The sequence below is a fragment of the Phoca vitulina genome, unplaced genomic scaffold (assembly GCF_004348235.1).
Source record: "Phoca vitulina isolate PV1807 unplaced genomic scaffold, GSC_HSeal_1.0 scaffold3, whole genome shotgun sequence".
Classification (NCBI taxonomy): Eukaryota; Metazoa; Chordata; class Mammalia; order Carnivora; family Phocidae; genus Phoca; species Phoca vitulina.
In genome coordinates, this window is record NW_022589706.1 from 15306424 (window position 1) to 15378512 (window position 72089).

Consider the following 72089-nt stretch of genomic DNA (forward strand, 5'->3'; position numbering starts at 1 on the left):
GTATTAGGGGACCGTTTAAACATCCACAGCCATTTACTGATTATAAACACACACTAAAGAAAAGGCAGCAAGGGGCACGTGGCCCCCGCACCTGCTGCCTTTGTGTGCGTCAGTCAATTTCATGCCTAGGAAGTGCCGGCCCGGGGACGGCTGTATATGCAGCTTGGTTGGTTGTGAGTTGTTCTGTTTTTCTTTTTTTCCCGGGGAACAGCATAAACCAAGTTGGCCCCAAAATACTCTTATTGCAAATAGATGGGAATAAATGGAAAATAGACAGCGATCATAAATGTAAACCAAAAAAATAAAATAAAATAAACGGCTGAATTTCCTAATGTTAAAAGGTCCATTTGCTTGTAATTAGTAAATTAAAACTAGACAGTATTTTTACTGGCTTTCAAGAAAAGTCCCAGGGGTCGCTGTGCAAAAGGCTCCTGTCTCCCGCCCTCCCACCGACCCTCCCACCTCACCCACACCCACCCCCACCCCGGAAGGTTTGAGTCACCAGGCAATGGCCAATGGGGCACACATTGGACACAGTGAGGGCAGGCATTGGAAATTGAAGGAACAAAGAGCACTTGATGCATTTTACAGGGAAACGAAAGTTTACCCCAAAGCTGTGCAAATGTTCTCTGGATCTTTATATCTTGCAAACGATTTCTCCACCTCCTTCAGACCCGCCCCTGCTCAGTCATGGGTCCATCAGTGACTTCAGCCACAGTTCTGACCTTAATTAGCTGCGTGATTTTGGGTCACATTCTGGAAACCTGTGTTCTTACTGGGGACAGCTGAAGGGGCTGGTGTGGGGTTGTTCCATTCGACCAGTGCGTTCCCGGGGAACTTGGGATCTCACCTTTCCAGGTAAACTTCTCCAAGGAGAGGGATTTTTTGTTTGTTTGGTTGGCTTTGTTTTGCTTTGTTCTGTTTTTGGGGGTTCCCCCCGCCGACAGCTTCCTAGCTGAAAGTACTTTCTGCATTTGTGGTATAAAGGACCCATTTATTGCCTAGGACCCAAATTTTTGGAGGGGGAGTGTGGAAGAGCAGCACTCTCCAGCTTCTTGCCTGGTCAAAAACTCCAAGTACTTCCTAAGAGTTCCTTTGTCTTTCTGATGTGATGCATGAGGCACATGAAACCCAGGCCAACTCTCGCCACCAGAGCATCACCCTCACTCCTCTGATCAATCCCCGGGGGCTTGTCTGCCTCCCCTTTCCTCTGAACGCTGGTTTTGGATGGCACTCTAGTTCCCACTGCTCATTGAACCTGGCCGGCTGGAGCCAACATAATGGCTCACTTAGCCTTCGATACATTTATTTAGAACAAGGCTTCCCTCTATATATCTAGAACGACTACCCCCACTGCCCTGTAGTCCTAATACAGTTGGGGTTCTAATTCACAGCCTTATGCTAAGGAAGCTGGCGTTGAACTTGTACACACGTATGGACAGAAGTCCATTTCTTAGGTGAACCAGCAAAACTGGGAGCAGGTCCAATCATAACTTCTCCAGCGTCCTGGGGCGTCTTTAGGAGCCCATGCGGAGCACGAATCTCCTCCATGACTCCAGTATCATGTGTCCATGAAAAAGTTGTTAGAAAAACACCATCTCAAGTGTTTTGCATCTCTTCTATCTGCGTTGGTCACATTTTCACTGGTTCCTCGAGCTGCTTCTCACCTCTTCGCCCTTTTCCACTAAAATCTACCCCCAAGAAATCTTATTTGGATCCTGACTCAAGTGTAAAAAGAAAGGTAATTAGAAAAATGGGACACTGACTGCATATTTGATGATATCAAGATATTGTTATTAATTTTTTAAAAGTGTGATAATGGTATTGTAACTTTAAAAAAAAAAGAGTCCTTTACTTTGGAAATAAATACTGAAATGAGCTATCTGTGAAATGATGCCTGAGATTTAATTAAAATAAGGTGGTGTTGGGGACACAAAATTAGAAGTAAGTTGATAAGTGTCAAAGCTGAGTGATGGATACGAGGCTTCATTATATGGTTTTCTCTGCTTTTATATATGCCTGAAATTTTCTATAATAAAAGGTTTCTTTGTTTTTGTTTTAAATAACCCGCTCCCTGGGGTGCCTGGATGGCTCAGTCTGTTAAGTGTCTGCCTTCAGCTCAGGTCATGGGGATGGAGTCCCGCATCAGGCTGCCTGCTCAGCAGGGAGTCTGCTTCTCCCTCTGCCTCTGCCTCGCCCCGCCACCCCGCCCCGCCCCGCTCATTCTCTCTCTCTCTCTGTCAAGTAAATAAAATCTTTAAAAATAAAATAAATAAATAAATAAATAACCCACTCCTAGGAAACATGTGATAAACTCATCTGCACTAAGATGTTGCTAACTGATAAGGACAGATGGCAGCTATTTCTTGATGCATCTGCATTTTATTAAGATTTTATTTATTTTGAGAGAGAGAGTGCATGCGCAGAGTGAGGAGCAGAGGGAGAGAGAATCTCAAGAAGACTCTGGGTGCAGAGCCCGATGTGGGGCTCGATCTCACGGCACTGAGATCATGACCTGAGTGGAAATCAAGAGTCGGATGCCCAACCAACTGAGCCGCCCAAGCGCCCTGATATGTCTGCATTTTAACAGGAGAAAACAGACTTAAGACAGAACAATGACTACAACGATGGCAAGTCGGGCAGAAAGCAAAGAGCAGGGCGGGGAGGGAGCAGGCCACGAGGGAAAAGGCCATGTGAACCAAGAACTCGGAGTACAGTTGGTCTCAATGTTCTGGTTTTCATCTGACCAAGTAGGATTTAATAAAGATCAAGGAAGCAGAGGCTGAGACAAGTCCCTGCCTTTTGTACTTGAGTCCAAGAGGCTGATGGGGAGTAAGGCCCGTCAAAGACGAGCGGGGAGGCAGGCTTTGGCAGGGAGAGCCAGCAGACTGCGATGCAGACCCCACCAAGTTCAGCCTGCCCTGTGGGGGGCTCTGAAGCAAAGACAGCCCCTTCGAGGAATCCTACATCAGATGGAGTCAGGCCGTTGTACCCCTGCCTTGCTCGGAAATGGGCCAAAGGTGTGACTTTGGCTCAAAAACTGAGGTTTGAGCTAACCTTGACCTTAACCTCCCTCGTGGCAGGGAGGCAGTCAGCTAAGCGCCCTCCCTGCAGCTGGGTAGCTAATCCTTTCTTGAAGGGTGGTCCGAGCAGGGCCTCCGTGCCGGCCACAACGAGTAGGAGTTTGGGGCCTCTGTTCTAGAAGTAGTAGAAAGCCACAGAAGAGTTTCGATCAGATGTGATGGGATTTCATATATAGTTCTATATTTAGTAGTGCCTACCGAATCATTCTGACCACAAATATCTGAGGGTCTGTCACGTGCCAGGTGCTCTTTGGGTGCTTGGGATGCATGAGTGGACGAAACAAAGATCCCGCTCTAGTGGAGCTTATGTTCTAAGCGGACGGACAAACAACAGGACACAATAAATATGTAACTACATAGTAGGCGGACCTCTGCTCTTGTGCATGCTCCGTGGGATCAGTATCACCTAGGGATTTGCTAGAAATGCTGGCTTCACCCCAGACCTACTGATTCCAAATCTGCATTTTAACGAGAACCCCAGGAGATTCTTAGGCACAGTAAAACTGAGGCTCCACTCTCAATTTTAAGACCATTTTTAGGGGCGCCTGGGTGGCTGAGTCGTTAAGCGTCTGCCTTCGGCTCAGGTCGTGATCCCGGGGTCCTGGGATCGAGCCCCGCATCGGGCTCCCTGCTCAGCGGGAAGCCTGCTTCTCCCTCTGCCTCTGCCCCTCCCCCGCCGCTCATGTGCTTTCTCTCTCTCTCAAATAAATAAAATCTTTTTTAAAAATAAATAAACAAAAATTAAAAAAATAAAAAGGATAGTCTAGGTAGACATCACTGAAAAGGAAAATTTTGATTAAAAACACGACGCAGGGGAAGCCTTTAGCCAAGCATCTGGGCGAGGTATTCCCAGGCAGGGGGCAGAGATATCTGGAACCAAGGCTCGAAGCAATGTGTGCCTGCAGCGTTTGAGGAACAGCAAGATGGCTAACTGGGCTGGAGCAGACAAGGCAAAGGTAAAGCATTGGAAGTAGAGTTAGAAAGATAAAGGAGGTAGGGGTAGGATGGCCACATGCTGCCGAACCTCTGGGGACAGCAAGGACTTGGGCTTCTGTTCAGCAGCATGCAGAGCCACTGCAAGAGCCTGAGCAGACAACTGATAGGATCCATGTCTTTAAAGGATCACCCTGGATATTGTATTCCCAATAGACTGCAAAGGGGCATGGATAGAAGACAGGGAGGCTCTTTGGGGGACACGGGAAGGGGAGGGTACTGCAATAATCCAGACCAGAAACACTGACAGTTCAGATTTGGCTGGGAGCAGAGGAGGAGGTGAGGAGGGGTTAGATCCTGGATAATTTTTTAAGGTAGATCCAATATAATTTTTTGATGAGTGAGACACAGACTGTGAGAAAGAGAGGAGCAGAGGAGAACTCCAAGGTTTTTGGACTAGTAATTGAAAGAGCAGAAGTCTATTCAACTGAGAAGAGGAAGGCTGTGGGGGGAACAGGTTTTCTGGGGAAGAGATCAAAGAATCACCCTTGGCATGAGGGAGATGAACGTCTAGCACATCCAAGAGATGATCAGGCAGTTTCGTGAGTGTGGAGTTGAGGAAAGAGGTCTACTAGAGAAGTAAATTTGGGAGCTGTTAGTCATTCTACTGAATGTGGAAAGTCATCTAAAAATGGGACTAAATATAATGAACTGCTATGCTTGTGGGTCTGCTGGCTATCCCAAAAACTTTAGTCCATAATACAGCTGATATGGAAGTCACTGTGGCACGAACTATTTCTGTACATCTCTCCTGAGTTGTGATCCAAGTTCAGGGGCATAAAATAGTGAATGCATTTTAAATATGTTTCTTAAAAATAGTTCTTAAGTGTAAATGCAAAACAGAAAGAAACTCATAGAAACCAAAATAGCAAATAGAAACCAGAATAGAAACTCTGAAAATAAAAAAAAAGATGGTCATCTAAAATCAACCACATACTTTTTAATTTCCACTGGAGAAGGGACAAAATCCATTGATGACTCCCCCTCAAAGAGTTCTACTAAATTAACTAGAAAATGAATATATTTTTATTTAAATCTAGTACAAATTAACTTTATGTAGAGCATCATAGCAGTTATTAACAGAAAGTGCTATACCGAGCTAAATCTTTACATATATTATCACCTTATTTAATCCTCAATCCTGTAAGATTGTACCCATTTCACATATGATGGGACCGATATTCAGAGGTTAAATATGTGAGCTCACATGCTTAATAAGTACCCGTGCAGAGATCCAGCTCCAAATCAAATGAGAACTACTTGCAAAATTCAAACAGCACAATTTAAAAATGAAATCTGAAGAAGTAACATTATTTTATTTTCAAATAAAAGATAAAGTGTTTCTTTTAGAAAAGATGAAATGTTTCTATGCATCCAACTTTCTATAGTCAACAGATCCTTTGCAAAATGTTGCTGGAATGTCATCTCCTTCATCTTTAAACAACAACAACAAACTAGCCCCCAACCCCGTGATTCATGATTCCCATTGTAAATAGGACTTTTCTTGCTGATTGGTACTGATGACTGAATCAAAAAATGAGCAAGTAATTTGGTGTTCGTTATCTGTACTTTCAGATTTTATCTGCAGCAATGATTAGGTAAAATAAGGAAACGCACTGTCAATGATTTATTAAAAATTTATTTCATGTAATAAATTATATAATTCATTTTTATTTTTAAACAGTCTACACCAAAAATATTTTTTGAAACATCTTTTTCTTTTGGTAAAACGTACAGAGTAGCCGGCTGACATCAGCTTCAATTCTAGTAGGTAGAGTCCCCTCACAATTACACAGTGAAACATAGCTTTTCTGCACATTTCTCTAAAAGATCAAGTTGACACCGCTTGATAAAACAAAACAGTATAAACACTTCCAGATTTTGCCTAAGGCCTTAGATTGACCTGAATAGTAGATGGGATATTATAATGATATATTCATTAGCCCTGAACTCATCACCTGACACATGTACACACCATACGGCCGAAGGAGCAGGAAAGCAAGAAGAAAGGCACAGAGGGACGCAGTGGGGAGGTCTAAGACCTGTACACTAAGCGCGGCTGCAGAATCAACACAACGTGACAGGAGAGGAAAAGCTGCTTCCGGGAATTGTTTTTAACTGCTAACAGCATATATACAGTTTTTATCAAATTATTCAGAGGGTACCTAACTTCTGAGATGACCAGGACAAGACAGATTATTTTTTCGTTCCAATATAAAGTCAACCTCATGAACGTAAAACCTAACAAAATCATTTAAGGGCTTGGGAGAAATTAGGACATCTTAGGAAACGGGAGGAGAAACCCCAAGCTTTGTGTGCACCAAACGTGTACGTATGCAAAAACCTTTCTCTGAGTGTTACACGAACGAGACTCACCAGTTTGCTGTAGTTATTGTCAAGTGTTGGCTATTCTCCTCTTTGAAAGGACACAAGAATTTTACTCTCACGATGACCTATTAATTTCAAGATTAAAGTAATATCACTGGTTTAAAAAAACTGTCTTTATTTCATTCAAATTTTACTAAAGCCTCTCATAGGCATATAGTCTACAAATGAAAACACAGCCTATAGCTCAGGCCCGATGACAGTCATGATGGGGTGCTCACAGAAATAGAACCACAGGAAAGTTATGTGCTGGGGAGAAATATGAGAAAAAACTTCATTTATATTTAAATTTACCATTCTGTGTATCAAGTGCCTATTAGCTGAACAGAAACTGTATTCAATAATTCACATTCTGTAACTTCATTCAACTAATACAAAAAGCTAAATAGAAAGATTTATGGTTGAACACTGAGCTCCTGAGGCTGGTATCACATATCATTCCCTGATAAGAGTGAGAATTCATCAACAGAGGACATAAGAGCCAAACTGAGAGCTGGATTTTAAAATACCTTTCCCTGCTGTGCGTATAAGTAACACATTGTGTAGTGACCTAAAGAATATTTTGTGTTACTCAATTTTCTTTTCTGGGAAGGCTACCACAGTCCAATGACTTTAAAAACCAAACTCCAAAACTCTACCTGAGAGCCTTAATAAGGGCAGTTGGATCATAAAGACAGGTCATCTTAGTTGTGATTGGAAACCGGATCGCCCCGTTGCCCCTCTGCCATAGTTCAAGGGTAACAAAGGCCAATTATGAGGTTTACCGATCGGTATTAGCAATTTAAAATGAATAATTGTACATACATACTTTTTTACACTTATATGTGGAAGTGGGCGAGAGTGAGCAAAAACGACCCTGGGGTGGGAGCGAAGGCAAGCCTGAATGTGCAGAATCTACAGCACCCCTTCAAAAACTCAGGAATTCCAGGACCTCAAGGTCAAATTTAAACCATCAGGAATAGCACTGTTATTCCAAAACCCCTGAAAAGAAAGAATAATAAAACTGCAGCTGATTTTATGCGCCAGGAATGAAATGTTACAACACATCTATCATTCACATGTGGGTTCATGTAATTTATCTTCAATTAGAATTATTATCTATTCAGCAGCTGAAGCCCAAGAACTGCTGATACACTACAGATGAGAAAACATTTGCTGGTCTCTCGGCTCCGGCCTTCTCAAGCTAAATGATGATCACACGGTATAGATCACTTGTTCCAGAAACCCGGCCTGGCCCCCGCGTCCAGGAAGCTGCGCCACCAGCACTGAGCATCTGCAACATCGCTCCGTTCCCTCCGGCAGACTCGGGTCTACAACTCGGTCCCAAATTCACATAGAAAACCCCACACCACCTTTTAATCCAGGATTTACTCCTCTGGAATGTGTTGTTATAGCTATTAGAAAAAGATATCTAAAATATTGGAACCCCAAAGATACAACAGTTTAAAAGTAACTTTTACAATATTGATAATTAAGTACTTTATCTCAACGGTCTCGACGTCCAAGGTGGTCAAGCTAGTGTCAGAGTATTTTAACTTACACACTGATGGGAGTGCTATCTGTCTGAGTTCATGTGTAAGATGGTTTACACGACCAAATCGACAGGGAAAAACACAACCCAGAAACCAAGGCTGCATTCTCAACTGCAGTGTTTTCAAAATCATGTTCAGTGGGATGTCACAGTAAGTATTTAATTGAAAAAAGGGTTCCACCTTTGGATAAGGACACATTTAAGTAGGTTTCCAAGGAATTCTCAGAGCCTTTAATATGCCAACAGGCAGGTTTACGAAGGCCCAAAATGATCTGCCCATGGAACACTTTATCCCCTGAGCATCTCACAGGAATACCGCTCCACCGAGCACGTCTTGAGAAATATGGCTTTGGCATTTTGGTGTACTCAAAAGCTTCACTAATTCCTCAGGCTTTGAGACATTAGTCTATTTCTTAAAAATAAGCAACAAACAAAAATTGTTATAGCCGGTAAGTCTGGAATACCAGACTAAGAAAGTGAGCATGTGGGAGGGGGGAGGACGGGAATACACCTGTTTAGCCTACTACAACATTTTCACCTCCCTAGCAAAAATATGTTCAAAAATACCCAGGTTAACCACTCTTGATAACGGCTGTGCACAACACCTAAACAAACCGATATGCAGAGCCTGCTTAAAGCAAAAACAGTAGAATAAAGTTTTCACTGGCCCAAATGGAAAAATGCGCAAGGGCCACAGAATCTCATGTTTAGAACGGGTAACCCTGGTTATCACTTAAGAATCTAACGTGGTACAATTTGATAACATTTATAGAGCTTTCTTCTTTGAAGCACTACTGTTGCTGTGGGAAACTTCACTTGAGGAGTTGGTTCAGAGTAGTACTTCCTCGACCTCAGTACTACTGAGATTTGGGGCTTTGTTCTGGGAAGTTGTCTCGTCCACTGCAGGTCGTGGAGCAGTAGCACCCCTGGCCTCCACCCCTAGATGTCAACAGCATTCCACAAGCTGTGACCACCAAAAACGTCCCCAGATGTTGCTTCGATATAAGCAAATCATCCCCAGTTGAGAAGCACTGCTACTGAGTGAAAACTAAAGCTTACGCCTGGACTCTGCTTCCCTGGGGAATGTCCATTTCACAGGCAGACCGTGACTTACACACATCAACCTCTTGTAAATAGTAGCACTAGATCATTCTAAATTCTCTGTGACCAGAAACATAAGTAATTTGTGAATGGTAGAGAATGGTTAGGAGGAAGCAGTTTACACATTTCAAAAAGAATTAGAAGTAATTTTACTGTCACATTAGTAAGAATTATCTGAATCATAATGCTTAATTGACAAATATTCTAACAATTAGAAAAATCCTAATTGTATTTTATCTGTTAAGGATCATAATGATTGAGGCAGTCTAAGAATAAAAAAACGTAACAGTCACCAATGGCTAGCTCAGACCACATTCTGTATCTTGACCAAATATTCTCCATGACATCCTCAATTCAGAAACCGCAAGCCTTATCTTTAAACTGCTTATTTGTACTGCAGCCTCATCACTTCTCTCAAATGATCAAAAAGAAACCATTCACATGTCATGAAGAATTCTGGTACGTGTCAAGAAGCACATTATCTAGTTTTAAAGCCATTTCTTCAATATCCACATCTTCAGTTTTGTCGTAATTGTCAACTCCAGATGCATTACTCTCTTTCTTTTGTTCTTTCCTCACTGTCTTTAAACACTTGTCAAGTCTCTTCATGAACAAGTCCACATCCTGTGTCTTCATTCCGATGGCCGCTGCAGCATTGAGGTAAGCGCAAGGGTAATGATTTGCATGTGACATAAAGCCTCGGAAAGTGTGGCCACTCACGGTTTGCACAGACCCAAGAGGCACAACCCTGAAAGAGAAAAGATTTACTATGTCTGGTGATGTTAATAGAATATCACCCATAGACAACAGATTATCTGTGTTCCTAAGCTTTAGATCTACTGATAAAGAAGTTTAAAAACAGTCCATAAATCATGGCCTACGAAAACGGACTGTGGCAGCCTTAAAATAAAATTACACAATACACGGCTATTCTCCGTAGAAGAGTGCTGCCTGGAGGTGACCATTTACTATCTTCCATTAAAGAGCTGTAACTTCTAGGAATCACAAATACCTTTGCACCTTCTTCAGAGAAAAAAGAAGAAAATTATTTGTTTTTGTACTAAATATGGAATCTGACTTCACATATATGGAATCTGACTTCACACATATATCCTTCAACGGGATACTGAAATTTCTTAAGTCAAACCACGTTGACTAACTGCCGTGTATCGCCTCCAATAATCCACAAGCTGAAATTACACCTATCTGATCTGTGCTGTGCAATGGAGGGTTTTAAAAGCAAGGATCCAGCAAAAATTCCGTGACCGCTTACAGTGGAGTGGTGGTCAGTAAGCAGTGATACCCAGCAATGGCATGTGCATGTTTCTAAGCTTGATTTCTCTGGCATACTTGATATAAGCAGATTTCTAACAGTACTTTAAAAAAAAAAAAGTCAAATCAACCTAAACAAAAAGACAAATAGTGGCAACGCTAAAAGCAAGGCCAAGAAAACCATTTTAGAAGCGTCAAAACTACGCTGTATATGGATATAGTTCATCAAGGTAAAAGCTGAATTAATCTAAGATTTTTTTTCTTTTAAAAAATTGTCCTTTGATGTGAAATCTCTAATCTCTGGTAGTCAGAAATTCTTTAATAGAGGCACGTAAAGAAGAGTACTTAGAGCAAGATATTTCTTTTCAAGTCATTTTTCTCTGACCTCATCAAATATAAAATGAAAAATGAAATTCATTTTTAAGCCATGTACATATAAGAGCAGAAAGTACATTTTTCAAAGGCAGTACTTAGACAAGAATTGCATAACTTTTTGGTTCAGGAAATGGGCTTTTCCTTAAAAATGTTTTCATCTGAATTTAGTAATGAAGACAACTTATTTCTAGCACCACAACGTGACACCACTGAAGATGATCGAACAAAGGAAAATAACGATAAAAATCTGTACAGAGAGGTGATGAAACTTTGTTTCTGTATGTCCATGAAAACAGACAAGGTCCCTATCCTTCTGAGACTGCTTCAAGCGCGGGCCCTCCACAGGTGGGCCATCACAGCCTTACACACTCTCCACCTCATCGTTCCTCACCCATGATGAACTCTCAAGCTCAGCATATACCTGGGGGACAACTGTTCAGGAAAAAACACTTTATTACAGTTAACTTTTTGGAAAAGCCAAATAAATCCAGGCCTCTTTCCCACATACCTACCTGGCTCCAGAAACCTGTCTGGTAAAAAGCATTGAGCCAAGCTGAGTGATGGCTCTGTCTTGGTGTTCACCTAGTGTCTTAAGTGTCACAGCTGAAAAAGAAAAAAGGATCCCAATGTACCTTGGTTCACCAGCACAAAATCACTCAAAAAATAAATACTTAATGATGGAGACCCTACTTTTGTGTGTGTGTTAAAATACACGTAACATAAATTTACCATCTTAACCATTTCTAGGTGTACAGCTCAGTGATATTAAACACATTCACACTGTTGTGCAACCATTACCACCATCCATCCCCGTAATTCTTTTCATCTTGCGAGACTGAAACACTGTACCTACTCAACAATAACTCTCCATTCTCCTCTCCCCTACCCCGACCCCCTGGCAACAACCATTCTAGTTTCTGTCTCTAGGATTCTGACTACTCTAAGTACCTCAGACAAAAGGAATCACATACTTTTTGTAACTGGCATGGAGACATTACTTTTTATTCATTGTCAAGTGGCATGATTTCATTTTCATGTACTTAATAAATTATAGTAAGGATCTGTTTGCATATCAGACAAAAAGATGTTAATACAAAGTAACCTACTCAGAACCAGAACAGAATTTCCCTCTCACCTTTCTAAAGAGTGAACTTTCCAATTAAAGATGGAACACTGACACGATCAATATGGCAGTTTATTAAAATTCAACCATGTTTTAAGACCTTATAAAATGAAAATGTGGGATATTTTCAGTATATATGTAAGACTAAGTAAGATCAACTTCTGCACATGAAAATGAGAATTATCTTTCTGAGGTTATGTGGGTAAACTATATTCTCACCACCACCACTAGCTACCACCTCCTGAGGATTGACTTACCATACTAGGTACTTTACAATCTCAACTGTTCTTTTTTTTTTTTTTTAAGATTTTGCACTGAGTGCAGAGCCAGACCTGGGGCTTGATCTCACAACCCTGATATCATGACCTGAGCCGAAATCAAGAGTCGAACGCTTAACCAACTGAGCCACCCAGGTGTCCCTCAACCATTCTGTAACTACGTGAGGGATCATTATCTCCATTTTATAGATGGGGGAAAGGAGATGAGAGGTTAGTACATGGCAGAATTGGGATTCAAACCATACCATATCATCTTCTACAACATCTACATAGATTATAAACCAGCAAAGGACTCACTAGGGTGGGCTTTATTATATATCAGTGGTAAATGGTTTTCCATGGAAGCCGATTCCTAAAAAAGGCTTCAGTTACAAGTGATTGATTCCTTACTTTCCTTAGATATACATAAAATATGAAACATGTTATACTGTACATATTCACAGAAGGGATAATCATGAAACTTAAAAGTTAAATGCATAGGGGCACCTGGGTGGCTCAGATGGCTAAGCGTCTGCCTTCGGCTCGGGTCATAATCCCAGGGTCCTGGGATCAAGCCCTGCATCCGGCTCCCTGCTTGGCGGGGAGCCTGCTTCTCCCTCTCCCTCTACTGTTTCCTCTGCTTGTGCTCTCTCGCTCTCTCTGTCAAATAAATAAATAAAATCTTAAAAAAAAAAAGTTAAGTGCATAAAAGTCAACATTCATATTAACCTGTTTAGTAGCCCTTGTACTATGTGACAAAAATATATAGTCCTTATACAAAGGAAATTATCATAAATACAGAGTTCTCTAACATAAAGGCACTCAGGAAAACAATCATAGCATTAAAAACAATATAGATCTAATTTCTAATATTATGGTGTTTTGCTAACTGGTAGAAATTTTTTAAAAATTTTTATAGAGTTCTTTACTAGTGACTAAATTATTATTATTTTGGTTAGAAGCAGGAGTTAAAATATAATTTTCTGCATATGCATCATAATACTTAATATTGATTTGGATTCTTTTCAGTGTATACTTTTAATCTCAGAAATACATTAAAGCATTCTTAAAGGCTAAACTTTTTCAATTTCCAGATTAATACTGTAATGAATTTAGAAACATCGTTGTAACCAGAAAGAATCCATACTCTTTCTAGAAATACCAGCTCCCTGGGGAGGGTTAAGAAGCACTGATTTTTTTTTCCTTAAGAAAAATATATTACCTAAAGATATGGGATTGTGAGGTGTATGCAACAGCCTTTCATTGTAGTTTTCTGACAGCTTCTTTAGTTGGCTGGACAAGTATGAAAACATCTCCTGCAACAACAAAATGTTACATTTAAAGGAAATCAAATAAATGCTTACTGCAACCTGCCAGATTAAATAAGACAAAATCCGTCTGGTGTGATGTCTGTGCTGTAAATTAACACATCTACGTGCTCTAGGAGCAATTCTTTCCTTTGACGACACAATATAGTGAGATTCGAAGCTGCCACAACTATCAGAAACCACAGGATTTAGGTAAAGAAGGCAAAGGAATAGCACATTTCCTGCCTGGGGGCTATTATGTATCTATCACAAATCCATCCTCTTTTCAGAACCTCCAGGGCGACCACTCTAGTCCAAGCAGCCATCAACCTGTTCCCTGGACCACGGCCAAGATTCTAAACGATTTCTCTACTAGCCTTCCTGCCCCTCTACAATCTGTTCTACATGCAGAGGCCCTGAGTAGTCTCTGAAAAGCATAATGCAGACCATGTCCCTCCCGACGACTGACTCCCCTTTGTAAGGATTACCTAGAAGGCCCCAAATGAATAGCGCGGCCAACAGAGCCAACTGGGCAACTGTCACCCCCACATTTAGGACAGCACTGGCCACATCAGCCTCCTTTCCAACTGCTGAACACGCCAAGCTCCTTCTAGCGCCAGAACCTTCATGCCTGCTTCCCCTGAACTCAGATAGCTCTTCTCCAGCAACATTCCATGGGACCTCCCTTCATGACTTCCCTACTAATGTACTCCCAATCTCCCTCCAACCACTACATATTCTGGGTTCTCCACTATACTTATCACAATCTGAAATTACCTCATTTACTTGCTTAAACGAGTACTCACTGTGACTACCTATTCAAAGGAAAACTTGAAAGCAGGGACTTGGTGTTCTTCACTACTGTTTTCCAAACACCAAGAAAAAATGTGCCAGACTTTTCATATGTAAGTAACTTAGGAAAAAGTAGTTTAAAATGTATTTCCTTTAAATTGCACAAACTCAAAATTAACAATTCCCTCAACTCAAAAGAATATAGCAACTAAAAATGAAAAGTTGTATTCTTGGTCCTACTCTGGAAAATAATGTATATCTAATAGTAGAAAATACAATAAAAATATTACATACATGTGCACATGTATGTAAGCAGTTTAACAAAGTTTATAAAATATTGTAAATAAATATTAAATTGGCAACTGTTTGACCTAAAATTATACTTTCTTCTAGTAAGCTCTTTATAAAGTGTTAAAATAAAAATCTGCCCAAATAAGTCTTTCCTGAAGAAGCCCATTTGCACTGACCTCCTCCAAGTCATAGTCCAAACACATAAAACTCTAAAGATACACCAAAGAGCCAATGGCCAACAGAGTTGGACCCAAGTAAAGACAGTAGGGAATGATATTTCTACTTCAAAGGCCACAAAAACTGCTTCCGTTTTCTCTAAGGTAAAGGTTAGATAGTCTGATCCTACTAAATCCTTCTTTTGTTAAGATTAAGAAGAAGAAAAGCCTACCAAGTTTGTTAATTATTAATGAGTCTACTTAAGACCACAAACATTTTTACCCTTGTCAACATGGTATATTTTATACTCTGGCCTGAAAAAATATATAGTTATACCAGTTATATAATATATAGTTAGCTATTTCCAAAAAAAGAGGAAATGTTTCCTTAGTAACACCCCTAGAGGGTGCTTTTAAACTTACTGATGCACACATGGCTATTAAAAAACTGAGATTTTCCTAATATTCCATTTCTAATAACAAATCAGTTTTAACCGGTTCTAGCAATCACTTCCTAATGCCACTAGAATTCAGTTTTAACTGCAGCTAATATCTTTAGACTACAAACATAATGCTAAGGTAACTAAATCTTACATATCACTAGTATGGGAGTAATTAGACAAAAAAGAAAATATTTGTGAGTCAAGTTCACATCCTTCTGCAAATACTCTGTGTGAAGGGTTATGAGAGGTAATCCAATAAGCAAAGAAGCTTAAATATCTTAATGCACAATATACTGAATCCTACGATATTTGACAGCTTAAGGCCCTAAATGCTCCCCCATTAATATCACTACATTTAAAAAATATCATTTAGGAGACTGTACCACTATTTCCTACACTACTACTTAGCTAAGCAGTTTTTTCCTGATATATTAAAGATACTACAAAACCTGCACTATTTTTTTGCCACAGTTAAATCTATAACTGACATTTATTATAAAATACTTCTGTAAAGGGAGAAATTTATAAGCACCCAAAGCAAATGTATATAGAAAGATCTTACTTAAAAGAAATGAAATAGTATCGACTTTCTATGTCTTTTGTGCTGTATTTAACTTAATTTTAAAAGATTCTTCACCAGAGATAAACGGAACTGCATACCTGAATGCTAATGTCAGCTATATTTCTAGAGTAAAAATACAAAACTTCACGCCATAGTTCAAGATGTTAATGGAAGGGACGCTGAATTACACGAAGCATTACCTCTCACAAACTGATCTGCAGTCGTAACGCCCAACATTTAGCCTCTCCTTCCCCATAACCCCCAAATGTGCGTGATTCACTAAATTTTGAGGGAAAATGTCTTATGTATCATGTTTTCTGAAACACACTGTTGCATGTTACAAGAGCAGATGAAAAGAGAACTTCGCAAATTATCATAATACGTCTTGGCAGGTCAGTAATAAATCAAAAGGGAAACAGACCAAGTGGTCTAACACGTCCACCATGGCATGAAAGGGCAGACGGACAGGAGACTGTGGGTACAGCTCCACACACGCGAGGCCCGTATGCGCAGACACGTGGCTCTGCGACCAGCTGACAGGACCCAGGCATCCTCAGCAGGCCGGGCATCTCAGGCTAAAGCACGGCCTCCAAAAACCCTTCTGTCGAGGCCCCACAGCCAGGCCTGAAATGCCACGCTTTTGTTGAGATTCAACAACTCCACTTTTAGGGCGGCAAATCTCCTCATGTTTCCAAACTTAGCTTTGTCATAGGACAGTGTTTGAGGCTGTATGTCTGATGTTCTTCTAGAACTTAGCTTGTCTCCCAGAGCCTCAGCTAACAGATGCTAGCCGCTGGAGCAGCCATCCGCTGTCATTCCTCTTCTGCACTTGTCCAATTCAGCAGCTATTTGCAACAATGAATGATTACCTGCTTGCCCTGTTCAGCAAAGCACTCTTCTAAAAGGAAAGCTAAGCAGAATGATGGCCTTCTCCAGAAGCAAAGAGAAGTGAGGAGAAACTTCTAAGACTGATCTTTCTTTTTGCAGAGAGAAACTCATAGAAATGGTGTCTTAAATTTTAACCCCTTTTCTTAAAGGCCTCTTCAGTTAAATTCATGGCCATTTCTCCCCTCAGTGAAGATGTGTGAATCGGGAAGGGGCGAAGGGCAGAGGCTCAATTCACACACACAGTTCCACTCTCTCTGATCCTTTCACCCTTCAAAAAAGAAGGCTTGAGAAGGAATGGCTTCAAGCTGAGTTCTTGTCTGCCTCTACTGTGAAAAGATAAAGCCTTTTCTGAAGAGATATACTAGATGAAATAACCTCTAAAAATATCATTGTGATGAATAAGGGCACAGAATTAAAAAAAAAAAAATCCTAAGTTTTCTTTTAACACTCCTTTTTTAGTACGCAATAACACCGATAATATAAAAAGGAGCTCTCAGTGATGGTATATAAATAGCTCTGGCTGAAGCAAAATAGCTTTACCTCAGCTTCTCCAGAGCTGAACCGATAAACTATCACGATTAAATTTTCACAGTTCAAGAGCAAGTCCATTTAAACAAAAGAGGCCCTTACTTCTGCAACAAATCCAATAAAAAAACAATATTTATGCCGCATATATGCAATTACGGTTTATCGAGGACATCCACATTTTTCAATGAAAAGATCTGCTTGTTGAATGAAGTTGTTAAAGAGTAAACTTTTATTCACTTACAATGACAGAGTTCTCAAAGGAGCACTTTACTACTTTGAAGATTACTTCAGGTAGTCTCTAAGTAAAGTCTATACAACGAATTTTAAATAAAACCAATTAATATATTAGAGCCTTTGGGGTTTTACATACCTCCAGTAGCTAAGAATAAAGGGTCATGAGATCAGCATTTTTATGGCTCCAGTGCCCAGCCCAGAGCGGGAAAGCACTCCCTCAATGATGGATGAGTGACTGGAAGCATCGAGAAGAGAGTGGTGAGACATGAAGCGCAGAGGCTTTAGAATCACACAGACCTAATCAGACAGTGGCAGCTCTGGCACTTTTTGTGCTCTCTGGATAAGTACTTAACACCTCTGAGCCTCAATTTCATCTGTAAAATGGGGATAATACCTACCTCATAAACTTGCTTTAAGTAGTACATGAAATAATGAGTGTAATAAACCCCACAGAGCTCCTGGCACACAACAAACATTCATAAAAATGCTCACTTTCCACCCACCTACTGTTCCGTCCTAAAAGAGTTTTCAGGTTAAAATAACTAACATTAGTGGGGTGTCCGGGTGGCGCAGTCGGTGGAGCGTCCAACTCTTGGTTTTGGCTCAGGTCATGATCTCAGGGCCATGAGATCGAGCCCCACATAGGGCTCTGCGCTCAGTGCACAGTCTGCTTGGATTCTCTCTCCCTGTCCTCTGCCCCCCACCTCACACTTGCACGCTCTCTCTCTAATAAATAAATAAACCTTTTTAAAAAAATAACTAAAAAATAATAACTAACATTAGCTGGCAGGACTCTTACAGACACATGTTAATACCCTGTAGCTATAATCCTATTCTTGTCCTATCCCTGTGAATACTACTCTACTCCATCTAGATAAAAGGAAAAGAACAAAGTTCTGGATGTTACAAAGAGAGGTTACCTCTTGACATCTGAGATGGAGCCATCCAATTCATAAATATCACTAGAACATAAAATCTGGCCCATAAAATATTTATACAATGATGAACAAAGTCCCAATGAGAAGCAAAGCTAGGCTACCTGCTGGATCTATTTACCAGTTAAGGTACATATTCCTACAGGTCATTCCCAAAGCAGGTGGATTTTCTTTTTCATGCTAAGCAAAATGTACACATGCATGAAGTCTGGAATCCTCTAAAAGTAGCTGAAAAATTTAAAGTCAAAACCTAAATATAAAAAATCAGAAGAACTATGGCATCACGGAAATTCTTAGATTCCAACAGAGCACCCCTAAAATCAAGTCCTAAATCCTAAGGTAAGGAAATTATTTTGGAAGAGGAGTACCTGCTAGAGAGGAAGACCTACTCCCAGAAGTATAGTACCTGTTACACACAACAGGTCATCACCATTTTAACTCACTTCTTTTCACAAATTTCCAACTATAACCATATAGAGAAATATTTCTATGAGAACATCTAATTCATCATGTAAGTCAGTATCAAAAAGTTAATTTGCTTTCTAATTTTCCAGAAAGATACTCATTCTGTGTAAAATAAGAGATGACTATACAAAACTAAACCTAGGTGTTCCCAAATACCTTCCATTAGTTCCTTCAACAAACATCTGATGAGATCTACTATATCAAGCAAAGGACATGAAGAACAGAGGTATGAATGCAAACTCCAAGGCGGACCCTAGCCTCCCAGACTACCCATAAGCAAGGACCAAGCTTCATTTCAGACACCTGATGGTGATTTTGAAGGGCATGCACTCAGATAACCAGCTTAATTTGCTAGTTAAATAAATTTAACTACAAAATCACTCTCAAGACCTACAGTAGTTTATTAGAGCAAATATACACTATTATTAGTTATCATATATAGTTTCAATTCAAGAAGAACAGAAATAGGAAATACTGAATAGTACACTTGCTTGATATGATAATAACAGCATATAAAAAGTTTTAAAGTTTCTATCTACATTATAAAGAATAATCTTTAAATGTCTAACTTAAAACTTTATGTCATAGTCTTATCAGAGCTATTATATATTCCAAAAATCTGCAGAGGGATCATTGAAAGGTAAAGAGCAGCAACAATATAAGAAAAGACTATAACTAGGATAATTGAAAAGATCAGATAACAAGTTATATTATTATTATTTTTTTAACAAGTTATATTATTAAGCTTTGATATTTGGGATATTTATGCAGTCTGTCTCAAACTCCATAAAATATTATCTACCTATGTGTTAAAATGCTAGGACATTGTTGTTTCTTCTCCAAGTTTCTGTTATACATACAAGTGACCTGTGTGCCCACAAAACAATGGGTTTCAAACTAGGACGTGCATCAGATTCATCATGGAAGTTTGTCACAAATGCAGTTGTTTGAACCCCACTCCAGACTTCCTGACTCTGAATTTAGCTAAAGGAAAGCCAATTTGATGAAGTGATCTGGAACAGACTCTCCAATAACTGGCATAGTACTTTGCTTTCTAGACTTAGTCTAAAATACCCTTTAAGAGTTCGACAGTTATTTTGGCCACCCCTTCTAGCTTATGATGACTCCATAGGAGTCTAATAAATGGACGAGTTGTACTTCTATAGAACAGATGTCGCTTCCTCAGGGCGGCCTTCCCCAACCCTGCCAGAACTGGCTGGCTTAGGTGCTACACGCTCCCATACGTCCTGCTTGTCCTTTCATAATGCCAAACAGATTTATAATTGTTTATTTAATACCTAGATTTCCCCCGACTATAATTTCCATGATGGTAGAGACTATGTGAGTCTCATTTGTGAATTTACTTTAGGGCCTATGCATAAACATTTCTTTGTCTGAATAAATGAACAAGCAGAGCAAGGTCCAATACTGCCAAAGTAATGTGAGACCAGACTATAAAGGATCATGATGGCAGGCTAAGGAATATGGACTTTGTCTTGCAGGCAACCAGAACCCAAAGCAGAATAACTTGAAGAACTTTAAAATATTAATCTGGCACTCCGCTATAACATAGCAAATTAGAGTAGACTAAGACTGGGGCTCGGGAGAAGAATTGGTCAATTACTGTAAGCATCCAGCTGTGATATGGTAAGGGCCGGAGTTAGGGTGGTAGCAGCAGAAGTGGAAAGGAGGAAATGAATGTTGGGAAACATTACAAAGGGCTCAAGGGTGTAAGAGAAATCAAAAGTATCAGTGTTAGAAATCTAGTTTATTTTTTTTTTAAAGATTTTATTTATTTGACAGAGAGCAACACAGTGAGAGAGGGAACACAAGCAGGGGGAGCGGGAGAGGGAGAAGCAGACTCCCCGCTGAGCAGGGAGCCCGACGCAGGGCTGGATCCCAGGACCCTGGGATCATGACCTGAGCCGAAGGCAGACGCTTAACCGACTGAGCCACCCAAGTGCCCCAGATACTCTAGTTTAACGGAAAAGGGAATTTGTTGGTTCATCTCACAGCCAAGTCTACAAGCAGACATGGCTGGATCCAGAGACTCAAATGACTCTTAGTTCCATTTTCCCTCTCATATTCTCGAGTCCCAGGAAGGCTTTCTTGGCATGACCAGAAATATGGCAGCTGAGTAGTTTACTATCTGCAAAGCAGCAAACCCTCTCGCTCTCTAAAGGATCTATCAGACCTGCTGGAAGGACTCCACCTCCACATGCCCACCTGTGAACCACGCTAGCCAGATCACATGCCCACTCCTCTGAGCAAAGCAGGACGGGAGGCTGTGATTGATAGTCTCAGTAGGATCACCTGGAGTCAGGGAGGGGCTGTTCCCAACAACAGTGATTCTGCACAAGCAAATGGCTTATATCCTTTCTAAAATATAACTGAGCTTTTTTGGCCAGGATCACTAAATTTATTCATTGTTTTTGCCGCCTTTGGGTATTAGTAGACCTAGGTCTTCAGATTTATAGCTATATAAGATAACTACATAGCTACCAGGCTAGACTATTTATCCATGTAAGAGAAAAGCAGAAGAGTTTAGAGGTTAAGACAGAGGATCAGAGGCCCAATTGCCTAGCTTTAAACCCAGGTCCCACAATTTACCTCATATATGTTACTTCTCTATCCTTCCATTCCCTGTAAAAATGAGGATAATGGAAACACCTGACAAAAAAATCTGTGAGTTCAAGTATCTTTTCCACAGTAAAACAACCAGCTATAGGAGAGCTAAGGTCCACTGGCATCTAATACAACTAAACTCTCATATAAACAATATAAACCCATGATAGTTTTGCTCATCTATAATCAGGCTTCATCTGTCATATGGAAAAAAGGTTCCTTGGAGGATTTATTGAGGTCTTCTCTTAGCTACAACAATCTATGACCACGATGACTACCTTTGGGAGTTTATCAAACTGGAGTTTTATTCTAATCATTTGAAAATCTTTGTTAGGTTTATTGGGGCATAATTTACATATAGCAAAATTTCAGAGGCCCAGTTTTTAGGGGCCCACTTCCATGAATTCGGACAAACATACAGTTATGAAACTACTCCCACTATCAAGATATAGACCATTTTCCCATCCCATGAGTCCCCTCCCTCAACCCATGACTCTGGAAACCACTGATCTTTTCTCTGTCCTGATATTTTTTGCCTTTTCCGGGGTGGCATATAAATGAAACCATACAATATGTAGCCCTTTGAGTCTGGCTTATTTCATTTAGTATAATGCATTTGAGAGCCACTATTTTGTTGCTTATATCAGTAATTTGTTCCTTTTTATTGCTGAGTATATATGTACCACAGTTTGTTTATACACCAGATGATGGACATTTGAGTTGTTTCCAGGGTTTGGCAATTATGAATAAAATCACTATAAACATTCATGTATAGGTTTTTGTACAGACATAAATTTTCATTTCCCTTGAGTAAATAGCTAGGAGTGGAATCACTAGTTTATATGGTGAGCATATGTTTAACTTTATGAAAACTGCAAAAGTGTTTTCCAAAGTTACTGTACCATTTGTGTTCTTACCAGCAATGTCTGAGAATTCTCTACTTGCTTGAGATCTTTGCCAGCATTCAGTACTGTCAGTTTTCTTTATATTAGCCCTTCTACTAGGTGTGTAGTGGTATCTCCCTGGTTTTCAGGTGCATTTCCTAAAGACTGATGTTCAGCCTCTTTTCCTACATCACGTAAATCTTAAGAGATGTCCTCATAACACAAAGTAAGCAATTACTTTCCTATGGACTGAACTGGTGGAGGGAATAGGGTGACTAGAGGAAACTAGGGAACAAAACTTTTCAACTTCTGTTACATATTCATAAAGCTGTTGAGAGGATCTATCAGATAATACATGTAAAATATCTTAAAATACATAAAGTACTATTATAAATCTAGGGGACTTTAATTGCTACTAAATGTTAGAAACTTACACAGATACAAACACTGTACCAGGAGCCTCTAGCTCTCCCAGGTGGGAGATGAATAAAACATTTTAGTCGGACCCGCCCTGCCAACACTGTCTCTGTCTACAATTTTGGAGTTGTCCTGAATTAATTAAGCCAGTTTTTAGTGTTGGAGACAAAGTCCAGTTTTCATTTCTTTTCACAGCCAACATAATCAATGAGTTCAGCATTCCAGTAATGACAAGGGATGAATTTATTATTTTAGAATGAGAAGCTGACCAACTTCTGACCGTTCTTCCTCCTGTGACTGACATCTCACACCTATACAAGTCTTCAGACTTCCAAAAACAGAAAGAAAAAACTTGTCCATTTGTCTCTCAAGACCCTCTATCTTTAAGTGATACATGAACTGAATCTTACTAAACTAGTAAGAATCTCTATGTAGAAGTTTCTCAAAAAAAAAAAAAAAAAGCAAACTCACCTGCCCAAGATCCCTCACAATATCTGAACACACAGGAGACAATGATTAATTGAAAACCAACTGGAGTGATTCCAGATCAAAGTAAATCCCCTAGGACCACACTAGCTATCTATACTCTCAAAGTGGCAAACCAAAAGGCAAAAACACCAATAATTTGGAATAATTTTAGTCAAGGGTATTATTTTACACCTGAAGGGAAAGCTTACCTTTCTTTCTTTTAATAGCTTCTTATAGCCATTTGATCCAAGTGATAATAAAGTAATAAGGACATCTAAAGAAGGTGAAGCTGAAGCTCTTCCTGAAATAAGATAAAGTTAACATTCAGTAAGGGGGAAAAAACCTTTAGAAATTAAGATTTATTATAGTAGCCTAGTACAAATGGATTTTTGTTTGTTAGTTATTTTTTCTGTAGAGCAACTGATTTATTTACCTGGATACATCTTGCTGATTTCCTGAATGAAGGAATCATTAAAGCCAGCAATTATAGCGCCACCTACCGGAACCATAAAATTTTTGTCCAAGCTCTGAACAAAAGCATCTATTCTGCCAACCCGAGCCCCCTAGAATGAAATAACATGTAATGTTACATATTGGCTTCTAGGAAAAGAAACAACAACTGCTATTAAGAAATAAATACTATTAAACAATGCATGAAAAATCGGAAATAGATCAAATATCTTATTTTCTTTGTAACAGTGCCAATAAAGGATTTTTAAGTATGAAAATGAGTTTTTAAATGCTGCTCCTCTTATGTGAAAGAGCACTTTATTTGCAAACTGCTTTCATAACAAAAAAAAAAAAATCATTAAATCCTCACAACAACCTTGGGAGGAAGGCAGAGTTTCAGTATTAGTTCAGGTGGGAACTCAGCTTTTCACCTTAAAGTTGGCTAGGAAAGTAGATTCCTCCCCACGCCTCTCATCTGTGATCTTCTATTTGACAATAAATGCCAACAGTGGGTCCTGCAACTCTTAAGTAATTTTAAACACCCTCTGTGAGTTCAAGAGTGGCCACTGTAATCTTAGGGACAGTAGCCACTCATGTTGCCAATCAGTTATACATTTACGTCCTTCTCTTTGATGCTGGGATAATCTACTACCTGCATGACTACTTTAAGCAACAAGCTCTGTTCCCACCACCACTCAGATCACAAAAGAGAAAAAAAAAGTTTATTTTTAACATCAACTAATGGAATTTTTTTGTATACTCTTGGCAATGTTTCTATATAACTCACGTTTCCTAATGTTATAATCTTAGATGATCTCAGCCCACTGCAAATGAACTCCAAGTGAAAATCTAATATTCCAGTGAAAAATTGAATACTTACTTACCAGAAATGTAAAAACTAAGTTCTAGTCCCCATCCAACATAGTCTGTGACCTTCTATCCAATGTGCTTCAATTTTCTCCTCTTAAAGATAGAGATACTATCTAAATTTCAACTAAGATCGTTTTTTTCTTTATCTGTAGCAACAGATTTTCAATCTGTATTCACAATCTACATTCCTATTAATATTATAACCACATTTGACCTTCATCTTCACACTTTCCCTCCACATCTATATCTCAGGGAGAATAGAAGGAGCAGATAGCTGGCCTAATCTGAGAGACCAGATCCAGGCAATAGGGAGAAGCACAAAAGCAGGAAAGGGAAGCCGACTACTTTGGAAGCTACTGCATGATTGTTTAAATCTTAACCTTTCCCTGTTACTCTTCTAATTTCCTCATAAACTATGATCAAAGAAACTCTCACCATATCACAGGAAAACAGAAAAAAGCATATAATAACTAGTAGAATAAATAACCAAACAGCACGCAAAGTAGTAGAACGTAAAAATAAAGAGGAATTCTTAGAATTGTCTTTTATTAACATTTAAGTACTGTCCAAGGCTTCCTAAGAGAAATGTGAGCCTCAATCAGGAGCAGGAGTATTAAGAGAACAATCACTGCCAGGCTTTGCTAGAACCCTTCATCACTAAAACACAGAAAGCATAAAGGGCAGCACACTCCGTGGCAAGAAAACAAACAGCCTCACAAAAAACAAACGGTTTTATCAAAGAAACAGAGTGAATAAGCCCCAATATGTACCTACATATGTTTTAAAAGAAAAATAAAACTGCAAATAAATGTGGAAGTGAAGTATGGAGTTTTTTTTTTCATTTTTTTTAAATGAAAACACATTTTTTGCCAGTTTTATTGATATAATTGACACATTATGTATAAGTTTGAGGTGTATGATATGATGATTTGATATATGCATATATAATGAATGGATTACCACCGTAAGTTTAGTCAATATCCATCAAGTATGGCTTAATAAGTTAACTGCTTAGCGAAAAAGAAAAACAAAAAAACCCAGCAAGCTGGACCCACTCTCACTAAAGTCAGAGGAAAAAAACCCCAGAAGGCTGAAAGGGCTTAAATAAAATAGGGAACATAGGGGCATGTGCTATGAAGGGAAGGGCTGCCATTTATCAGTTCATTCGTCTCCTTGTTTACTCACAAAAGAAGTATCTGGGCACCTATCAGCTGCCAAACATTGCTTAAGGTTCTAGGGATAGTGGTAGCATTAATAAAACAGATAACTGTTCATATAATAATAACTTCTGTCGGAATTTACTGAGAACTTACTTAGCACCAGGCACTGTTCTAAGCACTCTACATTCTTAACCCATTTAGCCCTCATAATAACCATACGAGGTAGATGCTACTATAATAGCTATTTTACAGATGAGAAAATTAAGGCACGATAAAATTAAAGTGGCCTGCCCAAGGTCAGAAATGTACTTAATAGCACAGCTGGGACTCAAATCCAGGCAGTTAAAGCACCTTATTGAAAGTCACCCAGGCAATCAAAGACACAGCAGGAACTAAAACCTAGGTAATCTGGAGGAAGAGCCCATGTTTATAAAATAAAATATTATTCCTGTGGCATTTCCATTCTTCCAGCTACCCAAGCCAAAGCCCTGGAGTCCCGGAATTCTCATTTCCTCATACCTCACGTCTGATTCATCAGCGCACCCTGTTAAGATCCACTCTCAAAATACATCTGAATCCAACCATGTCTTAACCCTTAACAGCCATCACCCTGGCCCGGGCCACCGACACATTTCACGTGGGCTCTGCAACAGCCTTCCACTCTTGCCTTCCTATAGTCTGTTACCCACATAGCAGCCAGAATGAGGGCTGAAAAACGTAAATGACATGTCACTCTCCTGCTCAAAACCCTCCCGTGGTTGACGACCATACCAAGGATAAATTCCACAATCCTTAGCACACCTCAAATCTCTTTACTACCATTGCTGTCCTCATTTGTCCTGATCCAGCCATACTGGCCTCCTTCCTTCCTTACATCCTCCGAGCACACTCCTGCCTCAGTCTTGGCACTTGCTGTTACCTTCTGTCTGGACTCTAGAGAGCTGCAGGGCTCACTCCTTCCTATCACTCAGGGTTCTGCTCAAATGTTACAAAAGAGGACTTCATGGATCACTCCATCTAATCTGACACCCCCTCCCCAATCCAGAGCATTTATCAAGACCTGTCATACTTATTGTTTACTGTCTGCTTCTGCTCCATGAAGATAAGGATTCTGCTGTATTCACTACTGTATCCCCACTGCCTAACCTGATGCCTGGCACATGAGGGGGAACCCTGTAAATATCTGTTGAATGAACTGACAAGTAGGTCTGTGAATAAGTAGTATAACACCTACTTTTCCCAAATTCTTAGTAAGCAAAGCTGATGCTTCCCACACTTTGGGAGCTTTGCAATCCATTCTGACTCTAAAATAATCAATCCAAGTATTTCTGTGACTCTACAACATCCCTCTCCATTAATCTGTCCTACCATCCATATTCCATCAGTCTCCTAAATTAGTCAGTTTAGTATATAATCAGAAGTATTGGTTCTTCAAAGCCACCTTCCTGGGGATGACACGTGCATACCAGAATGTTTTATATGCTCTTCATTAAAACATTCTGGGTGTCACCTTTAAAATAAAAAAAACAGGGGGCAGTGCCTGGGTGGCTCAGTCAGTTAAGCATCTCCCTTTGGCTCAGGTCATGATCCCGGAGTCCCGGGATTGAGTCCTGCATCGGGCTCCTTGCTCAGCGGGGAGTCTGCTTCTCCCTCTGCCCCTCATCCTACTCTCGTGCTCTTTCTCTCTCTCTAATAAATAAATAAAATCTTTCAAAAACATAAAAATAAAATAAAATGAGTAAAGCTGAAACATTTTAGTTATAGCTCTTTCTCCACTAATTGTTTGATTACTACAACACTATCTTCTCAAGAAAGTATTTGTAATTTCAGCACTTTTTTTTTTTAAGAGAAAATATGAGGCTCTGAAGTCACACTGAACTAAATGGGCCATTTTGTAGCTATGGGACCTCGGGCTAGTCACTTAATCCTTCTGAGTTTGTTTCTTCATTTGTAGAAAGGAAATAATAAGTACACCTTAAATTGTTAGGATTAAGCTAATAAACTTTAAAGGTCTAAGCAGGATGCCTGACAAATGGTGGGTACTCAATAAATGGCATATATTACTAAGAAGAACTATTTTTTTTTTAAATTGGTTTAGTACCAGGTTCTCTATGAACATCTTTTTTTTTTTTTTAAGATTATATTTATTTATTTGACAGAGAGAGACACAGCGAGAGAGGGAACACAAGCAGGGGGCGTGGGAGAGGGAGAAGCAGGCTCCCCGCGGAGCAGGGAGCCCGATGTGGGGCTCGATCCCAGGACCCTGGGACCATGACCTGAGCCAAAGGCAGACGCTTAATGATTGAGCCACCCAGGCGCCCCTACTAAGAAGAACTACTGAGATGAATTAAATCTAACTGTCATTTTTTAGAATGTCATGAACAGCAACTAGCACTCAATAAGACCCAAGTATTTCTTTGGTTCAAAGCAACAGTGCCACTACCTCTTCTCTTCAGGGCCAATTTGGTAAAATTAAAACATTTAAGTACTGCTCTTCTTCTTTTAAGAAATGCTCATTTTGGAAGGTAATACAGTATCTGCAACAATACAGTAACTATTTAAATATCACTCACCCACCTTAAAGTGTTATTTTCTGGTTAAAATTTTAGTAAAACCACCTCACAAATGAAGAGAAGCGATGACAAAGTAGGACATTCGTGACGTACAACTCCAACAGCACCTTTTACATCAGATCCTGGGGCTCACTGTCTTTGTCTTAATCTCTCCAGTTATGCTGCCAAAGTTTCTAGTATTCAAAATTATACTGTGAGCACACCACCACTAAGGACTTCTGGGTTAAATATATAATATTTGAGTAAATGTTTTGGAGCCACAGAAAAGATCATTATGAAGATTTTATAGGCATGTGGGGAGTACAGAAATATAATCTATAAAAATTAAATATATTTTTTGCACAAAGTTTAAAAAAAGTAACATTAAATGTACACAATGACTTTCACTATGTAAAAAGCAATACACATATAAAAAAAGAGAAAAGAGTGAACACATAAATTATTAAGGGTATTTGTTAGGGTATAGGATCATGAGTGATCTACTTCTTCCTCACTTTCTGAACTTTTAGTAATGCTGATATACTTAACTTTCAAAAGAATTGAGGCTGCTAAAAATTAAAGAGGAAAGGGGGAAAAGGGAGAGGAGAAATAAAAACAAATCACTGAAATAAAATGTTTTTCAAGATTTCCAGTATAGAGGGCGCCTGGGTGGCTCAGTTGGTTAGGCGGGAGTCCCAGGATCAAGCACCGTATCGGGCTCCCCACTCAGCTCAGTGAAGAGTCTGCTTCTCCCTCTAACCCTCCCCCATCCCGTGCTCTCTCTCTCCCACTCTCCCTCTCTCTCAAATAAATAAATAAAATCTTAAAAAAAAAAAAAGATTTCCAGTGTAGAGAATTATACAACCTTTCTCAGCTATCATTCTCATTGGAGAAAATCTAGTCTAGAATTACAATGAAAAAGTTCCTTAAAAAGTTAAGGAATAATGGAAAAGGATACAAAAGAAATGATAAATAGTCTTCCTCTGACATAACATGCCTACCAGCCACTCTACCTCTGGACTTCTTATGTTATGTCATCTACCTCCTCATTGGTTAGGCTAATTTGTGTTGGGTTTCTGTTACCTGCAGCCAACTGCGTCCTAACTGGTACAACCTCTGAGTAAAGCAGTTAAGCAAATCAGTTAATACTATCATATAAACTACATTTATATGAGAAATGATACTAGTACACTTCAAAAAAAAATTTTTTACCAGCTAGGATCTACTGGAATAAGAAGCATTCACCATTGCACTGGAGAAGGCCACAGATAATCTGTGAAAAAGTCTTGCCCACATAACACAGACCACATGTGTATCCAAACTGAGTATGTGATTAACACCATTATGCACATAAATTATATAACTCATACATGGATAATATCTATCCACATCTTAACACAGTATAAATAATCACTGTAACTAGATATAATATTTCATTTATTCATCCAATTTTTTTCAGGAACCGGTTACTGAGTATCAATTATGTACCAGAATCTGTCTTAAGTATTGAAGACACAAGAGTGAACAAAACAAAGTCCTTTCCCTAACAGAATCTTAATTCTAGTTACTATCAATAACTAGACAATAAAAAAAATAAACATCATATCAAATGGTGAGACGTGCTATGGAGAAAAGGAACAAGATCAACATCAATTTTAAGAAGCAGCCAAATTTTCCACACCACTAGGTAAGAAAAAACATTGTCGATTAACATTATAAGATACCACTGAATCTAAGACACCCCAGTTTTAGAGATATTATAATGTGGAAAAATATGTACCTTAAAATAAAGGAGTATGATATAAAATAGGAAAAGGGAGACAGAAAATGCAGGCAAGAAAAAGGAACCTGTAATTTTAGATAGGTGTCTGAGAGAGGTAAGAAGCTATGCAGCTCTCCACAAGAGTTTCACTGTGAGGAAGGAACAAGAGCAAAACCAGGGCAGTGGGCACACCCATGACACAATGGAGGAACAGAAAAAATGTGCCCAGAGACAGCAGGTGAGAGAGAGGGCAGTAGTAAATGAACCTGGAGAAGCTGCAGAGGCCTGAATACACAAAGGCTTGCAGGCCATGGCTATGACTCTTATTCTGAGCAGGATGGGATGCCCAGACGTATTTTCAAAATAAGAATCTAAAACAGGGGTGCCTGGATGGCACAGTCTGTTAAGTGTCTGACTCTTGGTTTCGGCTCAGGGAGTGATCTCAGGGTTGTGGGATCGAGTCCTGCGTCAGGCTCCATGCTCAGCACAGAGTCTGCTGGAGATTCTCTCTCCCTCTGCCCCTTCCCCCAACACGCACGCACGCGCGTGCTCTCTCTCTCACTAAAATAAATAAATAAATCTTTAAAAAAAAAAAAAAGAATCTATGGGGTGCCTGGGTGGCTCAGTCGGTTAAGCGTCTGCCTTCAGCTCAGGTCATGATCCCAGGGTCCTGGGATGGAGCCCCCAGTCGGGATCCCTGCTCAGCGGGGAATCTGCTTCTCCCTCTCCCTCTGCCTCTGCCCCTCACCCTACTCCTGCTCTCTCTCTCTCGCTCCCTCAAAATAAATAAATAAAAATTTCTTTAAAAAAAAGAATCTAAAACAGATGACTAGGATCTGGTTGATACTTATAAAAACAAAATCATAACATTTTTTTAAAACCCGCCAACTCCACAGTTAAACACTAAAATGTTTATAAATGAAGCCATTTCCAGCCTAGGATAATAAGGTTAAGTGATTCCTTAAATATGGAATAAATCATCAATATAGTTTTAAAAATACAATAACCCAGTATATTAGAAAAGTGAGAATACTGGTAATGAAATAATCTCAGAAAGTTAAACAAATAAGCTACTAAGTATTTCTATGTTGGTCCTGACCAAAGCTACCAGTCCAATTACCAGCAAAGAAGAGTGGCTTCTACTATATGGATATTAGATGCCAATTTCTAATGCTCCATGAAGTTGAAGATGCCAGAAAGTTGATTTTACCCTATTAAGTAGTAAGAAAAACAAAGGAATAATCTTGTAGTGTGTTAAAATCATTTTTTCTTGACATATCTTTTTAAACTCTCTTACCTGCTGGATGAGGTGCATACACTTTGAAGACTGCACTCCATAAGCATTGTTGACTATATGGGGAATGCCGTAATTAGCACAAATCACAGCCAGTTCTTCTAATCTACAAACATAAATATTCAACAGAAAGACATATTCCTACTGTGCTTTTATAAATTACAGTGTGAGAACTTTTTTAATTCAATAGTTATTCTTAATGTACACTAGGAAAAAAATGGGAAAACTGAAATTTCTACAGCAGTAGTTTAGCATAAAATTCAGCAGCAGGCACTTTAGGATAAACCTAAAAAAGCTTTTAAATTAATGTTACCAATAAATGGGAAAACGGGTATTTATAAAAATCTGTATAGATGGTAGCTTTTAAATCACTTTAAAATTTCCTATATAAAAAGCAAGAAGCAGATTATAATGACCCCTTAACAAGGTGGTATGTCATTTTTAAATGCTTTTGGTTGCTTATCATACTAAAGCTAATAGCTGCAAAATAATTAGCATGTCTTGAAATCTTAAGAAATCTTACATTTAACATCTCATAAAGTAAAAAATACATTTTCAAGTAGACTTTAATGTATTAAAAAATACAGAACATTAAAATGTTTCAGTACCAAAATAACATTTTCCAACAACTTGCAAACTAAAGAATCTTTTAAATAGCTGCTGGTTTTAAATTCACTCTTATTTTTCATTTGACACTCCTTATATTAAAACAATTTGAGAGTCTAACTCTATGCAAAGTAAGGTAATAAATTTCAATTGGAGTGTAATAAATGATGTTCCTTTGCAAAACCAAATACTACTTGTGACTGAGGCCATTTCTAACAGAAATGTCTTCACATGCTATGAAGCTAAAACTAAATCCTATGATTTAATAAAGTTAAATTTTTTTAAAAATGTTCTTTCTACAATATAAAGAATTTGGAAGCAAAGCAATAAAAGTTCTTTCCCATAAGGATGTATTTCAAATATATATTATATAGTTTTATTATTTGTTTTTGCAAAATACATTTTCTTTTTTAGATGCACATTATGTTTTTAAAGTACAGATAGGAATGACATTATTCATCTGTCAGAAGTTTTCAATTTACTTCCTTAAAGTATTATGAACTAAAAAGTCATTTTATCATTCATTTTCATAAACCTCACAAATTGACAGAGAAACGTTTCTATTACTCAAATTAATCAGATATTGTTTTTAAAAAATAGACTTTCTGGGATACAAACAAGTATTTTCTTCATAGAAGTCACTTTTATATGTTTGTGTACTAATAAAAGCATTTCTTAATAACAAAGCTCCTCGAAAGGAAGATGCTATAATAACATAAAGTACTATTTTTAAAAGAAAAAAAAAATCACTTGTGAGTTGTTTTAAATATTCAGAATTCATCAAATCTGCTAATATTTAGAGGATGTATAAAGGTATTTAATGAAAGGCAAGGAAAGACAAAAAATATTTTCCATGTGGATCAAATTGTATTGTAACTTAGCAGCCAATTTAAGATGTTTGTCAGGTAGAAATGATAACCTTTTTTTTTTTTTTTTTTAAATATCCTTTGACTGATTTTGCCCCACAATACTCTGTCCAATTAATTAACTGATAAAGACAACATATATATACATATACCTATTCAAATTAAGACTATAAAAGAATAAGCTTAATGCAAAGAAATCAAAATATATTTTAAGTTTAATAAAATCAGAAATTCAAACATATTACTAATAACTGTGCATCGCTATTTTCCTAAAGTTCACTTTTTATCAGAAACATTCATTATATAACACAACGAAAAAGTGGCATATGAGAATTTTGCTGATAAAAACTTTTGTGATTTTTTTCCAAAGGAGAGATAATACATGTAAAAGACTTAACCCTATACCAAGTATACTGACATCTAAAAAAAAAAAAAAAAAATGAAGCAAAACTATCCTCAAGCATAAACAATCTAACACAATACCCATATGCTGTTTTTGGAAATGTGACTTATTTCTATCACATTAACATTTTTTGAGATAGCAAAATCATCAATGAGGAATGAACAGAGATGTTTATATAATATTTCAATGCAAATTTAAAAACTGATTGGTAAGTAATGAATAAACAAGGAAAGCATACGCAATATAATCTTAAAATAGAATTCAGAGTCACAAATGAAATAAGGTAAATTTTCAAGAGCATGGTCTTAAAATTGTCTCTTAAAACATGCCTATAAAATAATAAACAGTAACATACATTCATTAATGCCAAATTGTGTGATTCCATGAATTAAAACTAAAGTATAACTTGATCTTAAAAAATAGCCCAAAGTCAATATAGTTTTTACAAATTATTAGCACTTATGTTCAAAATGTTAAAATCAAACAAAGAGCTGCTGTCAAAACTAGAAATCTGTATTACTATACCCAAACCTATTACATTTTCAGAATAAAATTTGTGGATATCCTTTAGAAAAGTAAACATTTGCTTTTTTTCTTTTTCCTTTTATTTTCTTAAATATATGCATTTTTCTCAAAATGCAAAGACAGCCACTGTGTACGTTTAAGTGTACATGTGAGTTAATCTTCCAATTAAAAAATTCAAAAGGCAATAAATAATCCTAAAATTTCCTATTCAAAAAATCTGTTAATCTTACATAGGAAAACTAACTGTAAAATCAAAGAAATGGAGACAGCAATGAAAACAAGTAAATCCAACATTATGCTTAGAAACTTCTACTTAAATAATGAGGAAAAGATGCAAAGAGATCAGAAATAGAAAAAAGCAAGAAAATAGAGATGCTCTGTGTCTACACAGGTTATAAAGGGATCTCCACTTGGTATTAGTTTTTTTCCTTCTTCTGTATTAAATTTTTATTTTCCCAAACCACCACGCTGTTTCTCCACTAGTCCATTCACCTATTTACTGCCCAATGTTACTTAAGCATCTTTGAGAATGAGTATATCTGCATTTCGTTTAAAAGACCCGATGAACACCTAAAGGACAATATTTGCAAATGATTTACCTATCAGGCACCCTTGGAGCAAAACAGGATGTAGTGGAATGAACACACAGAATGGAATCAGGCCCAAGTTCCCGAACTTTAGCCTCCACTGCTTTCAGGTCTGTGCGCAGCTCGTCACCTTCTAAAACATTCTCTATCACCACAGGCTCAAAACCTAACCAAGCCAATCAGAAATCAAAATGTTAGATAAACTAAAATAAGGGAAGATCCTGGAACTCTACAAAGCAGTGCTATTCCACACAAGAACTCTAAATCTGGTCAGTGAACCCTCCCCAAGTAATAAAGACCTGGCTCAATACTGGTAGGAGTCAAAAGCAGGCCAAAATAATGTGAAGGACTAGTAGACCACAATTAGGACCACAAATCTATTTAACACTTAGATAGGACTAGAAAGACTAATTCTGGGAAGGAAAACAAATGTCAAATAGAGACCTATAAAAGTAATAACACAGTCACGGATGACAAAAAGGATCATTTGGTACAATTCAATTTCAGACCACAGAAAAGTAAATCTACTCATTTCTCCGGCAACATTTCATTTTTAAGTTCACTTTATTTCAGAGATGGACAAGAATAAAAATATAATTCAAGTACTAAAACAAATCACAATCATCAACTTAATATTTTACTCCTAAAGAAAAAGTAATGAATATTAGTAGCCTAATGATTACTGACCCATCCCATAGTTTACAAGGGCCTTCTATATAATTTAAATATAAAAACTATCTCTCAATTTTCAGTTGAATTAGCACATGATCAAACTAGCACCTGATCAAAGGTCTGCCCAAATAATAACTATGTAATCTTGTATGGTAAATATTTAGGTATCCATAAACTTCAAGAGTTTCATGTACAATATATACACTAAACAATGCCCAAAGCACTTAGATAACTAAATATTTCATAATGCTAGTAAGTACTTAGGATAAAAGTAAAATCTAATTGCTTGAGTCTTACAAGCTGGAAAGAAAATAAACTTGGGAAATTTTACATGTAAAGTTATTATGTAGTCACATCTTCAGTCTTCCCAAATAGCAAATCTATAGCAGGCTGGACTCATACATTTAGGGGCTATAAGAGATTTAGAAACCATTTAGCTCAACTAACTCATTTCAAAGATAAGGGAGCCAAAGTTCAGGAAAATTAAGTGGTTTCTCCAAGGTCACACAGCAAATTAAAGCACAGTTATGAGCAAGTAGTTTTCTTCTATGTTTTATAACCCATGTCAAGTTGTCTGCATTCTATCTATAGATATATAAAAACCTGGCCACTATAAAATGATCAATTATGTTGGTTCAGAGATGTCCAGGTTTTATATCTATACCTTCATAGCTTTTAAAACAAACAAAACTTAAATAAGTAGTGCTTCCTAATGACAGCTAATTTTCTATTATTTTTCAAATTCTCTAGACCCAACCCTATTTTTGCTTTCAAACATTTATAATGCAAGGTTTTTTTGAGAATACAACTATCTTGCTTCCTAAGAATATAGGCTATCCTAAGAAAGGATAAACTGTAAATTTAGTACAAATCCTAAGATCTTTTGGAAAATTTTCCAATTTTTCAATATGGCAATCTTTCCCGTAAGTTTGGTAGTAGTTCTTTGGTTAACAGGATGTAAATAAACAGACTTGACAACTTTATACCACTTAAAGTAAATGAGTATATCTTTTGAAAGTCTATCAGTTTCTACTATACGTCCTAATTATGAATCCCTTTACATGAATTTCTTTAGGATTATTTATGCAGTTTAATTACAGGCCAATATAGTTCACTTCATATAACATACTGAAGCTATTCAAAATTAACCTTAAATTCTCAAATTCACTTTGACTTAAGCAAGCTAAATACTAAAATACCAACATAAAGTTTTTGTCTCACCTATATGTAATGATGCCTGGGTCCTTACACTCCGATTTATAGTAATAATTTATATGTATTCTACTTATGTATATACAATCACCATTCCTGAAGCCCCTTAGTACCCTTTATGCTCCAGGGATTACTGCTGGGTATTTCATATGTCATCCTGCTTAATATCAAAACAATTTTATGACAGGTAATCATATCCCCATTTCAAAGAATAGGGACATACGATACAGCCATCCCACTTCAGAGTATATATCCCAAAGAATTCAAAGCAGGGACTCAAACAGGTATTTGTGCACCCATATTCACATCAGCATTATTCACAAGAACCAAAAGGTGAAAGCAACCCAGGTGTCCATCAATGAATGAAAGAAAGAACAAAATGTGAGATATAAATATATACAGTGGAGTATTAACCTTAAAAAGGAAAGAAATTCTGATACATGCTATAACATGGATGAACTTTAAAGATATTGTGCTCTATGAAATAAGCCAGTCTCAAAAGGACAAATACTCTATATTCCACTTACATGAAGGACCCAGAGTAGTCAAATTCATAGAGACAGAAAGTAAAATGGTGATTGCTAGGAACTGGCGGTAGTGGGGAGGGAGGAGTTATTGTTTAATGGATAGAGATCCAGTTTAAGAGGATGAAAAAGTTCTGGAGATGGTGTTACCTAATGATTGCACAACCTTGTGAATGTATTTAATGTCATAGAACCATACATTTAAAATTATTAAAACTGGGGCGCCTGGGTGGCCCAGTCAGTTAAGCGTCTGCCTTCAGCTCAGGTCATGATCTCAGGGTCCTGGGACTAAGCTAGCATTGGGCTCCCTGCTAAGCAGGGAATCTGCTTCTCCTGCTCCTTCTGCCTCTTCCCCCTCCCCCTGCTCATGCTTGCTCTCTCTCTCTCTAATAAATAAATAAATAAATTTTTAAAATAAATAAATAAAATAAAACTGATTAAAATAGTAAATCTTATTATGTATATTTTATTACAATAAAAAGGTGGAATAGGAACACAGTTTCTTTTCCATTCATCTACCTCTATATAAAAAGGGTGCATTTTCTACATTATATACGTCATTTCTCTTCTTTTACCTGCAGTGATCATGGATTTAAAGCAGGACTTCTGGTCTATTCTCGGCCATAGAATATACTTTGCCTTTGGTCTTTTGTGTCGTAATGTTAAGAAACACAAGGTTAGACTCATACCAGTTGCCATGGGAACTACAAAGCAGTTGGTCACTGTAGGGACACCTAAAAATAAGAAGTAAAGGAGAAATTAGTTACTCCACTGAAAAACCAGCATCCTTCTTGAAGAAATGATAGAATTCTTCAATCAAATATAAGAGTTATAGACAGTGCTTCCTCTGTACTCGACCTCAGGAAGCTCACTGACAAATTCATCCTCCAGGCTTATGGCTCTGATTTTCTATCTTTTTCTAAAGGGTTTTTAAAAATATGTCTTTTCAAGAGCCATTTAGAACCTGTTTGGAAAGAGGCATTAATAAAAGATATTAAGCAAAGGTGTGTGTGGCTGGTCACCCAAAAGTATTATGATTAATATAATACATACCAGCCAACTTTATGATGTCCAGGACCAAAGAATTGGTAATTCTGTTCAAAAGGCTAGAACCTGCAGCTTTTGGCTGCACAGCAGAAATATCACCCGATCGTCCAATTCCATGAATGAACCTAAGCAAAAAATGGGCCAACAACTGAACAAAAATATTGGGTGTTCTAAGTAATCCACTGCATAAGTATACAAATACAATAATCAAAAAAACAGCAGAAGCAACACTTGACTATTACAGATACATTTCATAAACTATTAATAATGTAAAAACACCCTAAATTGAAACAAATTCATCAATTACATTGTGGTAGCTAGTCTCCAAAGATGGCCACCATCAATTCCTTTTCTCCCTATGCCCACACACTACTGCCAACATCAAGAGATGGATCAAATTCCTCTTCACTTGGATCTGCACTGGCTTTAGTGACTTGCTTGGCCAGGAAGAATCTAGTGGAAGTGATGTTCTGGAATTTCTGATTTAGGTCAAAGAAGCCTTAAAGCTTCACCTGGCCTCTTGAAGGGCTTGCTCTTGTGGGAGCTCCCTCCTATAACCCAGATGCCATGCCAGATCCCACCTGCGGAGGCCATCTGAGCTCCCAGAGGTCTAAGTGAGTCAACTTGGATAAACTGCCCAGTTTAACCTAATGACTAAACTCTCAGCCAACATCTGACTACAACTGCATGAGAGACTGGAAGCAATAATCATCCTGCTTAGCCCAGTTAACCCACAGAACTGTGAGAGATAATACTAAATTATTGTTTTAAGCCACCAAGTTTTGAGGTGGTTTGTTAGCAGGAATGGAAAACCAGAATATATGCAACATTAGATTCCCTTCTTTCTTTCCATTTCCTTAACCAGAGCAGTGGATTAAGTTCCAATGGGGATGAGCTGCTATTTCAAATACAGCCTTAATTTAAAAAATATTACAGGTGTGGGGCACCTGGGTGGCTCAGTCGTTAAGCGTCTGCCTTCGGCTCCGGTCATGATCCCAGGGTCCTGGAATCAAGCCCCGCATCGGGTTCCCTGCTCCGTGGGAAGCCCGCTTCTCCCTCTCTCACTCCCCCTGCTTGTGTTCCCTCTCTTGCTGTGTCTCTCTCTGTCAAATAAATAAAATCTTAAAAAATATATATATATATTACAGGTGACCCTTGAATGGGGAGGCTAAGGGAGGCCTGCACAGTCAAAAATCTATGTATAACTGATTCCCCCAAAACTTAACTACTAATAGCCTATTGTTGACCGGAAGCCTTACCAATAACATAAACAGTTGATTAACACATATTTTGTATATGTATTATATACTGTTCTCTTACAAGAAAGCAAGTTAAAGAAAATGTTATTAAGAAGATCATAAGGAAGAGCAAATACATTTACAATACTGTCCTGCGTTCAATGAAAAATATCCACTTGTAAATGGACCTGCACAGTTCAAACCCATATTGTTCAAGGGTCAACTGTATATACTCCTTGAAAATCAGTGTGCAAATCCATTCATTTTAAATTAGATGACATTATACACTTGCAAGATACCTCTGAATATTTTTCAAAATTAAAAGTTTGTTTGTACTTTATAGTTAGATCAGAAATCCGTCACTCTGGGATTATCAGAGAACACTAGTGTCATATTTCATCACCACTGAAACCTAATGTATGAAGCATTTTTTTACAAATATTATAAATCATGTTAGCAGCCCATTTTAACCATGAATTTTTCATCCAAGTTCTAGATTCATTATCATTAGTTCTGACTGCAATGGTTTTGACTGAAATAAAATTCTACTATCCACAGGAAAATTTCACCACTGAAAATTTCAAGACAGGAACTTTTAAAAGTTCACCTATATTTCGCATAAAACTGGAAGAACAGAGAAATGATATTTGGAAACACTACCAATTAAATGATTAGCAGATTGATGAAAAGCTTTCTAAAATATTGCAAAAGAAAAAAGTGACTTAATAATCTTAAATCAAGTTTGGCATACCTTTCCTGCATCTACTGCAACAAAGAAAGCTATTTATAAAATAGGATTCAGTTTAGATACTGATGAACATTTTAAAGTTCTACCGACGTATCATTCTCTAAAAAAAACTTGCAGTATCAGAAAAGAAATATGGCAAACTATAAACAACCTTAACATATTTTAAACTCTTACAACCAAACAGGTTTATTATGTTAAGTGTATAGGCAGTATTGTTATTAAACACCCAGAACATGACAGGATAACTAGAACCTTCACCGGACTGTCTTGAAAAGCAACTACTCAAACTGTTTCCATCTCCCTGTTGCATCTGGTTTATATGCCCATTTGAATAGGGAAGAAGCAGGTCACCAACAGGTATTTTATAATTTAATATGATTAGTATTAACACCATGGTTTTTAACAAAAAAAAAAAAAAAGAAAGAAAGAAAGGCTTTCTACTTTAAAAATATACCTGTAATGACGCCGAGCAACTAAGGCAGATGCCACTCTCCCTTCCCTTTCTCCCACACCACAATTGCCCAGGAAATTGTTGCTATCCATGATTGCAAGTTCATGTAAAAAAAGTTCAAGTGTACTTTCATCCCAACCATCCTCTGGACACTTGCCCTGAAAAAAAAAACAAAAGCAAAAACAAACAAACAAAAACTTTTATTTCAGAAAACCATCCCTAGAACCGTACTTCAATGAATTTTTTTAAACTTTGCAATGTGTATTTTGCCATGCTTCTTGCTTTCTCAACTTCAGACATAAATTCAGCACAACGAAGAAACCTCGAAGAGGCAAAACATTTGTTACACTGCATTACAATTATCTACAGATTCTCAGAAGGGATAATAAATGAATACGATGACATTTACTCAGTTTAAAGTTGCAGTTAAGGTAACTGAAAACCAAAAACCGTATCTTCAATGACGATTCTTCAAACCGGACTGCTAAGACTATGGCTTGTCAAACTTGAGTGCAATTAAAATTCGGGGTACTGGCAGGAACGAGACCTGCGAGGTTCTGCAGCAGTTCTTGGTTCGAGTTACTATATCCTGGTTTACAAACACAAAGCGTCCCCCTTGGGAGTAGTGAAAGACGGAAGATGCGAACTTTGCCCTTCTCGCAAACAAAACAGTAAAGAACTGGGACTTCCCCTCCCTTCCACATCCCGAAGTTCGGGAAAAACAGGACTCAAAATCCTGACTCCCACAAGCTCCCTAACAACACTCTCTGGGTTTTGCTGGTTTATGGTGAGACTGAGGAGCTGAGCGCAAGTCAGCACAACGCACGCCAAGCTGCGAGAGACTCCGGGGACAGGTCTCAACCGACAGACGGGAGCGGCTGGGCAGGACACAGGACTAAAGGGGCGCTGGGCGGAGCCAGAGGCTGTGGGGGGCGCGGCAGCTGGGGAGGGACCCGACAGCTCGGTACCTTCTCCAGAAGCAGCCGTATGAGGTGCTCATGCGAGCGGCGGGCCTCACAGCCCTGTCGCACATAAGCCGGCGACACCAGCCGCTCGCCCGCCGCGAAGCTCTCGCGGTTCATTTCGGCGGTGTTGACAGTGGCGAGGGAACACTCGACACACGCCGTACGCGCTTACTGAACCCAGGATGCAACTCGCCGCCCGGACGGTACGGCAAGGCCTTGGGACAAAAAGCTTGTCTCGCTTCTGCACATGCGCAAACCGCCCTAGCTTGTGCGCCAGAAACCGTGGACTTGATCATGCGCGGCGGTGTCCGTTGCGTTTAGCCGGTGTCCGAGAGTGTTCCTGAGACGGACTTGAAGGAAGAATTTTGCACTTGTGCAGAGGGGCTGGGGAAAGTAAAGGGGAACTGTGTGGGCTTCTCTGCAGGAAAACTTCCGTAGCTTACTCTGTGTTCCAACCCCGTTGAATGGTGAGATTTGCGCAGTCTGTGCTTCAGTCTTACACCGTATTTCTCATATTCTAGAATCTTTCATCCTTACTTTCGTAGGTCTCAACATGTTCTATTGCCTGACAGCCCGCTATGAAATAGCAGAGCCTCACTCCTTTCGTCCTCTGCACTACAGAATTTTTAGCCCCAACACTTATCACCCACCACCTGACTACATTTTTTTGTACCCCACACCCACACACCTATGGATGTAAACTTCCGAAAGATACGGACTTGGTTTTCGCTGCTGTGCCCCCCAAGCGCCTAGAACGGTGCCCAGAATATAGTAGGGGCTAAAAAAATATTTTCATACTGAATTAATAAATAGCTCTGACCATTCAACAACCTAGCGCTCGGTATGGGAGATACAGAAATGAAAAGGTAGGATCCCTGCCTCCAGTTTCCTTGCACTCTTCTGCTTAGGTGAGCCTACAGTAATTCCGGACCTTGTTCGTGTTCAGTGGTGTGCTGGAGTCCACTCGAACTGGTTCATACTTGCTTTGCAAGAGCTGATTCTTAAATGTTCAGGAATTTTGTGAGCTGGTTTTTAAATACAGCTGCTTTTTAACAATAGATTATGTAAGTTTACAGTAAACTATATGAAAGGCAAACGTGGTAAATACACAAACTTACCACTTCCTACTTATGTTTTCTACACTTTACTGTTATCTGCACTTTTGAGATCATTTACATCTCTTGTATCTGGACAGTGGAAAATCAGCATAATGGTGTACGGCTGCATATGTCTTTCCAACTCACTTTTTAGTGGCATCATGTTGGAAGTTTGAAATTGGCCATGGTGGGAGTATTTACACCGTGGAAATCAACAAATGCTGCAGATCAGGCTCTGACCTCCCTGCCACTCCCAGGAGTGTTTAGCTACATGTTCCCAGGGTATCGATACCCACCATTTGTCAGCCTGGCACTTGTCAAACTGCATTCCAGTTGTTAATTTTCTGCTTTCCTCAACTAGACTGTGAGCCGGTTTGACAAAGGCAATACTTGATATCTGTGTTCAAAGCACAGAACTAAACACATAATAGATATTTGACAAATATTTATTGAATGATAGACCATTTGAGAACTTTGTAAAATTACACAGAAAGATAAACCACAAAAATGAGAATTTAGCTTATTTTTTTAAGTAAGCATCAACCTTTAAACTTGTGAAGAGTTCTTACTCCCCAAATACAACTATTCTTGCAACTTCTCCTTTGGGAAAGCCTTCAAAGCTGATTTGGCGATCACAGGCAAATGTGCAAAAATCACAAGATCCATCTCATTACTGAGTGGACACACTAGGTTTCTGAGCCAGCAGTTTCTCTCACCTTCTTTACTGGTCTTAATTTGGAAAAATCTTTGTTTCTAGAAACTAAATCCATCATCAAGCTCTGCCTTCATATAAGTTATTTTTTAAAAAAATACAGGCTCTGGAGGCAATTGCAAAAGAAGTGTTCTGAAATTATTTTCATCTATTCTCTCACCCAAGGAGTACTTAGTGAGCATCTAATATCTTTAATAGGGCAACATCAGAATAATTTCATTGCCCTTATAAGACGTAACATGGTTAAAAATAGATCCAACATTCATAGGTCTGAATTTTGCTGGTGTTACTAGTTGTGTGACTTTGGATACATTACTCATATTCCCTGAGCTTTGCTTTCCTCACTTGTAAAACAGAGACATGGAGGAGATCGTTAGGATGATTAAATGAGATGTAATTGCTCAATGCCATCTTCCCTTGATAGACTGGACAAGGACCAGACCCTGTCTGAGAGGATAAGTACCCCCATCCATAATCTCTGCAGCAAGTAGCCCAGGAAGCCAAACCAAAACCCCTGCAGCAATCTTGCCAGAACAGTTAGGACTCGGCTGATGCCTGCCAGCTTCCCAGTTTTTTCACTCGCTTCCAACTCAGGACCAAGCAGAGAAAGCCAAATATGCTCTCCCTAAACCAATGATCTAAGATGCTCTTTTCTAATTAGCCTACCTCCATCTTCCCCTTGCCAACAACCCCCAATCAGAGCACATCTGAACCCTTCCCATTTTTTCACCATAAAGCTTTTCCACTTCCCTGGCTGCCCTTGAGTCTGCCAAATGCAAGTGATGGTGACTAACTCCCTTGCCCTAGCAAGCTCTGAATGAATAGTCTCTGTTTATTACTTGGGTGGTCTTTGTTTCTTGCCACAGCTTTCCTGGAGACTCCACTGAGACACGGTCTGCACTGTCCATCACCATGGACCCCAGCCTCTGACCCGATGTGGTCCCCACAGAGGACCCTTGCCTTGCTGTGTGTGGCTTGTCACGTCTGTGCCAACATCATCAGAGCTGGGTCTGAACTCTGCTATCTTTGCATTGAGTTCCTCAGCTATTTATTCTACTTACACTATCCTGGGTGGAATCAGGCTATTCTTTTTCATCCTTTTTGGGGGACTCTCTTTTGTACTTTTATTTTGTATTGTGTTATCTGAAAGTACTATTTGTCATAAGAAGGAGAATGATAGGGTAGAACACAGACATAGGCCCTATAAGCCTGTTGTTCGAGCCAGCCTCACAGACCAGTGAGTGCAGTTCTCACCAGATGGGCATCCATTTGGACAGACTTCACCATCGGTCACCAATAAAACTGGGTGAGGCACTCCCTCCACCTTGATTTTTTTTTTTTGTCCTGAGAGTTTGCCTTTAATTTAGAGAGAGGGCTCACTCTACTATTCTACCTGCCAAGGGGTCAGTGTTTGGAGGGGGCCAGCCCTCAGGTGGGGGAGCCTGACACACAATGAACACAAGCATCACTTTCAACCAAGCTTTGCCGGCTCTCCTGGGGTTGTCCAGGCCTAAATCCGCTCCTCCTCCAGGAAAAACTGCTGCTTCTTACATGTTTTGTCGTTACAATCCCAGTTCCGGTGGCTAGCTCTCTAAGTGGCATAACTTCAGCTGTGGCCAGTCTGTGGAACATTTGACTTGAATAAATTTTGTATTTAATAGGCACCCTAGAAAAGAAGGGGAATTAGGATTTCTTAGGTCAATGGACAGCAGTTTTTAATTGGTATACAGAAGCCTCCAAAAGAAATTCTGGTTCAAAAATTATTTCATTAAAAGATACTTTGGCCAAAGCTAGTGAGCAATTTGACAAACCTAAGCAACAAGGAACTAGACTCATTTCCTAGTAAATCCTCCCTCTCCTTGTCCTCCACTTGCCTCCCTATATCCAATTTCCCTCTTCCTCTTTATCCTTCTCATCTCTGTCTTTCATCGCTCCTGTCAACTACGTCTGTCTCTTCCTCTTGAGCAGACCCTGTATGTTTTCCCAAGGACCTCCTAACACCATAAAATGTCAGTTGCTTAATGATCCATCTCTCTTATGAGCCAGATATGCAGGCAACTGTAGAATTTAAACTTTGGACCCAAGATGAATTAAGAGCTATAGTTAAGGACCTCCCTACAAGACCCCCAACAAGACCAGCAACTATTCCTAGAACAATTCTTTTGGGTGCATATGATTCAGGGTTACCTAACCTACATCAGCTTATACATATGTTGGTCAGGACCACAGATGCTAAATCTTGAATAGCAAAAGCTGATTGGATTGACCAGAGAGGGATCTGTAGGATCTCATTGTCCATAATGAAGCTAGGGTCAAAAAAAAACACTATAAGTTAAGCCCGAAAACAGAAAAATGGTAAAAAATATATATATATATATATATATATATAAAAGAGATTTTTGTGCTAGACTAGAAAATCCCTCTGACAACATTCGGGAGTTCACAAAGGTGTCAGTGTAAAAAACAGCCCTTTCATCTCAATCTGTCAATGGAGTTAAACCTGAAGCTGAAACCTGATTCAAAAATAGAAAAGGAAATAGCACCTTTGCTGAACACTTGTTAGAACATTTTAAGAAGGGTTTAGAATAAATGGGTGATGGGTATTAAGGAGGGCACTTATTGTGATGAGCACTGGGTGTTGTATGTAAGTGATGAATCACTAAATTCTACTCCTGAAACCAATATTATGTTAACTAACTAGGATTTAAATCAAAATTTGGGGAAAAAAGAAGGGTTTAGAATAAAAATGAGACAGAATCTAAAATTATGATCTTGCAGATCAAACAGCTAGGTGGCACAGCTCCCAAGCAACCATTTTTGACAAGGATATTGTAGGTGTTCTAAACAGAAGGGACACTGGCAAAAAGAATGTCCCGTCTTACAAAAGAAAAACCAGGCACAAAGAAAAACCCTCAATTCTGATCAAAGAGGGTACTCTGAAGAAGGAAACAGCTCCCAATATCCTGACTTACCCTTAAACACTCAAGTTGAATGAATATAGATGGTCAACCTAATCAATTCCTGGTAGATAAGGGTGCTACTCTTACTATGTTAAACCCCTTGCCTTGCTCAACGTCTTCCTCAGAGTAAACATACACAAGTAATAGGTCTTTCAAACAACCCCCAGACTTTTTCTACCTGCTAGCCCTTAACTATAGCGCTTGCACCCTTGAATGAAAAACATTACCTTTTGCTCTGTGATAGCACCCCTGCAAATTTAATAAGGAGAGACTTACTCTGCAAATGGAATTGTAATATTAAATGCTCAACAGAGGAACTATTAGGGTTCCAGAGGACTCCTCTATTCATAATCAAGTTGTATCTGTTATGTATATATATATATATATGCCTTTGTCCTCCCAGATAAAAATCTTGCCATCATACCTGACATTCTGTGACCTTCAAAGTCCCCTGATGCAGAAAAAATAATTGGAGCAGAAGCCAGAAAGTAGATAGATCCTACCAAACTGCTACCCAACATCTCCAATATCCCTTGAAGCCAGAAGCAAAGGAAGGATCCAAAGCTATAGTTGAAGGTCTTATATCCAGGGGCATCTGAGTGGCTCAGTTGGTTAAGCATCTGACTCTTGATTTCACCTCAGGTCACGATCTCAGGGTCATGATCTCAGGGTCGTGAGATGGAGCCCTGTGTCTAGGCTCTGCATTCAGTGAGGAGTCTGCTTGAGATGCTCTCTCTCCCTCTCCCTCAGCCCCTCCCCTAAATAAAATCTTTGAAGGTCTTATATCCGAAGATCTTCTCAGACGTGCACTAGCTAGCCCTTCTAACACTCACTCTTGTCAGTGAAGAAACCAAACAGGTAAGGATTATCAATTTTTTCAAGACGTCAGAACAATCACTAAAATTTTTGTCCCTTGCTTCCCACTAGTACCTAACCCAAATACCATCTTGGAATAATTCTACCTAAATTTAGTTGCTTTCTTGTAGTCAATCTTTGCTTTGCCTTTTTCAATGTGCCAATCAAGGAACGCATATTGCATTCAGTTATCATGTCTCCTTTGTTTCCTTCAGTCTATTATAATTTCTCTGATTCTTCTTGTTTTCATCGACTATGACAATTTTGAGGAATACTGGTCAGGTATTTTCTAGAATATTCCACAATTGGAGTTGGATATTTTCTCATGGTTAGACTAGGGTTATTGGTTTTGGAGAACACCACAGAGGTGCAGTGCCCTTCTCATATCAGGTGTACATGATATTCAAATGACTTAATCACTTATGGTATCCTAGATTGGATTCCGAAGTGGAAAGAAGACACTAATGAGAAAACTAGAGAAATCCAAATAAAGTCTGAAGTGTGGTCAAGAGTATGTGTCAAGTTGGCTTCTTAGTTTTGGCAAATGTATTATGGTAAGATAAAATTAACATTAGGGGAGACTCGGTGAAGAGTATGTGAGAAACTTCTGTTTTATCTCTGTAATTCTAAAATTATTCCAAAATAAAAAGTTTATTTTTAAAAAATTAAGGGGACATTTTCAGATAAAAACAGAGAATTTTCACCAACAGAACACCATGAAAGGAAACCCTAAAGGGTGTCCTTAAGGCAAAAGGAAAATGGTTTCAGATGGAATATCAAATGCAAGATGGGTAAAAAGCAACAAAAATGGCAAGTTAATTGTGAGTGAATGTAGGTTAATATTATCTATATAAAAAAACTACAGTAACGTGTTGAGGGGTTTATATATGTATAGGATGAAAGCACTTAATTGACATTTAATTACAGAGGGGCTTAGTAAATAGAGTTGAAGTGTTCTAAGGGCTTTGTACTCCTAGAGTGGCCCATGGAGGTTATTAGAAGGGAGAATCTTGGGCCTTTCTCCAGACTTGCTAAGTCAGAATTCCCATTTCAACAGAGTCCTCTGTGCTTTATACACATTAAAATTTGGGAAATTCTGTTACAAAGCTATTTGTATTGTCTCAAAAGAGAGTAAAAATATCAATTGCCAGTAGATTTTTGCAAATGTAGAATTTATTTTGTAATCTCTAGGGTAAGCAATAAAGAAATAGTAAAAGATTATATAATTTCCAAATGAATACAGGAAAAAAGAAAAATAATAAAAAATGATAGGTTCAAAAGAAGGCAGGAAAGAAAAAGAAATGGATAGGACACATAGAAACCAGTATTAAATATAAGTGAGCTAAATATTCCTTTTAGAAGATGATGATTATCAGACTAGATTTTTAACAACAAAAGCAATTACATGCTCTTTACTGAGAACACATCTAAAACCAAAAGCTATGAAAAAAATTAAAAGTTGAAAGAAAAAGAATGGGAAAAGATATAACTTGCAAATATTAACAAGAAAACCAGCATAGATTACTAATATTAGATTTTAAAAGTAGATTTTAAGACAAATGGCGTTATTAAACATAAAGAGGAAACTTCATAGTGATAAAAGATTCAATTCACCAGGAAGATAGAATATTTCTAAATTTGTATATACATAATAACATAGTTTTAAAATACATAGAGCCAAAGCTGACAAAAGGAAAAATAGACAAATTTACAGTCATACTGGGATATTGAACTGACAGTAAAAGTTAACCCCAAAATTAGTAAAGATACGGAAACACCATATTTAGTACCTTGACCTAATGTACACTCATAGAATACTATATCAAACTGCAAAGCATACATTCTTTTCAAGCTCACATGGAACATTTACCAGAATTGACTATATCCTGGGTCATTCAAATCACAACAAATTTCAAAGCTGTGAAATCAGGCAAAACACACTCTCTGACACAATGCAACTTAGCTAAGGATCAATAACAAAAATAAGGCTTATTTGGAAATTAAATGTAATCCATATATCAAAGAAAATTTATAGTAAAAATTAAAAAGACTTCTGAACTGAATGGTAATAAAAAACACCACGTATCAAGATTTACAGGAAATAGCTAAAACCACACTTAGAAGGAAACTTTAAAAGTATACAGTAAGGGAGTGGGGTAAGTCGGGGGGGGGAAGCATATAGTAGAAAAAAAAAAGGCTTAAAACTTTCTGAGCTAAGATTTTATCTCAAAATCTAGTAAAAGAACAGAAAATAAACCCAAGAATATGGAAGGAAAGAAAGAAGAAAGACCAGAAATCAGAGAAATAGAAAACAAAGAGGAGATTAGCAAAACCATTAGTGGTTTCTGTGAAAAAAAAACTACAGGTAAAGTGAGGAGAGTCCAGGTCCAAAGGCCAGGGGAGCTGCAAGAAGGCAGTGTGGGGGGAGGTTGATGGGCAGCGAAGGGCCAGGGAGGGAGAGAAGGGGCCAGATTTTCAATGAGGGATTTGAAGTGAAATGCTGTACGTTCTAGAGGAAATCCCCATCCTCCATCTCCCTGTGAAATGCTTAGTAAAATAGTCTTTTCTTGTTAATCCACTCTAGGTTTGGGTCTATTTGGGGGATGCCTTGAAGCGCTAAATCCTGCTGTCAGGGCGGTCCCAGAGTGAAATAAAGGCAGTTCAAAAGCACTTGGTCCTTTGATTTACACTAATAAGCATTCGTAGGGAGCCCCTGTGCTAGGCGCAGCTCTAACTTTACCTGCAGTGGTTCATCCAATCCTCCCAGCAACACTACAATGCAGGTATGAGTATCCTCTCTCCACTTTACAACTAGGAAGCTGAGTGTCAGAAAAGCCGGGCAGGATGGCGCCTCTGGTCAAGAGAAATAGCATTGTGAGCAGGCTTCTGACTCCAGAGCCTGTACTCTCCCACTCCCCCACCCTGTCAGTACGTAGTATCAGGGCTCTGTCCACTGCGATGTGGATGGAATAACAAGAGTAGAACCAGAACGGGAGAGAGGGCAAGCTGCCCAGAAGTGTACTGAGTCACAAAGCCCATTAAACTGCATGAACAGAAGAGCACCCCACCATAGTGGTGCCGGGATTCCTTGAGGCTGAAAGTGCGGAGGGCATCATAGATGCCTCTGCTCCAGCATCACTCACACCTCATCCATCAGCAATGTCATCATGCCTCACCCCACCCATTTCTCCCCACGTCCCATGCCACCACCTGGACCAGGCCTCTGCCATCTCTCCTCGGACAAATGCAGTGGTCTCTCCGCTTCCACTTTGGCTTATCACCCCTGATCCCACTCCAGTCCCCACTCAGCAGCGAGAAGTACCTTTTAACTATATATCAAATCACATGCTTCCCCTTCAAAGTTTTCCCATCACACTGAGCATGCAGTCCAGACTCCTGATCTTGACCTGTAAGGCCCTGCAAGGTCTGGCCCCCCACTGACACCAAGCACTGTCCTCCCTCAACTGGTGAGCTCCCACCTCACTGACCTCCCTACAGACCCTGAAATATACCTGTTTCCTTTCTCACCTCAGGACCTATCCACATGCTCTGCTGCAGCCCTCAATGATTTTGCCCTCTTCATTTTGCATGGCTGGCTTCCAGGTCCCCTTCAGGATAGAGGTCACCTCATCTGAGAAGCCTTCCCTGAACGTCTTATCTAAGCAGGAACTTAATTTGAAGTAAATGCTATATATATTCACTTAAAATTCTTTTATGAATTGATTGCTTATGTAATGTCTAGATGGAAGCTTCTGGAAGCTTCTATTTATTCACCTACTCTTCCTAGCACTTAGCCCAGTGCCTGGCACATGGGATGCATTCACAAACATTTTTGAATGGAGAAACGATAAGAATGGGTTCCAAAGATTGTTTATCATTTGGTGGTTGCTGAATGAACCCAGGTGAGGAGAGAGGACAGAAGGCAGACACCAGGGAACAAATCGGTGACATCTCAGATTATGAGGGCATTTTGAATTGTGGAGGAGATATTTTCCATTGGCAGATGCAGATAAATAAGGACTGTGACATTTTGTCATTCCATTCACATGTGTTCCAGAATGTTTGGGGTAAGGGAAATGATAAGTGTCTTGAGAAGCATGGCAGGATCTGGCTGTCATCAACCTCATTAATGAGGCCTCTTAAGCAATTCGAAGCAAAATAACTTCCACGCCAACATCAAGCTTCAAAGAGCAGTTGGAAGGAGGGAGGGAATGGGGGAAGAGCAGAATCAGTAACTAGGTTGCTCAGAGAAGTCTCCTGTGATTAGGGGGGAAAAAAGTAGTAATTACATTTTGCTGAGACTCAGAATTCAGAAAGCTTGGTCTCGCCTTCATCTTCTCTATTTCAGATGGAGAGAGATGAAACAAAAGTCGATGTGGATGTAGCAGAAGGTAATTTAAGACCTTCCCTGGGATGAGTAAAGCAGTTCTCTCTCCAGAGGGTGGAGAGGTAGGTAGAGAAAGCTGCCTCTGAGCACTAAAACTGCGGACATGGAGATAATCCCCTGTAAAAGCAGAAGCAAGAGAAAAGCTGCAGGAAACTTGTCAGGAGTGTGTGAACTGGCCCAGAGCCTGGGGCTTGCTGACACTTGAAAGAGAGTGAGGACGAGTTTCCCAGGCCTTTGACACAGAAAGAGGGCGGGTGGTAGAGCCGGGATAATGGTGAGTGGTCAAGCAGCGTTGGGGACAGCGGCTCTGGAATCAGACAGATGGAGTCCATAACTGGCTCTTTTTATCCTCCCCACAAGTTCGTGCAAATTACCCAATCTCTCTAGGCCCCAGCTTGTGTCTCTGCAAAAGGGGCATCATAATAGTGAGGGGAAGGCAATGAGGGATGGCAGGGGCTCAGCCCAGCATGTGGCCCAGAGGAGTGCTCAGAAAATGTGACACCATGATCTCTGCTATTACAGCAAGTCGTGGTCATGGTAGTGAGGAAGCCACTGGACTCGCATGTGGACTGGCTCGCTCAGCTTCCTTCTCGAGGACCTTACCTGAGGCTGGATAACTACAAACTACATTCTCCAAACTCCTTCCCAACGAGCATTCTAGAAGCAAATTAAGTGTAGCCCATTAGATGTACATGCATGAGACTTGGAAGGTGGAGGGCATTTTCTTGCTTCTTTCCACTGTGTTGTCATTGGCAAGCAAGGCAGCAGAGACGTGAGGGTTTTTAGGGTCTGTCCTCTGGGTTTCCAGAGGCAGTGTGGCTTCCTGACACAAGAACGGTCTCAGGGATGGCTTCTTGGCCCCATTGCCCCCACGGTGGTCTGAGAGGTGGTAGCTCCCTCGGTGGGTCAGTTCTGCAGTATTCTGGGAGCCAGTTCTAGAAGCCCAGTCTAGAGTCCACATCTCTAGACCTCCTAAAGATTTTGTAAACGTCTTACTCCCTACGCTAAGTCCCTTCATAGTTAAAATATCTAGAGTCTTGTCTGTTTCCTGCACTCAATCCTAACTGCTACTCTAGGAGTTTGCATTTCTTTCCTTCAGAATCTCACTTATGTACCACATTTTTTACAAGTGAAAAACAAATTTAAAGCATCCATTCACTTCACCAAAAATAAATAATTATTTTGCCTGTGTTATTCACACCTACAGAAAGACTGACGAAATGCCCTATCCCTGAGTAACTAAGCCTAAGGCGTTGTCATCCCCTATGACAGCAGCCCAAACTGCAATCATAATTCTGGGAAGGGAATATAAGAGTCAGAGTTACCAGAATACAGTCAGCTTCACAATCCTAAACCAAGGAAGTGAAGCCCATTCAATATTGACTTCCCTATGGAATGCTGAAAACAGAGACGTTGAGAGAAAAGAATTTGTCTGGTATTGCCCGAGAAAGATGGAGCACTGACGACTCAATATGAGTCTTCCCATTGGCTTGGCAGATTCAGCCTTTTCATCAAGAATGACTCATCATGCCTCACTGGTGACTGTATTACTTAAAAATAGCCACTCCCTTTGCAATGGGCTCAGATTGTTTTTGGAAAGGGGCAGGAACTAAACACAGTCTGCAACCTTCTCACCTTAGTTTCCCTATTGATAAAAGATCGTGCTGACCATCTGACACCTATGCTGGTGTGGTTATCACTTCTCTATCTCCCCAAACACTAATAAGTTAGCATTCGAGACTTTCTTCAAGCCTTGTGAGTCTGAAATCATCATATCAATGACTCAGTTCTACAGAGCCTGAGAACCATTTCTACAGAGAACTGAGAACCATTTGTGAACCTATAGACCTGAGTCAGAATCTGAGCTTGACTCTATGAAAGCCCATTAACTCTGGGACTGTCTTCTGTCCTCAAAGCCTGACTTGCATTCCCAAGAAGACAAACATACACTCTTTGGTCAATTCTTAATTACCTGCATGTGGCCTATTCAAAACCATGCTTTTCATTCAATTAGGAGACTAACTGAAAAGACCAAGCTCTTGGACTTAAGGGATATAGGTTCAAATCCTGACTCTACAGCTTCCTGGCTCTGTGCTCTTAGACAAATTATTTTACTTCTCTGTTTCACTTTCTTAATCTGTAAAAAGGAGCCAATGTGAATACCTCCTTTGTACGAGATTGACAGATATACAAAAGAACTGCACTCAATAAATAGTAGCACTCAATAAATTGTAGCACTCAATAAATTGTAGCAATTGATATTATTTGCTGAATGTTGCAGGAATACAAACATGGGCAAGCCACAATCAAAAACTCTTTAGAAATATCTGATCTAGTAGAGGAGGATGCCATCTGTATATAGGTAACCATAATAGTCTGAATGAGATGTGCTATATGGTTGAAGACCCCATTCAATTTAGACATCAACCTTAAGTGGGAGGTAGCATTTGAAAGTGGATTAAAGCTCTGTCCAAAAATAGGAAGAGTGCTCCAGGAGAAGAGAAAGGAAAGAGCAATAGTGTGGAGACAAAAACAAGCCTGGTAAGCCTTTCTGGGGAAGGCCTTCAAGACCAATTTGAACTTGAGTAGTTGGATTGCAAAAGCAACCACAAATGCCTCTGCCTCCCACCTCCATACCCTTAGGTAACTGTCATACTGGTGCTGAAATTGGTCATTCAATTTGCTTTGACCAGTAGGGTGGATGGTAGCAAATGTGATTCAGGTAGAGGTATGAAAAGGCCTCGCACATTTGGACTTACCCTGATGCTGCACGTGGAATCTTTCTGCCACCATGTGAACAAGCCTGCTCTATCTAGTTGGATGATGAGGACAAACACCTGGTCCAGTTCCTCTGCATGCCCCAGTCAACAGTCAGCACTGCTGGGGGGACAGTGACCTAGTGCCCTGCAGCTGGCTCTAGATGCAAGCCTCAGCCCAGTGAAGACCAGCAAAAGAATCCTCAGGTGGGCTCAACCCAAATTATAACCTACAAGACTGTGAGCAAAAGTAAATGGTTGTTGTTTTAAGCCGCTGCATTTTAGGGTGGTTTGTTAATGTGGCAAAATTTTGCTGATAATGTGGAACCATTAAAAGGTAGGGGCAGGTGAGAAACAGGATATGCTTTCCGGATAGAAGTGCACTTGGGAAATTGGAGGCCCGTCATAAATACTAGATTAGGCAGAATAATTATTAATGTAAATAGGCTTCAAAATAAGTAAGTTGATAAGTGATTATTGAGTATGGAAGGTAGCAATTCATAATATCCTACACCCTTGCTGTTTAAGTGTTGTCTACAGGCCAGAGGCAGGAGCATCACCTGGGGCTTACTGGAAATATGGAATTTGGGCTCCACCCCAGACCTGTTGAATCAGCATATGAATTTCAGCAACATCCCCAAGTGATTCTTTGGCACTATTAAAGTTTGAGAAGCAACTATCCTATCCTAAAAATGCAAACTGAACCCACACTGAGCACTCACCTAATCTTTCCTATTCTAGTCAGATTGTTTTACTTCTTTAGATATTTCAGTGTACCCTCTTCCTTACCTGCTTCCTACCATAGCTTTAGTAAAAAATGAAGAAAGTCAAACAAAAAACCACCTCTATTATTACTAAGTTATATTATCAAGAAACTCACGTGTGTGTGTTTTTCTTGGGAACTTTGAGTATGGCCCAATAAATAAAACTGCTTTCTCCATCCAGGCTTTGAACCAATTAAGAAATAAGACAAATGATAAGGCAGATAGAGGCCAAAATATCATTTTTATTACTGATAAAGTCTATATCAGAGACATCACCAAATGGGCTTCCTATACAGCATCCAGAATTAGCCAGATTTATCCACAACCAGTCCCAGCCCAGGGCAATCTCCCCATAGAGAAGGAAGAAGAAAGGCCTGTTTGGGAGGAGGGAGAGGAGTGAGGGAGGGACTGGAGAAAACCAGGAGACTTACTCCTACATAAAAGGAAACACTGGGAATGGTGATATGTATGTGTGTGCTGGTGGCGAGAGAGATACGTTCCGCAGAATGTGGTCAATGCACCTGCTTAAAACCCCAATTCTTTAGAAGTGATCTTTAATGATGACTGATTGATGGTATGATCTTCTAGTAAGATGAAATAATGAAGATTGTAATTTGCAATTTTTTTAATGAGATCCGAGTTTAGGTTGGATGGTAATAACAAAGAACCTCTTTGAAAGTTTATGAACAAGAATAGTGCTGAAACTGAGATGAAACCAGAGCAATGTTGATGTGGGAGAAGCAGGGCTTTCTTTATGAAGATTGATATTTGGCTCTGGAGTGGAGAGAACATTCAAACACCATCATGTTACCCCAGGACCTTAAGTTGCCCCAAGACACTCTACTATTACTACTAATAATGGTCATAATAACAGGGGTGAAGGCTTGCGAGCACTTACTGTGGGCCAAGTACTGAACTACAAGAACAATATTTTATTTAAGCATCACAGGAAGCCAGGGAGGGCATATTTTCATCACCAGTGTTCTCATTTTATGGGTGAAATCAAGATGTAGAAAGGTCGATAACTCATCCAAGGTCACAAACTGGTAAGTGGTAGAGCAAAGATTCAAACCCAGGTCACCAGTTCAGTTCTGTGACCTTGTTCTTTTTATCCTTGTTTTATGGTCACCTATATCAATTCCCTTTTTAAAAAAAATAACTTTTTATAATTATTATTTCAGGTATGACACATTTTGGGGCGCCTGGGTGGCTCAGTCGGTTAGGCATCTGCCTTCGGCTCGGGTTGTGATCTCAGGGTCCTGGGATGGAGCCCCGCATCGGGCTCTCTGCTCAGCGGGGAGTCGGCTTCTCCCTCTCACTCTCCCTCTGTGCTCTCTTTCTCTCAAATAAATAAATAAAATCTTTTAAAAAATAAAAAAATTATTTAAAAAAGTATAACACATTTTTGTTATATTTCAAAAAATTTAGAAAATACAGATTAAAAAAGAGACAAAAACAAGAATCAGCTGTAATTTCCCACAGAGGAATAACCATTTTTAAAATCGTGGTGTATGTTCATCCAGCCTCTCTTCTGTGCATGTATTTACCAGTTTTGTTGTTTTCCAGAAAAGGGAATATGTCATATATATGTTCTGTTCCCTGCTTTTGACACTGAACAATGCATTATAAATGTTTTCAATGTACTTCTAAACCATGTATTCTTCTAAAATACCATTTTCTTTTTTTTTAAGATTTTATTTATTTATTTGACAAAGAGAGACAGCGAGAGAGAGAACACAAGCAGGGGGAGTGGGAGAGGGAGAAGCAGGCTTCCCGTGGAGCAAGGAGCCCGATGCGGGGCTCGATTCCAGGACCCTGGGACCATGACCTGAGCCCAAGGCAGAAGCTTAAAGACTGAGCCACCCAGGCGCCCCTAAAATACCATTTTCAACATCACATTTTTTTCTGTTGTATAAATCCATTATAATGTATTTAGCCAGTCTTCTGTTAATAGCTTATTTAGGTGGTTGAAACATTTTTTTCTTACAAACGATTCTACGATGAAAGTTTGTAGCCTTATCTAGGCACTCATCCTTATTTCAGACACTAGGTTTTGCCTACTCCAAAGCCATTCCCTCTCCCCTCTCTTCCCTTTAAGAAAACCTCCCTTTTGGGGAGCTAAGGAGAGAGAACCTTTGGTCTAGACAGCTTTTCTCATCCCCTGTTGCAGTCGGGTGTGGCCATAGGACTGAGTTCTAGCCCACGGAACATAAGTGAACATGAAATGTGCCATTTTCTAGTCCAAGCCAGAAGAAGAAGCCGTGTCTTCTGTTCCCTCCGTCCCCAGCTACTAGAGAGTTGAAACTGCAACTACATCGTGGCCCTAGAGGGTGACTGACTGTATTAGGCAGGGTTCTCCCGAGAAACAGAACTCATAGGATGTAGAGAGAGAAAGAGATTTACTATGAGGAATCGGCTCACGTGATTATGGTGGCTGAGAAGTCCAAGGTCTGCTGTTAGCCAGCTAGAGGCCTGGCAAGCGAGTGGTGCGGTGCCAGCCCAAGTCCAAAGACCTACGAACCAGGGAGCTGATGATGTGGCTCCGGTCCAAGTCCAAGCCCAAAGATAGGACCCATGTTCCAACTCAAAGACAGTCGGGCAGAAAGAATTCTTTCTTACTCAGCCTTTTATTTTATTCAGGCCTGTGAGAGACTGGATAAGGCTTCCCCACTAGGGGAGGGTAATCTGCTTTACCCAGTGTACTTCCTCGAATGTTAACCTCACCCGGGAACAACCCTCACAGACACACTCAGAAATAATGTCTCACCACATATCTGGGCACTGGTCCAGTTGACACAGAAAATTAACCATCAAAGTGGCAGAGTGACAAGATGAAAAGGGTCTGGGTGACTTTGATTGCCAATTGGAAGAGAAGCGCTTGCCAGACAGAACACCTTCCTTCTTCTTTCCTATAGGTAAAAAATAAACTATTATGTTGGAGCCAGATATTTTTGCTATGACATGAAATAGCTATTGCTGAAAAACACACATTCAGCAAAATTGTCCATTCAAAATAATGCTTTTAGGAATATTAGAATTATAGTCAGACTACTAAGCACTTATGTAACTTTGTAACCAGGGCACTAACAAAAACAGTCATTGGGACCTTGAGAGACAACTTGGACAGTCCAGGCAAGAAGTTCAGCGTGGTTGGAGGTTGCCTCAAGGCTAAAAAAAAAAAAAAAAAGGCAATGTGACCTTGTCACATTGTGGGAAATTATAGAAGTGAAACTGGTGAAATCTGCATCAGCTCCGTGGAATGGGCAGATGACCAACCCCGTTTTCCTGGCTTTGATATTCTGTTATAGTTGTACAAGATGTTATCTTTGGAGAGACTGAGGACTGGATATATGGAATCTCCCCGTATATTTGTTTTTGTGCAGTTTCCTACAAATCTACAATGTCAAGAGCAAAAGTTTAAAAAAAATATGCAGAAATGCTGTCTGTGCTTATAGAAACAATATAGATGGAAATGGAGTTCTGAGCTAGTGGGATCGCATCCAGGTGGCCAGAGGAAAGAGGGTAACCTGCCCTAAGCAGGGCCAGAGGTATACCTGTCTTGGAAGGTGCTACACTTTTAATTTTCTTAGCAAATGCCCAAAAGAGCTCTTGCCTGTGTATCAGCCAAGAGGGCTTTTTCCCTTCCTGCAGAAGTTGTAATTCTACTCCCACTATTCAAGCTCCTCCTCCTTCAGAGTATGTTAATGTTTTGAACTTGATTTGTTTGCTGTCTATCTAGCCATTGAGAAAGATATACTTGATTGCATGTGAGATATTTTCAAAATATAAGCCATAGTATATTTAAGGGATAGAGAGTTTTCTGGGAAGATTTGAATCGTATGAACAGACTTACTCTTGGTGCTGTTCAGGTGTATTTCTGGGAATAGGCTTCTGCAGATTGTTGATGTCCCTGTGTGTAAAGAAATACACGAGCCTCAACCAGAACAGAGTTGGTGATTGCAAAAGCCCTCAACTCATAGATCTTAACCATTGGTGCATCACCGGGGTGTTTGTTTAAAACACAGGTTATCTGATCTCCCATTTAGAATTTCAGAAGGCCTTGGTCTGGGGATGAGGTCCAAGAGTATGCCATGTAACTAGCACCCCGGGCCATGTGGCTCGTGCCTGCCTGTCTGAGGATCACTGTTTGAAAACACACAGGCTTAAATCCTCAACAAGAAGAAGGCTTGCCCACTAGCTTTTAAGTATTTAGTTGAGTTCCTGCTGAAATAGTACAATTTGGCTGAACAGTGAGCTGTGGAAGAGACGAATAGAGGCGATGCTTCAAAGACATGCTGAGCAAACTGAAAAGCAAGTTAAAGCACCGTGACATTGCTTCCAGAAGCCCGGGATTGACAGCAACTGAGAGTCGTGCTGCTACCAGTGTCACCTCTGAATACAAAGAACTTTGGGTATTTTGACTTATTTCAGAAGGAATAAATGTTCGGGAGGAAAATATTCCCCTAACTAGTTCCCTCCTCTGAAGCATCAGTGTGGAATAATAATGCCTTATATTCAGGCATCAGCTTTCCAATCACTAACTTATTTGAAGCGATCACAAGAGAGATGTTTTAAATCATCTGCTCTTAGGCAAATGGTACATTTCTTGAAATTCCTTGAATGTTGAAAAATGTACTTTTGAAAAAACACATTCCAAGTTCTTTATAGCTTAGAAACATTTCCTTCTCAGGATGTTAGGAGATGTCCAGCTGAAATAAAAGTGAACGCAAACGGAGGCAGAAAGTTGGTTAGCAGATGGTTAAGACATCAGGGGAAATTCTATCCCCAAGCAACACTGAGCTGCATTTGATTTTGTAAAAATTATGAGACCTAGGTTTTTCCAAACACTATCCGGGACATTCGTTGAAGAACAGCCTCCTTATTACACTCTTAGATATTCTGAGGTCTGGTGCATTTTTAGAATTTGGGTCTCGAACATTCTTGGCTTCTCAAAGACAAAGACCACGATTCATTTGTTTTGTTTATTCTGCATTTAGTACATGATCCAATGTACAAAAGATATTTGATAATTTTGAAAGAATGAAAGATCTCTCCTAGAATGCGCTAACCAAGGGGAATCTGGAATGGGTGGGGAGAGTACCTCCTGGCCCCTTCCTTCTTTCTGCTAATAATTTGCTCAGATGTGCAGAGTTAACCGAGCTAAATGAGTTGGTGGTGGGACTTCTGTAGGCCAGAGGGAACTGTGCAAAGAACCAACAAGCACTCCTCCTAAAGCTGGACATCTTCAACAAAAAAGACCAAGTCCCTAGTCTGGCTGCTTCGATGAGGCATTTGAATCACATACAATTTAAGGTTAATAGTAACAATACCAATGTATTCTGTACCAGACCCTTTATTTGAATTACCCCCATTTAATTCACACAACAATACTGTAAAATAGAAATTCGTATCGGTAGGGGACTGTGTTTGTGCTTGCTCATCATTGCATCCCCAGCCACTACTAGGTATTTGAATGCCCAAATAATAATGCTTCAATAAGGGAAGTGTCGAGTGAGTGAAACTCCACCTTTGCAAGTGAACAAAGTGAGACTCAGGTCATGATCCCAGCGTCCTGGGATCGAGCCCCGCATTGGGGTCCCTGCTCAGCGGGGAGCCTGCTTCTCCCTCTCCCACTCCCCCTGCTTGTGTTCCCTCTCCCGCTGTGTCTCTCTCTGTCAAATAAATAAATAGAATCTTAAAAAAAAAATAAAGTGAGGCCCAGGGAGGGAAAGAAACTTGCCCCAAGGGCACAGTCGGTCAGAGGCAAAGCTGCAGTGTGAACCCGGTTCGGCCTTCTGCAGAAGCCCACTGGTCTCTTTCCCTCACTTCATCCCTGAAGAGAAGATGTGGTTTTGTTGAATAACAAGGGGACTTAAATGATAACCTAATATTCTGGTGCCTGTTTAAGATTATTTGTATCTTCTGCATAAGACTTGTTTCCTCAAACATGCCAAGGTCATGACTTGGAAGACACGCTGAGTCCCTGAGAAATGACAGACAGCCTGTCCATTCGCAGAGGCAGTTCCGAGCGTAGAGACATGACTAAGCTTGTCCAGGTGGAAGGAACGAGATCAAGCGAGATATCCTAATGAAGGAAATGGTACAGACTTGGCTTAAGATGGAAGCACCAGTAAGAGCTAACGGAGTCAAATACATCACGGGTGCTCCGCAGGGAATCGCAAGATTTCATGGAAACCCCACGAGTAACTGAAATTTCGTTTCCTACATACCTTCTACTCTTATATTTAAGGCATATTTACAAAAATTGGTCATATACTTGATCAGAAAGACAACCTCAATAAATTCTGAAATATATTGTTTCTAGAGAAAAAAAAACAACCTAAAGCAATTTGGGAATGTTAAAACTGAATTTTAAAAACAAAGCAAAATTAAACAAGGAAACAATAAGGAAATGATTTCATACCTAAGCCTACGCATACAGGTAGCATGATACTCAAATGGCAATTTGAATTTGGGTTAATGTTTACATGCTTTCATTATTTGAAAAAAAAATCTGAAAACAAATGAAATAGATGGCCAAGTTAAGAAACTAGAAAGAGGGGCACCTGGGTGGCTCAGTCGGTTAAGTGTCCAACTCTTGATTTCTGCTCAGGTCATGATCTCAGGGCCGTGAGGCTCCATGCTCAGCGGCGAGTCGGCTTGGGATTCTCTCTCTATCCCTCTGCCCCTCCCTCTGCTCTCTCGTACACACATTCTCTCTCTTAAATAAATAAATAAATAAATCTTTAAATAAATAAATAAGTATTTAAAAAAATAGGAAGAGAACAAAATAAAGGAAGTAGGAGAAGGTAATGAATAAAGATAAAAGCTAAATTTAATAAAATAGAAGATCAAAGACAATAGACATAAAATACCCTTAACTTATTTTTGGAAGAACATTGAATATTAATAAACAAGTTAGCTGGATAATTAATCATTAGCAAATCAAACCCAATAGTCTATTGAAAGGATTGTATATCATTTCCATATGGATTTTATTTCAGTACTGCTAGGATGGTTCAACATTATGAAATACACCAGTAAAATTTATTACATCAAGTGAAAAAAGAAAACTGTAATTAAATGAATAGATAGCAGAACTGACCAGAGAGGCCTAATTGCATTCAGCACTGCTCTGGTTTTAAAGCTTATTTATCATCCCTACATCTGTTCTGCTGACAACTCTCCTAGTAAGAATAAAAGCAGAATGTCCCTGACTGCAACCTCCCTTACCCCTCCCCTCCCCGCCAGGAATATTTCTTATAAAACAGTAAGTACATATTTGTATTAACTAAAATACTATCTCCTCTACTTTCTTCTCGGACATACAGTGAAGGATTCCCCCACGAAACCATGTTATACAAGACCTCTGCCTTGTGCACAAGAAATTCTAGAAGTCTGTAAATGGGGAGAATGTGCATTTCAGTAAATGGTACCACCATCAATCTATGTGCTCAGGCCAAGAAACCAATGAGCCACCTTGATTCTGTCCCCATCCCTAGCCCCTCATATATACATATATATACACTGCAGACTGGGTGGCTTAAAGAACTGAAATCTATTTCCCACAGTCCAGGAGATGGAAATCCAAGATTGGGTGCCAGCAGGGTCAGTTAGGGTGACGACCCTCTTCCTGGCTTAGAGATAGATGGCTCCCTTCTTGCTGTGTCCTCAAATGGTAGTGAGAAGTTCTTCCTCTTCTTGTAAGGACACTGATCCCATCATGGGGGCTCTAACCTCATTACCTCATCTGATCCAATTACCTCCCAAAGGCCTCACCTCCTAATTCCATCATAGTGGGGCTTAGGGCTTCGACATATGGATGGGGGTGGGGGACACAAGCATTCAGTTTATAACAATCAGCAGGTCCTAAGGTTCCAACTTGAAAATACATCCCCAGATGCAGCTACTTAACCCATCCACACTGATCTAAGTACCATAATCCCTCTCCTAGACTATTACGATACCTCTTCACTGGTTTCCTGCTTCTACTCTTTGCCCCACTGCAGTCAGGGTGATCTCTTTAAACCTAAGTCAGATCTTGTTGCTTTCCAGCTCACAACCTTGAATGCTTCCCACTGGGCTCAAAATAAAAGGCACCTGTCTGGGCCTCTGATCTCACCCCTCACAACATGCCTTGCTCACTCCACTCCACCATTCTGGCCTTCCTACTATTCCTTAAAAAACCAATGTTCCTTCCCACCTCGGGCCTTTTTGTTTTAGCTGACTGCTGAGAATGCTCTTTTCCTGAATCCTTGCATTTACTGACTTCCTTCGGGTTTCTGCTCCATGTCACCGCCCATCTCATCTCAAAACTCTTCACCCTGATTTGTTTTTCTTCAAGTATATAACTCTGCCTGACATAGTAAATTGTTATCCAGTTTTGTCTGCCTCCTACACTAGAAAGTTCTCCAGGAAGGCAGATACTTTTCTTATTCACTGCTCTATTCCTAATTCCTAGAAGAAACTTGGCTCATCATTAGTGCTCAGTAAATAATTGTTGGATGAGTAAGTGGAGATTTCTTCATTGTCATTTCCATAGATTGCCAGGCCCTAAGGTTAGAGGTCTCTGATTTTGAGGCTTGAGTGGGACTGGTTAGGGTCTCCAGGAAGCAGACTCTGAGATGGAACTTAACAGGCAGGAAGTTCATCAGCGTCTGGGGGAAGAAGAGAAGAAAGCAGGCTTGGGCAGTGGGAGAAGTCGAGTTTTGACAGTCTTAGTAGGAGCCCCCAGCAAACCTACAGGGAATTCTGAAGATAGGCTGACCTTTGAGGCTGTCTCAACTTGGAACAAGGGGACAGGGCGGCACTCTATAGCTGATACAGTCCATTTGGACAGCTGAGGGCTAGGGGCCAGGGGGACTCCCAACGGCTGGGGAATTAGTCCCTCACTTCTGAGTGGCACAGCAAAACATCTTCTGCAAATGGGAAAACATGGTTTAACTATGGTAATGCCAAGGAAGTTTATGGCTCTTTACCTAAAGACCTCATAATGTGGCATCTATTTGAAACAAAACTCTCCGGGGACTGGTTCTTGGTCTGCCTAATCCAAAACTGATGTGAGCTCTGACAGTGTCAGCACATAAAATATGGACTAGTCTTAGTAATATACTCACATTAACTAAGGTTCAGAGATAACAATGCATACAACTGGATGCCAATTTATTTTACGAGTGATGTAACTTTCATTAAAACTATAGGCATCAGCGAGAACTGCCCATTCTTTCCAGAACCATCTACATACAGCTTCCCAGGCTGTATAATGCAGAACCCTGGGGACCGCCATTCACGTGGACTGTAATGTCCCTCACACACACAATTGTGCAGTGTACCAGCTCTGAATAACCAATAGGCTGATTGTTGAACGTGGAATCAGGGTGAGGAAAGTCAGATGTGGAGAGTTTAGAAGTGGGCATCAGATAACATGGTTTGAGACATTCTTCCCTACAGCAAAGATGGTCTTGCCAATAGAACCGTAATATTATATGAAGTCTGTTGTCCAAGGTTCCATCCCATGTGCAGCTTTGGAAAGTGACCTCCCTTTAATCATGTTTATAACCAAGAGAAAAGGGTACACTTCACAGGCAAGTTCATTGCCTCTCTGCATATGATTCAGTTTCAGTAACCAAATATTAACTAAATAAAATAAGCTAAAGTTTATTTTTCAGTATTGTTCCAATAAGGCTTAAAAAGCATTTTTGTGTTTTTCAAAAAGAAATAAGAAATATATGCTAATATACACTATTTTCCTCATGGTCCTTGGTGTGTAAAACTCTGTGCTAATTTAGGTAATTAGGAGACCGAAAAGCTTGCATATAGTTTGATAAATGAAAATTCGTGTTTAGTAATCAAACAGACGTCCGTTCAAGCCCCACCTACTAGCTTAGTAGTTTTGTGATCCAGGTCCGGGTCCTCTAAGCCTCAGCTTTGTCACCTATAAAATGTCAATAATAATAATAATAGTCAATTCAGGGGCTCCTGGGTAGCTCAGTCATTGGGTGTCTGCCTTCAGCTCAGGTCATGATCCCAGGGTCCTGGGATTGAGCCCCACATCTGGCTCCCTGCTTGGCGGGAAGCCTGCTTCTCCCTCTCCCACTCCCCCTGCTTGTGTTCCTGCTCTCGCTACCTCTCTCTGTCAAATAAATAAATAAAATCTTTAAAAATAATAATAATAATAATAGTCAATTCATAGCATACTAGGAGGATGAAATAAAATTACATGAAACAACACAGCATCTAATCCATAATGTATGTTCCAAATGTTAAATATTATTGATTGAGTGGAATCAGGGGTTGGCCAGCTTTTTCTGTAAAGGGCCAGATAGTAAATATTTTTTGGCTTTGAGGGTCATATCTCTGTCCCAGCCATTCAACTCCGTAGTGTAGTGTAGAAGTAACCACAAATACTGTATAAATGAATGGGCATAGCTATGTTCCAATAAAACTTTATTTACAAAGTCAGGCAGTGGACTAGATTTGGCCTGTGACATAGCTTGCCATCTCCTGGCCTGGATGAGCGGACTGATTTCATGGCACTGTAGTACTATAAATGCCGTACTTTCCCATCCTTTTTATGGTAAACTCTAGGGTTGATGCTCAAGGATTCCAAGGGAGTTCATCTGCCTCTCCTTGTTGTAAACTCTAGGGTTGATGCTCAAGGATTCCAAGGGAGTTCATCTGCCTCTCCTTGTTTCTTAATGAACATGAAATATCATCAACTTGAAGGGGGAAAAGTGGACTCTCTTCAAGCTCACGGCTTCAAAACCCTAGAGAAAACTAAATTTGACAAGTGTCTTTACTGGACTCAACATATCCAATGTGTTTGAAGAGCCATCTTACATTTTCAAATGTGCTAACAGGTACCACGTAATTAGGTTTATTATCTGTGCAACCACACGTCGCGCTACATTCAGTGCTAGATCCAAGTTCTGCCAGCCTGTAAATCTTTGCAGCCAATAGGTGGCATTCCCATTTGATATCAATACTGAATGCTCAAAAACAAAAACAAAAAAATACTAAATGCTCATTCAGTTGCAGCTCCTTCCAACTTGAGGAAATAAGACCCCCCCACACACAAACAAACATTTCAAAATAGTTATTTATTTATAATTAAGGTAAAATAATCATGTTCCCTAGAATTTCATCCGAATGGCTTTTTTTTTTACTTTACAGTTCTATTTTAATTTTTTTTATTATGTTATGTCATGAATGACTTCTATAAATGTATTTAAAATTACTCCTTACAGTCTACAGTAGTAGATTGAATTATGCCTCCTCAAAAAAAAAAAAAAAATAGATATGTTTGTGCCCTAATCTCTGGAATTTGTGAATATGACCTTACTTGGAAAAAGAGTCTTTGCAGACTTAATCACGTTAAGTATAACAAGGCAAGATCATCACAGATGACCTGGGTAATTACCTAAATCCAATGACAAGTGTCCTTCAAAGACACAGAAAAAGAGAGATGCAGGAGGAAGAGGAGAAGGCCATGTGAGATGGAGGCATGGATCGACAGGTGCAGCCACAGGCCATGGAACACCAGGAGCAACCAGGGGCTGGAAGAGGCAAGGAAGGATTCTCCCCTAGAGTCTTCGGTGGGGGGAGTGCAGCTTGCCAACACACGGTTTTGGACTTCCGGCTTCCAGAACCGTGAGAGAAGAATTATCTGTTGTTTCAAGCCACCAGGTTTGTAGTAATTTGTTAGAGTAGGCCTAAGAAACCAATATACAGTCCCACTAAATAAAACCAAGTCAAAAGCAAGGCAGAATGTTTAATAAAATCATGAAGTTTCAAACTCAACTACTTAACCAAAATGTTCAACCTACTGAACATTCTATGATCTTCTGTGCAGATATCCCTGTGAACATGAATGTTTATATCATTTGTAAGACAGAATGATATTGGAGACTTGTGTTCCGACTTCTCCAAAGATAACAAAGCTGTCTCTTCTAACATCTTAGCACTCCCATACATCATCCGGGAACCATGAAGCATTCGATTGTCCACGACAACTTTTCCAAGTGCAGCGTTAGGAATGAAGCAGGGAGCACATGCAGATAAACATGCATTAGGGCAGCTCTGAATTAGCTATTCTTGTCTTATGTATTATGACCTTGCCTAGGCCCTCCTTCAGATACACTCAGCAAACATTTACGGTGCCCCGGCAAGGTGCTGAGCCGTCAGAGACCAATCAGGTATAGTTCTTGTGGTTTAGCTGAGAAAATCAAAGTTGACTGAGAGAGCTGTAAGGAGTCAGATACGGAGCATGTGATGAGGGAGAAAGTGCAGGAGCACAAAGAGGGGCACCCCTCACCAAGGGGGCAGGAGGAGGAGGACATGGAACCTGGGCTGAATCTTGAAAGCTTGGTGAGCCGGACTGGGGGACTGAGACACGTGATGTGTAAGCAAGCAAGAGTAGGAGCATAGAATTCTGGGAAACTGCCAGAGGGTTGCCAAGTCGGGATGGAGGAACTATATCACAGAAAGGCCAGGTGTGCAAACAGAGCCGCAGTGGTGAAAGGCCTGGGTGAAGGGTTCGAATTTCATCCTTAAAACAATAGAGCGCCTTTAAAGAGTTCTGCACTGGGTTTACACCCTTTACTGGGCGTTATGATCAGATTGCTTTTCCGAAACGTTCACCTGCTGGTGTGTGGACACTGGGTCACATGGGGCAGGGGTAGCCAGGGAAACCAGGTGAAGAGGCCACGGCTGCCATTCGTCCAGACTTCCAGAAAACCTAGCAACAGCAGTAGGGGTGGAGAGGAGGAGAAGGTCCAGACAGCGTATGAAGGGGCTTGGTCTTAGGACTAGATATGGGGGGCAGGGGAGAGAAGAGTAGTGCTGTGAATCACTCTGTGGAGTTTTTGAACTCCTGAGAGATTAAGTACTGTCTTTTTATTCATCTCTGTGCCGGACCAGCCACTGGTACAAAATAAGTCTTCAATGTGTTCATGGTTGAACCGGATTTCCTAGGTTTCTATTAGAAACTGAAGTTCCAGGTACTTTCCACCGCGCTCCTGGAATACCCTTCACTTTCAAGTATATAAAGCTGTTATGAGAAATAATTTACAGCTCTCAGAAGGGCCTCCTGTTTTTGCTCGTCTGCCCATTTAGCGGCTTCTTCCTGGATTAATGGCCTGGTGCATGAATCACAGTGACTGCCTTTGCAGGATTAAGTGCTAACAGGAGGGTTTGGGAGAACCATCTCCGATGCTGCCCCAGCAAAGCCCAGACACGGCTGGAGCCCCCCACACCACCCAGCCTCCCCCCGCCCCAGGTCTCTCACAGGCATCCGTAGCACACATATCTTACTCATTCTATAGAAGGGCCCCCTGTTCTTGTCTCTCTAGCTACAGATACCTAGAGAAATTCCTACGACACTGCCAATGGAAGCCTTTTTAAATCATTCTGTGATTGGGTGACCGAGCCAGCGAAGCACGGTAGCCCCGAAGTGCTGGACACAACTGGATGGCAGACTCGCTTCCTGAAGCCACAGTGCCTCCAATGTGCTTTGACAGACCGGTTTTTACAGCAAGAAGAGAAATAAATAGAAAAGGTAGGACGAAAAGCTATGCAGAAGAGCAGAGGTTACAACAGCAGTCATTCGAGAGGGGGAGGTGACTTGGGGCCAGGTTGGGCAGAGAAAGCCTTGCAGAGATACCTTGAGTAGGTCTCTAAAGACGGGATTTAGCCCAAGTTTTGGTGGGGGGGAGTGCTATTGGCAGTTTGGGCTGGATGATTCATTCATGGGCCACACCTGGCATAATGCTCACCATCCCCAGCTTCTGCCCACTAAGTACCAGTAGGTCCAAAATGCTCCCTGACACACACACGTTTTCAAGTACCCCTTAGAGGACTGGACTTTCCTGGGGTGTGAACCTCTGATGGGTAGCGAAGGGGTGTGAGAGATTGATTGAAATGAAGGAGATACAGGGGAGCCTGGAGGGCTCAGTCGGTTAAGCGTCTGCCTTTGGCTCAGGTCATGATCTGGGGGTCTTGGGGTCCAGCCCGCCTCGGGCTCCCTATTCAGCAGGGAGCCTGCTTCTCCCTCTGCCTCTGTGAGGGCTCTCTCGCTCTCAGATAAATAAATAAATAAATCTTTTTTTAGAAAATGAAGCGAAGGAGAGCCAGATGTGAAGGAGGGACCCCTGAGACTCATTCTGGGACCGCTGATAGAGCATAGTGCTATAGTAGAAGATGTGATAGGAAAACAACATCTAAAACAGGCTAAAAAGGAGGTTTCTCATTAAATACTATTCACAGCATGTTCAAGTGGCCCCAAAAGATCATGTTAAACACTAATGTCAGGTCCAATTAAGAAGTCAAAGGTATGTAGTAGATGGAAGTGAGCTCTGAATTCAGACCTAATTGAATCCCAGCCTCACCACTTAGTAGCTATGTCCTTGGGCAAGTTACTCATGTTAACGCACTCTGCTTTATCATCTCCAAAATGAAGATCATGTTTTCTCAAAGAGTTGGTGGAATGGCTTCGTGCTGGAAGAGGTCATCAAGGGGACGTGACCTGAGTGACCCGGGCATGGGTGGACATGGGCCATTGGAGGCTCCTCACTCCTTCCCCTGTGCTTGGAATGTACGTTCTGCCCACTGTTCCCACAGCAAGAGCCACTTCAAGAATGTAGCCTTGAGAGAGTAAGGTGTTGTTGAGACCATCTGGACTCTACATATGACTGAACCCCACTAAGGTGTCTATATAAACTCCTGAGATTCTGGTGAGCAGGTGCAGAGATCTACTCATTTTCCTGTTGCCCAAGACAAGTTTTGTCTGTTCAGTTCCTTTGTTTATTAAAACGGCCACCTACCCATCTGCAGTGGCATGCCTCTTTCTTCAGTCTCTGCTTGCCCTTTGCAAATGGAGGCCAGTTTTGAATTTCACCCAGGGAGCGCTTGAGGCTGCAAACCAACAACCAAGTGATCTGCCACTAAATCTGATATCAAATCTGCTTGTCCTGATACCAGTGTGTCAAATATTTTTTTGTAAACAAGTCCTCTAAATTTTGATTGTATGTTGTTCAAAACTAATTGGAAATTTTTTCCTCTTTTTTGTTAATCAAGGTAATACAGTAATTTTAAGTGTCCGGTTTGATGAATGTTTGTAATTTTGTACAATCATTTAACTGCTACCACAATCAAGAAAGTAGAACAGTTCTCCCACCCTAAAAAGTTTTCTTAGACCCTTTTGTATTCATTTATCTCGCCTTACTCTGGCCCCAGGCAACCGTTGATGTCCCTATCATTATAGTTTTGCGTATTACAGAATTTCATATAAATAGAGTCATACAGTTTGGAATCTTTGTGTTTGACTTTACTTAGTCTAATATTTTGAGATGTATCCATGTTGTTGTCTGTATTAATATTTCCTTCTGGGGTGCCTGAGTGGCTCAGTTGGTTGAATGTCTGACTCTTCATTTCAGCTCAGGTCATGATCTCAGGGTCATGAGATCGAGCCCCACATTCGGCTTCGGGCTCAGCAGGGAGTTTGCTTGAGATTCCCTCTAGCCCCTCCCTCTGCTCTCTCTCTCTCTCTCTCTCTCTCTCTTTCTTACTCTCTCCAAAAAAAAAAAAAAAATCTCCTTCCTTTTTATTGCTGTGTAGTTTTCGATGCTATGGATACACCGCATTTTGTTCATCCATTCAACAGTGATGGACCATTGGCTTGTTTCCAGTTTGGGGCTATTATGAATAATGTTGCTACATTCATGTACATGTTTTGTTAGGACGTATGTTTTCATCTCTTTTGGGTAAATAGTCAGAAGTAAATTTCTGCTTGTATGCTTGTATGGTAATGAATCTTTAACTTTGTAAGGTAATGCCATACTGTTTGCCAAAGAGACTGTAGTCCCACCGGCAGTGTATAAGAGTTCCAATTGCACCATATCCTTGACAACACTTGGTAGTGTCCGTCTTTTTTATTTTATCCAGCCTAGGATATAGTGGTATCTCATTGTGATTTTAATGGACTTTTCTCTGATGATCAATAAAATTGGACATCTTAGCATGTGCTTATGAACATTTCTGATCAAAGTATTTATCAAATCAAGTTCCAAAATTGTTATTGGAAGCATGACTTGTAAACAGAGAGCCTGGAAATTTATCCTTTCCTAAGCACAGGAGGTTCTGAACAAATTAAACAATGAGCCTTCAACGAGTGTACAATATTGATACTGAAATTCTGTAATTGCATTTTGAAATATCTCAACTTGTAAGATAAATCATTTACTAAAGCACCTATTTTTTTAAAAGATTTTATTTATTTATTTGACAGAGAGATAGAGAGAGAGCACAAGTAGGCAGAGAGGCAGGCAGAGGGAGAGGGAGAAGCAGGCTCCCTGCTGAGCAGGGAGCCGGACGTGAGGCTCGATCCCAGCACCCTGGGATCATGACCTGAGCCAAAGGCAGCCGCTTAACTGACTGAGCCACCCAGGTGCCCCTAAAGACCTATTTTTAATTGGGCCGATTTATGTTCTGAACAGGAATGAAATGAAATGTAGGAGGCCTATAATTATGCAACATCATAAATAGAGACAACTTCTTTGATGAGGTTTTTCTTATAAAATATTTGTCAAAGAAAAGTACTCTCAGTGAAGGCAAAAAAAGTCAGTGTTTGTGAAAATATTTGGGCTGAAAAATTTACACATTGCAACATGCAAAAACTTAAAATCATGAATATCCTTGCATTCATTTCCTAGGGCTACTGTAATAACACAGCATAAGTAGACATTTTCTTATAGTTCTGGAAGCTCTGGAAGATCAAGGCATCAACAAGTTTGTTTTCTTGAGGCCTCTCTCCTTGGCTGCCTTCTGGCTATGTCCTTACATGGTCTGTTCTCTGTGCTTACACACCCTGGTGTCTCTCCGTGTGTCTAATTTCCTCTTCTTATATGAATGCCAATCAGATTGGACTAAAGCCCACCCTAATGGCCTCGTCTTGGCCTAATTACCTCTTTAAAGACCCTATCTCATACAGTCGCATTCAGAGGTGCTAGGATTTAGGGCTTCCACATATGAATTTTAGGGTAAAATAGTTCAGCTCATAACACTCTTCCTTTAGCAGAACCAGTTTCTGACATCCCTTTTACTGCCATGTGACACACAAGGAAACATGACCGCTAGCATCTAGAGAGAGGTATTAAGTGGACCAGAAAGTAAATGCCCTCTGCCCTGCAATCGGCAGTCAGATTGTGTTGTGTGCTTTTCCACGTGTCATCATGGACCGGCCAGGCTCCAAAGTCCACCTATTCAGACCAGTAATATCTACCTAACCCTTTCACATTGACATACCTAAAAAAAAAAAATAGTTTTGTTTCTTCCTTTTATAAAGTAATATATGCTCACAGGAAAAAAAAAGATCAAACACTGGTGAAGTATAATAAGAAAATAAAGTATATAATAAGAAGATAAGGATCACCTCTGAAAACACACCACCCAGTGGTAGCCAGTTACCATATTAGTTGTATGCCTATCAAAATATTTTGTCTTAGGGACACCTGAGTGG

General features: G+C 39.9%; 1 protein-coding gene across 1 annotated transcript; it reads right to left on the reverse strand.

Moving 5' to 3' along the window:
- Positions 1-5763: 5763 nt before the first annotated feature.
- SEPSECS (Sep (O-phosphoserine) tRNA:Sec (selenocysteine) tRNA synthase) lies at positions 5764-41221 on the reverse strand. Its single transcript, XM_032400114.1, has 11 exons — positions 41050-41221; positions 40085-40239; positions 37651-37769; positions 37173-37331; positions 34202-34355; positions 31206-31308; positions 23548-23677; positions 23324-23415; positions 13343-13436; positions 11253-11343; positions 5764-9841 (listed from the first exon to the last, which is right to left on the reverse strand). The coding sequence occupies exons 1-11, from the start codon at positions 41161-41163 to the stop codon at positions 9538-9540; spliced, it is 1515 nt and encodes a 504-aa protein (XP_032256005.1). The 5' UTR covers positions 41164-41221; the 3' UTR covers positions 5764-9537.
- Between the last annotated feature and the right edge of the window lie 30868 nt (positions 41222-72089).

Bases quoted from the DNA above. Each gene is read 5' to 3' on its own strand.
- SEPSECS (XM_032400114.1), bottom strand. From the start codon at position 41,163: ATGAACCGCGAGAGCTTCGCGGCGGGCGAGCGGCTGGTGTCGCCGGCT. The intron at 37,770-40,084 runs GTATATTTTTAA...TTTTTTGCTTAG, and splicing joins GTTGCTCGGCGTCATTACAG to GTTCATTCATGGAATTGGAC. The intron at 37,332-37,650 runs GTATGTATTATA...TCTTATTTTTAG, and splicing joins GGACATCATAAAGTTGGCTG to GTGTCCCTACAGTGACCAAC.